A 72,089-nucleotide genomic window follows, 5' to 3' on the forward strand; every position below is an offset into this window, starting at 1 on the left:
TCACCCCACACTCACTCTGTGACGATAACGATGATGCTGTGCATGTTTCATATCAGAGCCAGTGTTATACACGTCATACTGGATTCTGTCATTTCAACCACATAGAACCCTGTGGTGCCGGCTGTCGTCACTCGTATCTTCACGACCATTGAAACCGAGATTGCTGAGCCCTCCCACCTGTAAGATGAGCAGAGATTTGAACCCGGGTGCTACTGGCTGCAGAGTCTGTATCCCTCCCAGGTATCTGTCAACAGGTGCATTAGGTCACCTGGAGGGTCACCTGAAAGAGGTGACTTTTCACGAAAGCTTCAGCAGTTTTCAGTGACTTTTCATTAAACGCAAGATTGCCATGACCTTGGCGGTCAGTGACAAGGGAACCCATGAGGGGAGCCAACTCCAGACAGGCAGACACCCCTATCTCATAGAGAGACCCACAGTCTCTTGAGAGGCCCGGGCACGGCCAGGACTCCACAGAGTGGCATTTATTCCAGAAAGGTCCACCTGGTGGGATCAGCAAACTAGGTCACCTGGGGGCAGGATCACGCTCAGCTTGACCAGAATGCGGATGCGCAGCTATTCCCAGCCCAGCCCTCGCTGGTACTGGCCACCTCAGGAGCTACGGGATTCCTCGGTCCCTTAGCCTACATCAGGTGAGGTCTAGAACGTGCCTTGTACCCCTGCCCTGGACAAGCAGCCCGATTTCCCTACTTCATGGGCAGCCTCCGTGTCCCTTAGTTCAACTCTGACAAGGATGACTTTTTGAGATACATTTTACCAAAGACATCATATACATCTATATAGAGATACATGCACACACACGCACACACACACACATACACCTCTATCAAACCCAGAATTCTTGGCCCAATAGCACCAAAGACCAGCAGCATCCAGTCATAGTCTGACCAGCCTAGGGACAAATGCCAGCGCTTAGACCAATATTCCCCCCTCTTCAACCCTGACCTGGTTGAAGTGATGATAGGTTCATGGCTGATGGGCTTGGGGCACTTGTAGTAATAGGGACGTTTGCTTCGCGTTTAGAATTTACACACGTCCACGAGACACTTCACAGCCTCCTTGGGTGTCTGTTCGAATGGTTGGGCTCAGAGAGGCGTTTCCGATCGGTGCAATCAAGACCTCGCCTGGTTGTGTTCCGCGATGAACAACGTCTACCCAGTTTCCACTTGGACCGTGCGGGGGGAGCTGGGCCGGGCCGTCCTAGCTTCATCCAGTACGGCTAGTGCGATTCATATCTATCCGTATATTTTGAGTGAGTGATTCGGACTTCTTTGTTCTGACAAGCGTGCATTGAAGTGTCGTTAGTTGCGGTACGGATAAGCGTAATGCTTTCCGTATAAAACCTATTCACATCTAGCAGTGTGGTATCCGTATAGGTCCTTTATCGCAGGACACAGATTCTAGAAACCCTAATCGCTTTGATTTTAGAGCTGCCTGATAATCATATCCTAATCTTTCTTTCACCCCATGTATTCTTGAAAGTTCCAGAAAGATATATTTTGGCCTCGAATATATTTCTACCCGGCCCTGAACAAACACACAATCCTGATAAAGCTCCACACCAAATCTTTACTGTAAATATGAATTGTCCGTTTGTTGATATTTACTTGAATGCTTTAAACACCTTGTTTCTCCACCAAAATGCCAGGCAGGTGCATTTGGCATGCAAGGCTCACCTCGTGTGGTCAAGTACACCTCCGTCTGTGGCCTCTGCTGTTTAGCCAAGGTAACTCAATTGTTTCCATCGAAAACAATAAACAATGAAACCTCATCTGTGTAGGGAATGGCAAAAATGAACTTCGAATTCAATTATGTATTATAGTTATTAATCATCTAGTTAATCGGCCGAGGAATACTGTTGCCTAGAGCAGTGCATACTATTTTGACCAAACAGTGTTTGTTTCATCGGATTATACAAATGAACTAATAGAACAGTAAGTACACGTGTACAAGGCTCTGTACGAGGCATCAGATGGGAGCACCCCATCCTTGTGTCGAGGGGCTTACAAGCTAGTGGATAACACGCTGCTTGGTGTTCCGACCAAGATGGCGGACCAGGCTTCTCCTTTAAACAGCCTCAACGTGGGGCGCCTGGGTGGCTCAGTCGGTTGAGCGGCCGACTTTGGCTCAGGTCATGATCTCGCGGTCCGTGAGTTCGAGCCCCGCGTCGGAATCTGTGCTGACAACTCGGAGCCTGGAGCCTGCTTCGGATTCTGTGTCTCCCTCTCTCGCTGCCCCTCCCCCGTTCATGCTCTGTCTCTCTCTGTCCCAAAAATAAATAAACGTTAAAAAAAAAATTTAGGGGCGCCTGGGTGGCGCAGTCGGTTAAGCGTCCGACTTCAGCCAGGTCACGATCTCGCGGTCCGGGAGTTCGAGCCCCGCGTCGGAATCTGTGCTGACAACTCGGAGCCTGGAGCCTGCTTCGGATTCTGTGTCTCCCTCTCTCGCTGCCCCTCCCCCGTTCATGCTCTGTCTCTCTCTGTCTCAAAAATAAATAAACGTTAAAAAAATTTTTTTGAATAAAATAAATAAACAGCCTCAACATAAATCCCCTTGGACTACTTTCGCACCAAGCACATGTCTGTATCTCTGTATCTGTCTGTATGTCCGCAGGTACGTGCATATCTAACACCATTAAACAGAGGCGCTGTGTATCTCCCTTGCAAAATGAAATGAAAATCTAGCCCCGTCCCAGAATCCATACGGAACTTCTGAAAATACAGGGCCGACAGACAGAACACACACTGATTGCTGAGAAACGCTTCACGTCCAGAGATACACGGGCCTGTTAAGGAAGTGTGGTCGGTCCTGATAATGCGCTCCAGCCCCTTCAGGTTAAGAGCAGGGGCTTTCGGGAGATGGGCTCTGGTGGGGTTCTCTGAAGCCCCCCGACTTGACTTTGCTTCCCACCAACCTAGCGGAAGCCCTGAGACTCCACCACGGCGTGGACTCCCGCCTGATGGGCTGGTGGCTCAGGCAGGGGGCCGGGTGTATGTGTGTGTGTGTGTGTGAGCGTGTGTGCGGGCGTGTGTATGAGTGTGCGTGTGCTTGCGAGTGTGCAGGAGTGCGTGTGTGAGCGTGCATGCTCCCACGTGCGTGAGGGGGCATGTTCACTTTCCGTGGCATTTCCACCGGCTTCTCTTTAGGGACTCAGACCTTGGCCGGCATGAGCTGAAGCCCCAGGCTGCCTCCGCTGACCCGTCTGTCTTCGCTGACCCCCACCTCCCACCCCGGGTTGCCCCCAACCTCCAGGATTCTGGAGCTCCCAGGGGTCAGTCCACGGCTCATGCTCCTCTTGCCTAGGGTAGCCAGAGAAAACACAAGACGCCCAGTTAAACTGCAGATAACAGGAATGTTTAAGTCAAAGCATGTCCCAGATATTCCATAGGACAGGCCGGTGCCAAACATCTTTGTCGTTGGTGAGATGCCGGTTTAACTGGGCGTCCTGTTCTGGCTGTTTGTTTCTACGCTCTTGCTGAGTGACTGATAATGATATCGGCACCAGTCTCAGCAAGGGAGAAGGTTCACAGCATGGACCCTTGGGTTCAACTCTCAGGGCTGTGTCCCTGACCCTATCACGTCTGGGCCGCAAAACCCGGGGCAAGTCGCCTGACCTTGCCGGGCCTCAGTTTTCTCATCTGTGAAATGGGGATAATAATACCACACCCTTCCAAAGTTGTATTGAGTCAAATACCAGGCAAGAGGGTGACTGTTGGGTCGGTCGGGACTGGCGTTCATTCCGGTGAAGAAGGGCGATGACAGACGTGAACTGTAGGGCCAAAGCGAGTTCCTGAGCTGGCCATTGCATACTCCTAACGCAGATGCGTGTTCCAGAGAAGACCGGGGCGATATAATCAAGAGGGGCTCATCTAAGTTTTTTTTTTTTTCCCCACAACAAAAAATGGAATTCCTGCATTAAAATGTCAACAGATCAGGGGCGCCTGGGTGGCGCAGTCGGTTGAGCGTCCGACTTCAGCCAGGTCACGATCTCGAGGTCCGTGAGTTCGAGCCCCGCGTCGGGCTCTGGGCTGATGGCTCAGAGCCTGGAGCCTGTTTCCGATTCTGTGTCTCCCTCTCTCTCTGCCCCTCCCCCGTTCATGCTCTGTCTCTCTCTGTCCCAAAAATAAATAAACGTTGAAAAAAAAAATGTCAACAGATCAGATCTTCCAGCGAGTGGGCGGAATCGTAGCCCCCACGTGGGAAAACGTTAACGGGAAAATAGCAGGCGCACGCTACCACGTCAGTTCCCACGTGTGGCCGTGCTGGTTACTTGGCAGTCACATCGGAAATCCTGAACATGACTGACACGTCTATTTTCACACGTTTGTCTGCCAAGAATGAGCCGAGGCTCAAACAGCAGGATTTTTTCGCTGCAGGACCTGGTTGCCCCGAGCCGAGAGAGCACCGAGGTGGGGAGAAGGTGCTGCCAGCTTGTCCTGCCCGCTGCATTGACGGGGCGCGTCTCCTCTTCCAGACGCGGCCACCCCTGGAGAATCCAGACCTTGCCGCAAGTTCGTTTCAAAGCTCTGAACGCGTGTTGAGAAGTCTTGCCGCCTGGTCCGCTTCTCCTTCCCGAAGGCGGACGTGTGTTCGGACACCAGTAAACTGAGAGTCAAGGGCAAAATGATGCTGCAAACACAGTCAGCATCCTTGAGTGATGTTCAAGGATACGGAACGGGCCGGAAGTGACGCTCCATTCGTTCATTCCGAAACGATTTCTTGCCCTAGCCTCTACCACGCACAGGTGGCCCGTTACTTTCCATTCTCATGGGAGAGCCACTGATCCCCTGGGGGATAAGGGGCCGTGTTTCAGCAAGCTCACCCGTGGCCTCCACACATGCTTTCCTTTCAAAAGCGAACGGGGGTTTGTGTCTGATGCGCTTCCGTAAAGTGACCGGATTGTCATTGTCACATGCGGCTCCTACCGTCAGCCCCAAAGCCACGCGTCACCCAGGGAGCCGGCCCCAGCTCACTTTCCACAGTGACCACTCATGCTTTGCGTTCAGCAGTGGCACTGCCCACTTCACACCATTGTGCCCTGTTTCACGTTTGAGCGCTTTTCAGAGAGGTTTCTTGTCGTTGATGAAGCATTAGGCTTCCTTGAATCTTGAGACATGAATCGGGTGTTTTCTCTAGGATGATCACCTTGTCTTCTTTTTGAAGGAAAGTTATTTCAAAGGAAGACAGGCCCTCTGGGTCTTTCAGAGCCGATCGGTTTCTCTCTCTGGAAGAGTGCCGAGTTGCCAGGGGCTTGAGGATTCTCTGGTCAACCTGCCAGAGCATGTCCTGTGTTTGGCCAGCATCAGCTTATAGCCAGGCAGGCGCCCCGCTGGACCTTGCCAGAGATCACTGTACATTCTGCTCAAGTCCTTCAAGAAGGAGCCCCCAGGTCAGGCCCAGGAAGGCAGGGAAGGTGGGGGTTACCCATCAGTCCAGGGTGAGCCTCCTTGAGTCAGAGCTTCATCCTTGGCTCTTGACGTGGACAGGATTCCAGAGAAAGCTTTCTCATCGAGCACACGGCGTAGTGGGCTGCACCAGGAGCCCACACGGCCGGGGGGCTCCGGAACTGCCCGTCGTGAGAGCCACACCTCCAGCCTGTGGCCCGGAAGCTTTCAGTCCACTGGGACAACTTAGGGGTGCTACCTAAGGATGGTCACTGGGCTTTTCCAGAGGCCTCTGGTGTTTCTGTCAGTCTTCCTCCATTCTTCCTCCCGTTGTGAGCCTCTCTGTTGTCCTGAAATGGATTTGCCTGTTGGGGCGAACCTCGTCGCAGACGGAATTAGGGCCACTTTTGTCCAGGAGCAAACGTTGCAATTCTGGAAGTCTGAGGACCCATAAGAGTTCGAGGCATCGAGCCAGGTGCTTGAGGATCGAGTGTGCCTGGACACAAAACCCGACAGTGCTGACCAGGAGTCATTCTTTTCTCTTGTGTTTCCCCCACTTTTAAAAACCACTGGGGGGGCACCTGGGTGGCTCAGTCGGTTAAGCGTCCGGCTTCGGCTCGGGTCACGATCTCACGGTTTTCGGTGCAAACACGGAAAGAGGGTTAACAGAAGAGGCCATCCAGACTGTGATGACCTATTCGTATGGGCTCATCTCCCTACTTCGGAGACCCTGTGACCTCACAGAGCCCTCACATTTCCCACTTGCTTCCCCTGGTAGGAACCCCCTCGCCTACAGCATTTCCGGAACGAGGAAGTCCGGCAGGAGGCAGATATTGGAGTAGCCAGGTATGTTTGCCTTTCTCCTCCTTTTTGGTTTTTTTCAGTGTTGAGAATGACCTCTCTAGCGACCTTCTGATGTGGCGGATGCCGAAACCAGCTGGTTCAAGGTAACCAGTGATGCTAATCCACACTGTAGTGTACTTCTCTATAAATTCTTTCCCCGACTCGGGTATGTTTTACTCGTGGACAAGCCTCAGAACGGACGGTGTTCGAGGTCAGCCGTGGTGGGTCATGAATCAAAAGTCGGGCCCTGGTGGTCCTTCTGCGTCGGAGCAACCAACCTGGACAGTGAGAGTTGAGCTGGCAGTGCAGGGGCCAAGAGTAACAGTCTCATGTGAATCATGAAATCAAGCACGCTTGTAAGCCTTCCAGAACCTACCAGCCCCAGGGCTATAGTCCGTGAGTCACTACCTCTGTTTCTCCCTGTTGAATGCCTTTCACTTGCCGGGGCTGGGTCCTTTCCTCTAAATAGCTGAGGGATGAGTTATCAATTAAGAAAAAAAAGGGCGGGGGCGCCTGGGTGGCTCAGTCCGTTAAGCGTCTGACTTCGGCTCAGGTCACCATCTCGCGGTTTGTGAGTTCGAGCCCCATGTCCGGCTCTGTGCTGACAGCTCGGAGCCTGGAGCCTGCTTCCAGTTCTGTGTCTCCACCTCCCTCTGCCCCTCCCCTGCTCGTGCCCTGTCTTTCTCTGTCTCAAAAATAAAATAAACATGAAAACAATTTAAAGCAAAAGGCTTAATGAATGGAAATGCTGGTTTCCCATTTTAAAATGTGGTGGCATCTCTTGTTTCCAATCAGGTTGACAGAGGGAAGGTAGTTTCCAGGTGTGAACTGGGCAGAAAGAGTGTGGAACCTTGTCACCCCGAGTCAAGATCCCTGTGTAAAGGCTCAGAGGCCGAATCTGCTCAGTAGCAAACCTGTTCCCTGCAGCCATGACCACCAAACATACCCTCCAGTCTGTCTGCTGTGTGTCTGCGGAGGACAGCTTTCTAGCCGTGGTCCCAGGAAGGGCAGTGAGCAGCCCAGAGCCCCTCTGTGCTGGTGGAAGAGCCAGGACCCCAGGGTGGAGGGACGAAATCCTTTGAAGGAGACAGAGAGGCTGGGGCAGTTGACCAAGAGCTTGGCACCATAGAGAAGACCTTTCTCTATGAAATCAGGAGACAGAATCAGGAGACAGAGCTGGATAGAGCAAGACCGAGAGGTCCAAGAAAGCCAGGGCACTGGGTCCTGGAGCGCTGCTCTGCCAGAGGCCAGAAGTTGCAGGAGGGGGGCACAAAGGTGGAAACAGACAGGAGGCTGACTTCTCTTGGAGCCACAGAGAGATCTGGTCTCAGAAACGCGAATTGGGGGTGAACTCCGGTAAGACCTGTTTTAACTTAGGTAAGGCTGGGGGTAGTGAACATTTTGCGTCTTGACCTAGCACCCTTCTTAGAATTCTTAGAGCTCTTATTTATTTATTTATTCATTTATGAGAGAGAGAGAGAGAGAGAGACAGAGTGCGAGCGGAGGAGGGGCAGACAGAGGGAGACACAGAATCCGAAACGGCCTCCAGGCCCTGAGCTGTCAGCACAGAGCCCGACGCGCGGCTCGAGCTCACAAACCGTGAGATCATGACCTGCGTGGAAGTCAGATGCTTAACCGAGTGAGCCACCCAGACGCCCCACGTTCTTAGAGCTCCTGTAGAGTCTTCAGTGCGTTGTAAAACAGCCCAGTTTACCTTATTTAAAACCGGTCTAAAGGGTTCCCATCAAAGATGCTTCGCTGGAGAAAAAAAAACTGAAAAAGAAATGGAAGGTATTTAAAAGGAAAAAAGTCACGTTTTTGCCTGCTGATTCATCTCATTGTAGAAAATTTGGAAAATACGGGAAAGCATAAAAAATATAAAGCAAGCACACCTACACGCATAGACCAACACAAATGGAACTTTATATTGTCCAATGAATTCAATGTAGTCATCATCGTATTAAAACTATCGTTTATATCCTACATGTTTGGCTTGCCGTTGTAGTGCATGCGTTTTCCATGACCACCGAGAATCTTTTTGAAAAACACAATTCTGCATGACTAGAGACCATTCCATTCTACGGAGGTACCACATTGTCTTACCTTTACATATCGTTTGAACATTTAAGTTCTTTTCAGTAATCTAGTATCTTAAACAGCTTTGTAGAAAACAGATTTATACATAAGCTTTAAATAATATAAGGATTGGGGCGCCTACATGGCTCAGTCAGCTGGGGGTCCGACTCTTGATTTGGGCTCAGGTCATGATCTTAGGGTTGGTGAGATCGAGCCCCACCTCGGGCTCTACGCTGTCAGTGTGGAGCCTGCTTGGGGTTCTCTCTCTCCCTCTCCCTTTGCCCCTCCCCGCCTCTCTTAAGAATAAAGAAATAAACGTTTAAAAAATAAATAAGATAAGGATTACTTCTTTGGAAAGTCTCGAGAAGAGGCATAAAGTATAAATAAAGTATTTTGAAATTATTCATTAGTGCTATCATGGGAATGCTATTTCCTCCTTGCCATTACTCTCCACTAAAAATAAAAGCCAAACTGACCATATGCATCAATCTTTAAAACAGTTTAGGAAATATCTACCCGAGGCAGGCTTTTTCCACCAGTCAGAAATTCTGCTCAGATACAATAACGGAAAATGAGTAGCTTAGGAGAGATTTTGTTTCGGGCACTGAGAACACGGAGGGTAGGACATCCAAGGCTGTTAAGGCAGCTCCACAGTCATTAGGAAAGCCAGGCTACCTTTAACTTTTCGGCTTTGTCATTTTTGTCATTGTCAGTTTGCGCCTTTCAGTCTCTGGATCGCAAGATGGCTGCTGTGCCTCACCAGTCATCGTACATCCCGGGCACGTTGAGGGCAAAGGGACTCACCTTACGAGCTTTGTTTCTTACACAAGGTGAGCCCTTCCCGGGGCCTTGTGTTTACGTTGCTTGACCAGAGCTGTGTCACAGGAACATCCTCAGCAGCAAAGAAAGCCGAGAAGATACACGAGCACGTGGCCATTCTGAATAGAATCTGTTAGAACGAAAGAAGGGGCATACGAACGTTGGGTAGACACCGGTTGTCTCTACCACACATATAGTAACGTCGTGTTAAAAACGAACATATTTTAGGGAAACCGATTTGAGAATAAATTTCATTAAAAAATAAAGTAAAATAAAATAAAATAAACGAACATGTTTTTCCCCAAAGCCGCTTAAATAGAGAGAAATGTACAGTTTCCGGAGGCGTTTTGAAAAAAATCGATCTAAAATGATGGGCGGTCCCCGGCAGGCAGGAAGGAACCAGCCGTGAGTCAACGCAATACCGCTACGTCCTGCTTTTTTTGCGAGTTCGTGCTGCACTCCTTTGTTTTCACGAACCACCCACCTACCGTCACTACCTGTTTTTAGGAACGGAAGGAGATCGGAGGAGTTCAGCTTTTATGAGAAAAGGCGAAAATCGGCAATTGTGGAGCGTCTGGCACGGGTCTGCCGCGAACCGTTGCCGAGGCTGATCGCATCCCAGCCAGTGAGCAGGGCCCCCGCCGGCACCTCCCCTGGAACCGCTCGGCTGCCGGAGCCTTGAGCTGGGTCTGAGCATCCGTGCTTGCTCCGGATTCATTCCGTGCGCCCACTGGCGAACTGTGTCCTAAGGTATCAGAAAGGCCTCAGCGAGGTGACTTTGGGGGTCTGGGAGCGCTCAAAACCCTCTCCATGTAAATTGACGCCACGGGCTTCTGGGCCACATGCCATTGCAGCCTGTGGACATTTTCACAGGAACGCTCCGCTTTGGGGCAGTGGGATCAAGAATGTGGGGAGCCAGGAGGTGACTTGGGAGAAACATAAAAGACGGGAAGTACTCTGGCAACAGCTGGAGACGTGAGCACCCACGTTGGAGAGAGAGAGCCTTGCATCCCCAGACGCAGGTCCCTGCACGGCTCCCCCTGCCGTCCTGCCCTCTCTGCCTCTCCCTCTCTCCACCCTCCGGAGGAAGGACACTTGGAGCACAGTGTCGCCCTAGTGAAGCGAAGCGTGCCCATTCCGTAATGCTCGAACAGAGCCAGTTAAGAACGCTTCCTACAGGGAGTCTCTAAGAAACGAAAATCAACTTCAGAAACTTCTCCCTCCGTTTCCGACTTTCCTCTCCTGCTCTCCAGATCAAAGCATGTCCAACAATTGCGAAATATTGTCATCTCCGCACCTAGGCGTCTGACGCCGTCTACAACCACCCGTCAGCAAAAGCAGCACACGTCTTACCCTTCAGTAGAACCACACGGAGATTTTTTTTTTTTTAAGCTGCGTTTTTACAGAAATGGAGGGGCTTTGCATTATAGACAGCACTGAACACAAGAGGGTCCTTATCCCTCAAGATGGTGATCTTTGCGTGCTTAAAACGTGGATCAGTGCCTGCCAATAGGGGTTGACGACTTTCTCGCCTTACTATGCTACCTGAACGTCAACTTTATTGGTTGATTGATTGATTTTAATTTTAAGTTATCTCTACACCCAACATGGGGCTCGAACTCACAACCCCAAGATCAAGAGCCACACGCTCCCCAACTGAGCCAGCCAGTGACCGCTGAAAGTCAACTTGACTTTTTCTTCCCTCCCTTCCTTCCTCCCCTCCCTCCTTCCCTTCTTTCTTTCAAGCGAAACAGCTTCAACCTCTGTGTGAGTCGCTTCCCAGCTAGCTGGGGCACTTCGATTGTGCCACTCACAGCATCTCTCAAAGCCTGGATTTCATGAGATACAAAATTTAAAGTCTGAGGCCAATCTTGAGTGCTCCTTATGCTGCCACAATCAATGCAAATGTATCCCCAAAATCTTGCATTTGCAGGGCTGGGAGAAGCCTTCGGGAGAAGCTCTTCATGGCTGAGCAAACCGGGACCCAGGGAGCCGAAGTGACCTTCCAGAGTCACGTGAAAGTCCTGAGGCAGAGCTGAGATCAGAATGGGGAATGCGGAGTTGATTCTCCAGTATTATGTCTGGGACTTGATTTTAACAGCAACAAAATTCAGCGTGTCATGAAAATTTCTCATCTCTACTGTCTTCATTATTCAAATAGGAAAAAAAAAATCACCCTTTTTCTCAAGCTGCTCAGCACAAACAGAAATGACATCTCTCGTTGTATTATTAGATCTAATGTGATTGGATTTAAATATTCATCGCACATAATATTGTCTCTTGGATTGAAATGGTTTATAATAAATTTCTGAGATCTTCTTGAGTGATTAGGTAATACTAGGTTTAACTTTTTTTTTTTTTTTATCAACACTGGAAACTTCCGAGGCTCTCCCCTGGATACTGGTGTCTTTCAGAAACATTGCCGGAAAAAGAGTAGTTTGTGAGTCACGCCATTACGAGGCCATCGCACATAAAGAATGTTCCTGTGTGTCGTTTCACCATCCGTGGGGCTTTGCTTTCCCTTTCCCTCGGTCTCATTCTGGGAGTGTGGCTTTCACAGGAAAACAGCACTCACCATGCCTCAGCCAAGACTCTAAGTCATCTGAGCACCAAATCTAGCAAAGCCTTGGGAAAGCCACTGATAACCACTGAACACTCTGGGGGAAATTTGTTCAAAGACGAGTAACTCTTGTTTCCACGTTCTCAGCTTCTTGTGAGTGGGACTCATTCTGTGAGGGAGGGGAGGGATGCAGACCAGGAGGAGGCTCCAGGAAGCCTAGAGCTCAGGAGGGAGAGGCACAAGACCACAGGCCAGGTTCCCTGCAGAAGCAAACCTCCAAAGACAAAACCAGCCTCGACACACGTCTTTGGGATTGCCATGGCTGGCACGCAGGTGAATGTGAATTCAAAATGAACTCCAAAACATGCAAAGAAATAAGCCACAATGGGGGTGCCTGGGTGGCTCAGTCGGTTAAGCGTCTGAGTTCGGCTCAGGTCATGATCTCGGGTTTGTGAGTTCGAGCCCCATGTGGGGCTCTGGGCTGACAGCTTGGAGCCTGGAGCCTGCTTCGGATTTGGCGTCTCCCTCTCTCTCTGCCCCTCCCCTGCTTGTGCTCTCTCTCTCTCTCTCTCTCTCTCTCTCTCTCTCTTTCTCTCAAAAATAAATAAACATTAATGGGGCACCTGGGTGGCTCAGTCGGTTAAGCGGCCGACTTCGGCTCAGGTCATGATCTCGCGGTCCATGAGTTCAAGCCCCGCATCGGGCTCTGTGCTGACAGCTCAGAGCCTGGAGCCTGTTTCAGATTCTGTGTCTCCCTCTCCCTGACCCTCCCCCCGTTCATGCTTTGTCTCTCTCTGTCTCAAAAATAAATAAACGTTAAAAAAATTTTTTTTAATATTAAAAAAAAATAAACATTAACAACAAAAGTTAAAAAAAAAAATAAAAGAAAGAAGCCACAATGAAGAAAAGCAGCAAATCACAACTACTTTAATTATTGTAATTTTAATATACAGACTATAACATAACAATTTTTACTTGAAGAAGTGAAAGACTATAGATGACCACAAAGAACAATCACAATGTCTGAGAATATTTTTTAAATAATCGCATTTTACAAAGTAAGTTCATAAAGCAATTAACAAGACAAGAAACCTAACAGATGAGTTGGGGGTAGGTTAAAGGCAGCTTGAGAAAGAGACGAAAAGCAGATGTGAAGGAATTAGCCAATATTGAGCACAGAGAAATAAGATAGAAAATATGAAAGAGAGGTGAATAAGTACAAAGTAGGGAGTGAGGAAGTGTGATGTGTGTCTAAAGCAGAAATCCAGAAGGGAGAAAATGGAAGCGTAGAGGTATTTAAAGAGATAATGGCTCAGAACTTTCCAGAACTGATGCTAAATCCCCAGTTAAGGAGAATTCAGTGAATCCCAAGCTGGTTAAACAAATAGATATCCACACCATGCTGGATTCCTGTGACATGACAGGAATCCAATGAGAAATCAAAGATCCCGAAAGCAGCCAAAGAGAAGAAATGTTGAGCTACAGGTAAAAATCGGATTTCCTAGAGACTCCTTACTACCCTCAGTGAGGTCAGAGATTCACTATAGTGATGCCTCAGTGTAGCGATCCTTTCAAAACACTGACATAGGATTGATGGCCCTGCAAACTAACTTTTCAAAACAATGGCAAATTGAACAGAATTTTACGGACACACAGTAACTGGTGCCGCTAGGAGATTTTAACAAAAAGCACCCAAAATATGTTCTCCAGGAAGAAAAATGATTCCAGAAAAAAAGTCTGATGTTGAAGAAATAGTGAGTAGAAAATTTTTCAAATAAGTAGTTACATTTTTAAAAGTCTATATAGGGGCACCTGGGTGGCTCAGTCGATTGAACGTCTGACTTTGGCTCAGGTCATGATCTGGCTCAGGTCAGGTCCGTGAGTTCAAGCCCCGCGTCGGGCTCTGTGCTGACAGCTCGGAGCCTGGAGCCTGCTTCTGATTCTGTGTCTCCCTGTCTCTCTGCCCCTCCCCTGCTCATCCTCTGACAATCTCTCTCTTAAAAACATTAAAAAAATTTTTTAAGTCTACACAAAATAATAATAATTTAAACAAAGAACAAAGTGCCGGAAAGCAACAGCAGCTAAGTCTGGAGGTGGAATCATTGCTCAGGAATGGTCAAGTTATTAACTTTAGATTTGAGGCTTGGTAAACCAGAATTCCAGATGTGACAGAGAGAGAGCAAGAGAGAGAGAGAGAAAGAGAGGAACAGGGAGGGAGGGAACGGGGAGGGGGGAGAGACGGGGAAACGGAGGGGGAGACGGTATCATTTTCAAGTTGGAAGAGGGGAAAATGCAATCAACAACAACACATCAACTTATTCAAACAGGAGAGAAAACCAAATGAGGAATTACCAAGGCAAATAGGAAGCACAAAGTAAGGCGACGATGGAAAAGAAGGCTTCGAATATAGTAATTACAATAGATTAAGATGAACTTTCCACTGAAAGTACAGAGTTCCAATTTCGAGTAAGTAAAGACATCTACGACGCCCTATTTCGTCGTGACACTCCTGAAGCATAAAGATACTGCAAGTTAAGAGTAAGGGCTACAAAGCAAATACCACGGAAATCTGAAGCAGTTATAGCAAGAACAGTCAAAATAAATTAGTACTGGGGACAACAACAGTCACTCTATGTTGGTGCGACCATTCCGAGTTTGCGTTATCCTAAAGAGCCACGGAGTATACAAGGCAAAAACTGAGAGACAGCCGGGAGACACAGAGATAGTCTCCTCCAGAACGAAAGATTGCGACACGCCTTTCTCAGTAACGGACGTGTCAGAAGGACAAACGCATTATCACAGATATACACAATCTGCCCCACGCTGCTTTGCAAACGTGGTTCCGTAGAAATTCAGATACCCCGACGGGTACGTGGGGAAACGTACATTGTTCTCACGTACAGGTGGGACGGCTACACGTCTGAACGTGCCAGAGACCATATAGAAAATCTCACAAGCTAAAAAAAAAAAAAAAAAACACAGCTCACAGATCATGTTCTTTGATAACAACGCAGACCAGTTAGAAATTACTTGAAATACGTGGTTTTCCAAAATTAACATCCCATGTGTTCTGTGGACAAAGATATCTGGGAAACGCTGGGTGAAATCCAGTTTAATAATCATCAGGAGAAGGAGGAGGAGAAGGAAAAGAGTTTTTCAGCTGCAGGACTTCTCATGTGCCTTCCCAGGCTAACGTTACGTCGTGCGTTTCTAAGTGGTGGCGTTGAAGGCAATGTTCCGTACGTTCATTTCACCGCGCAGTTTTCTCCTCAGGGGGCAACTCACAGGGCCAGTGTTCTGGGGGAGACACGTTGGGAAACCCCAATACATAACCATATTAGTATTAACCTCATTTCCCTTCCTCCGGCAAGCGCATGGCCGGAGGTGACATCTGGATGAAGTCTGATCAAACCTGACAGACGTCACCAGACCTGATGCAGCGCGTTGCGACCAACAGGACAGCCTCACTTCGGCGGGAGGAAGCCAGGCGCAGGCAGGAATATTTGTGTTTTTTAAATTGTTCTCATATTTTGAGCCCCTTGAGCCGCGCAAATCCGTGTCAGAGCTCTGAGACCCACAGTAAGGGCTCCTTAAACTCCTTCTCAAACGTGCTGGGACGGCCATGACTCGCTTGGGTTTGACTCGCATCCAAAGCCCCACTTTCTAGACAGTTCAGAGACCTGACTTTCCTTCCAGTTCAGGGAGTCCGTGACAGGGCGATGAATCACTCTGCAGATGAAGAGTTCATCTATTATGTTGCCTGCGGCCCCAAACCATTTCTGCCCCTTTCCCCGTCTTTCTCACATACTCTCCCTTTTGCACTGAGATCATTCATTAGTTCTGCTTTGTCCGGGGCCACCTGTACCGTGTTAATGAGCAGCCCAATGGATCAGAGGGACAGAAAAGCAGTGACCTACCCCCCCACCCCCCACCCGCCCCAGGGCTGGGACAGCTCTGAAGAGTGGCGTTTTTTTTTCTATACGAATCTTACATTCCAGGATGAAAAAACAAGTTCACACGTTATGAGTTGACTTAACTGTATTTCCATATACCTGAGAAGATACATAGGTTAACCCAGGGTGGTGATTTTTCAAATGCATCCAAAAACTCTTGATATGCCTCCCTTCAGGGCGTGGAGCTTAATTGTCCCTCCTGTGAGCGTGGGCTGGGCTTCGTGACTCACTGTTAATGAATAGAATATGGCGGAAAGACAAGGGATGCCACTTCTGAGACCGTGACAGAAGACACTTCGGCCCCCCTCTTGGGTATGCACTCTCCCTCTCTCTCTCTCTCTCCTGCAAATCTTACTCTGGGGGAAGCTGTGTCCTGAGTAGTCCGTGGAGAGGGTCCACACGGCCAGAATCTTCCTACAACAGCCAAAGGAGGGAGCCTGAAAGTGAACCCACCAGCCCCAGTCAACCTCCCGAGACCACAGTCTGCGTCAATAGCTTTCCTGCAGTCTCTCGAAAGGCCATGAGCCAGAACCACCCCGCTGAGCTGCTCCCGGATGTCTGACCCTCAGAAAGGTGCCTGTTGTGTTAACACACTAGGTCGGGGGTCATTGTTACGCAGCTGTAGGTGACCACCATATCCAGCGATCACGGAGCTGTTTGGGGCCCGGGGGAGCCACCTCGGGCAATGCGTATCTACTCCCGTGGCTGGGTCTTCGTTGGTCTGGTGGGGAAAGGAATTCCCTCGAACTGGAAGGCTCAATTACCGGAGAGGAGGTGAGGGTAGCAAGGAGCTCACAAGATACAGGAATGGTCCTGCAGCTCAGCTCTCTGCCCAAAGCAGACAGAAGGGGTGGGGTCCTGAGCACGTGGACACAGCTGCAGGGGCGGCAAAGTGTAGACACAGAGATAGTGCTGGCAAAGGGCCAAAGCCTTGCCCGGGGGGGCTGGCATCGGTGGTGCAAAAAAATAACTTTGCAGAGGATAAAAAGGATTTGGCTCATCAATGCCTAGGGCTTTAAGATGGACGGATTGAACTCTAATGGTGAAAGATCTTGATTTCTCCGGCCCACAGAGGATGAAAAGTTCACATTTGGACATTTGGATTGGAATTTCGAAATTAACACCTAAGATGTACCTACTATCCTTCTAAGGTTGGTATTTACTTAAACTTTAAGGAACTAGATGAAAAGGGCCTTTCTTTTTTCTTCTCTTTTCTTTTCTTTTCTTTTCTTCTTTCCTCTTCTCTTCTCGTCTTCTCTCCTCTCCTCTTCTCTTCTTTTTTGTCTCTTTTTTTAAGAATTATTTTTAAGTAACCTCTACACCCAACGTAGGCCTTGAACTCACAACCCCGAGATCGAGAGTCATGTGCTCCACTAACTGAGTGAGGCAGGCAGAGAGGGGCCTTGCTTTATCACCTCTCCAATAACTTATTTTGAGATTGAATGAAGGAAAACTAAAACAAGTTAGACCATGTTTGAAAACCCTTAAAGAATAAAATTTTAACCACCAAGTGCCACGAGCCCCCACCCCCCAATTCCTAGTTCACGAAAACGAATTCTAACGTGGTCTTGTTATGATGCACGTCTGAAGAAACTTTCAACACGGAATCCGGAATCCGTTTTCCATTCCTGATGCGTTTGTTCATTGTTGAAGCCCCCTGTCAAGGTAACATGGTAACAATATTTTCCTGGGGAAAGTGATGGATGCATTGTTTGAAAACCTGTTCCAGGATAGGTTCTCACTAATCGAGTCTCATTGACAACAAAAATAGAGAGAAGCTACACTGCAATGTCAGAGGATGCGGCGAAAATAAAGGAGGAAGTTTATCCGTTTCTTCAACAGATGTTCGCTGGACTTCCGCCACGTGTCAGCAGCCAGTGTAGGAAAGACCTGGAAGGCGAGTAGCGAATAGTTTGAAACCACATGGCTGTCAGGAGGAAGGCAAGCACGGGGACGAGAAGGAGGTGGCTACTATTGTTGCTGTAGGCTAATGTTTATGCACTTCTTTATGCCTACAGCTGGCTAAGTGTTGTGCAAGCGTTATCTCACAAAACTGTTACAAGGACACCATCAAGTTGTCGCGGCTAAGATCCTCATCTTGCGGGTTCAAAAGGGAGGCTTATAAAATTTAATTTGCCCGAAGCCATCCGTGGAGGCAGGAGCCTAGATTGACAAACAAGATCTGATGCCAAAGCCTGTGTTTTTCGTTTCCGCATCAGCAGGGGAAACGGAAAGGGAGCTGTGTGCCCCGAGAGAATATTCCTAGATGCGGGATCTGTTTCAGAATTAAAGCCGCCGCATGGTTCCCGCAGAGAGAAGAGGCGACCTCTGGGAGGTGGAGAACCAGCTGAGAAGTTCTCTCCGAATGCCGATGAGGAGGACAAAAAGTCGAGCCCCGGAGATGGTGAAAAAGTATCAGGGTGCTTGGAATTTCTGGTGATCGGAAGAGATCAGAATCCCTGGGGGAAAAGGAAAACATGATAGAATAAAAACCTGATTCTGCACCTGGAAAAGATTCATTAAGTATAGAGTAGAATTACCAGAAAACAGAAACGATAAATGTGTTCTGTGTATTTTTATCTGTAGTGAAATACAAGAAAATGCACAGACCCTAAGTGTTTGGTTCTAGAAGTTTCAGCGCACAAATGGGATAGAAAATAATTCCCAAAACCTAGTAAATTCCCTTGTGCTGCCTCTTTTTTTTTTTAATGTTTATTTATTTTTGAGAGAGAGACAGACAGACAGAGCACAAGCAGGGGAGGGGTAGAGAGAGAGGGAGACACAGAATCTGAAGCAGGCTCCAGGCTCAGAGCCATCAGCACAGAGCCCGACGCGAGGCTCTAACTCAAGAACCACGAGATCATGACCTGAGCGGAAGTCAGATGCTTAACCGACCGAGCCACCCAGGCGTCCCCCTTTGGGCTGCCTTCTAATAATTTTTTTTTAATTTAAAAAAAATTTTTAATGTTTATTTTTTTTCAACGTTTTTATTTTTATTTTTTTATTTTTGGGATAGAGAGAGACAGAGCATGAATGGGGGAGGGGCAGAGAGAGAGGGAGACACAGATCCGAAGCAGGCTCCAGGCTCCGAGCTGTCAGCCCAGAGCCCGACGCGGGGCTCGAACTCACAAGCTATGGGATCATGACCCGAGCTGAAGTGGGATGCTTAACCAACTGAGCCACCCAGGGGCCCCTCATTTTTTAATGTTTATTTATTTATTTTGAGAGTGAGAGAGAGAGAGCCCACATGAGCGTGTGTACAAGTGGGGTCAGGGAAGAGAGAGAGAGAGAATCCCAAGCGGGCTCCGCCCTCACAGCCCGATGAGGGTCTCGATCTCATGAACCTCAAGATCATGACCTGAGCCAAAATCAAGCCTCGGATTCCTGACCAACTGGGCCACCCAGGTGCCCCTGCCTTCTAATCATTCACACTCCCAGAGGCAACCACCATTCTGACGTCTCTCACCGTAGATCACTTTTGCCTGTACTTGAACTTCATATAGATGCCACTGGACAGTATGTAAGCATCTGGCTTCTTTTGTTCTCCATGTGCCTTCACAATCCATCCGTGGTTTATTCCTCTCTATTGCTGAGACATACTCCATTGTATGAATAAACAACAATCTGTTTGCCATTTCTCTGGCTAATGAACATTTGGATTGCTTCCAGTTTGGGGCTGTAATAAATAAAGTTGCTCTGAACATTCTCGTACGAGGCTTTTTGGAGGCATGTGCTCTCACTTCTCTTGGGCAAATACCCAGCAGAGGATTTGCTCAGGGCGCGCTTGTGTTCAACTCCACAGGAAACCACCACGGAGCTCTCTGTAAAGCGGTTGCATTGTCTTATGCTCTCACACACAGGGTGCCAGGCTTTCAGGGGCCCCACATTCTGGCCAACTGTTGGTGCTCTTGGTAGCTTTCATTGCCATTTAGGTACGGAGTGATATCTTGTTGTGGTTTTAGTTTTCACTTTCTTGAAGACCAGCGACACTGGGCATCTTTCCACGTGTTAGTTCATCACTGTCTTCTTTGCTGACGTGTCTGTTCAAGTTACCGCCCATTTTTAACGTAGCAAGAGGTTATGAAGACCTGAGCTGAGGTAGTCATAGTGGGGATAGCAGAATGGTGTGACGATGGGAGGGAACACAGTGAAGGCTGACCGTCAGGTGTCTGGTGTGGGGGATTCTGGCGGTCATGGTGAGTTCATTCAGAGGCAAGGAGTTGTGGTCCTAACCATTTCAGCACTCATAACACGACTCAGTAGAAATCTTGAAGGAAGGCTTCTTTATACCTGGTCTTCACTCAACACCCACCCTCAGCCTCTACTGTCTACATCACTTCTATTTCTGGTACCTTCTCGGGAATACACCTAGGACTAAAGCAACTATAGTAAATCATAAGCTTATATGTGCATCATTATACCCCCATTAATCTGAAGTAACCTACATGTTTCATGGTTCAGAAGTTTCCAAGAGGTCCCCATGGGAGATTTTTTTTAACGTGTTATTTATTTTTGAGAGAGAGAGAGCAGAGGAGGGGTAGAGAGGGGGACAGAGGATCCAAAGTGGGCTCTACACTGACAGCAGAGAGCCCGATGCGGGGCTCGAGCTCACGACCTGTGAGATCATGAGCTGAGCCAAAGTGGGACACTTGACCGACTGAGCCCCTGAGGCACCCTGGCTCCATGGGAAATTTTTTTTTTTAAGTATTAAGTTTTCAAAATCAACAAAAGCTACCGCACGGTTTTGAGTAATGTTTGTGCCCACTGATGCCTGTGTTTAACTTGGTCTGGATTTTCATAAGAAACATATTTCATCATGTAATTCACCAGCAATCCTGCCCCAGAAGACAGCTTCCTTGGGGTTGTTGAAGTCATGACTCTTGTATATTCTAAATAAACACGAGTGGCTTTTTCCTGGTGCTGTTTGTTATACGCATGTAACGATGTTTTCACTTAGCTTTTCTGGAGGCCAACCTCTGGAGAGAGGAAGTCCACTTCTCAGTAATCCAGAACTCCTGCATCATGTGTTTATGCCTCGTTAGAGCAAGCTTAGTCACAGGATGCTTGTACTTCATGAAGCCATGACAAAAACCTCTCTTTAAAAGCCTTTTCTGGGGTGCCTGGGTGGCTCAGTCAGTTAAGTGTCCGACTTGGGCTCAGGTCATGATCTTGTGGTTCGTGAGTTCAAGCCCCGCGTTGGGCTCTGTGCTGACAGTTCAGAGCCTGGAGCCTGTTTCAGATTCTGTGTCTCCCTCTCTCTCTGACCCTCCCCCATTCACACTCTGTCTCTGTCTCAAAAATAAGTAAACGTTAAAAAAAAAATTTAAAATAAAAAAACTAAAAGCCTTTTCTGAGTCATTTCCAGAAAAATCCTGATGCTTTGTTGGTTTCCACTTCCCATTATTCCCCTCCACTTGAGTGTGCGTTTGAACACATGATTCATTACAAATGCTTTTAGGGGGAAGCTCCCAACGCGGGAAGCATGACATGAGCTCAGTCAGCTTTTCTATACATATTTGGGGGGCTTTTTTTAGCCATTAATATGCAAATGATGGAATTCGTTTTCTAGAAACCACATTGGCTAGATCCAAGAATTGCGTGTGCACAAAATGAAATGAATATGAGGTACAAATGGATGGTGTGATCGCTTAGATGGTGACGGGTACGCCATGGACTCATGAGTTGTGATCTCAGTGCGCTGTTGATTTCTGTGATAGCTTGCTTCCTGTTGCCCTAAGAAGTGTAAGAAGTCATGTGTTACCGAACTGTAATAAAATTCTGTATTATAGCAGTTGATTGAAAAAAAAAAAAACAGCAACCCAATAGCATGAGATTTTGACAACTCTAATAGTTACCATGAAAGGAATTCTCAGCAGCAATGTTGTCAAGGGAGCAGAAGCACAATTCATAGAAATACTGCCTGAAAGTTTCTCTTGGCTAAAGACATTTACAAGCCCTTAAGGTGAAAGGCCTGCCAACCCTAGAAAAAATAAGTAGGAGACCCATAGTCTGCAGAGATATATTTCAAGGATAAAAGGAACTTATTCCCGACACCTAGGGAAAGGATTTTATTTTATTTTTTTTGAGTTTATTTATTTGTTTTGAGAGAGAGTGGGGGAAGGGGCAGAGAGAGAGGGAGAGAGAATCCCAAGCAGGCTCCTCGCCATCAGCGTGGGGCTTGAACTCACAAACCTGTGAGATCATGACCTGAGACGAAATCAAGTCAGACGCCTAACCGACTGAGCCACCCAGGCGCCCTGAGGAAGCATTTTGAAACTAAAGTGAAAACAGCCAGATTGGCTTCAAACTTATCTTCTGCAGGACGAAGTGCCAAAAATCAACAAAGCAAGATATCTACAAGTTTGAGGGAAAATTACTGTAACCCAATTCTTTAACTTATCAAGCTATCGCTTGTGTGTGAGAGTCATAGATCCTCAGGAACGGAGGAATTTAGAAAGTATACTGTTTTCGTTTCCTATTGCTGCCATAAAAAACCACCATGAACTTAGTGGCTTCAACAAACCAAATTTATCCTCTTACAGTTCTGGAGGTGAGACATCCTAAAGTCAAGGAGTGCTAGGGGAGATTCCATTCCTGCCTTTTCCAGCCCCTAGAGCTTGTCCACATCTGCGGTCTTGTGGTTCCTTCTGTCTTCAAAGCCAGCACAAGTTGTATCTCTGTGACCACTCCCCCATCCTCCCAGATCCCTCTGACACCCCCCTTCTTCCTCTCTTCCGTTTAAAAAGGACCCTTGTGGTTATACTGGGCCCACCCAGATGGCCCATAATCTCTCCACCTCAAGATCCGTAATTTAATGACATCAACAAAGTCCCTTTGCCATGTAAGCTAACATGTTCCAGGGTTCTGAGAATTAGGACAGGAATATCTCTTGGGGGTGGGGGACATTATTCTGACTACCGCATATACCAACCAAACAGGGCCCTTCTTGAAAAAAAGGTAAAGATCATACAAATTTAAAATTCAGTTGGAAGAAAGCCTATGATAATAGTAAAAAAAAGAAAAAATTGAAAACAGAAAAATATTGACTGGGACATACCCTAATAATCTCTATAATCGTAGAGCTATAGTATAATTGACACAAGAACAGATACACAGATTCAAAGTCTGCTAATAGGTCCACATAACCATATGAACTTAAACTAATGAGAAAATGAGCAAGAAATCCAATGCACGAGGTTAAAAAAACCTACAAATCATTTGGGGGTGGGGGGAGGTTGAAACTTGAACTCATATCTTATGCCTACACACAATAAAGATTTAAATATATATATTTTTTTAAATATAAAACTATTAGGAGAAAAATTTCTTTTATTTTCTTTAAGATTTTATTTTTAAGTAATCTCTATACCCAAGGTGGGGCTCGAACTCACAACCCCAAGATCAAGAGTCACAGGCGCCACTGACTGAGCCAGCCAGGGACCCCTGTGGGGAGAAAATTTTAGTGAATGATTCTGTAATTTTAAAATGAATGCGGGGGCGCCTGGGTGGTGCAGTCAGTTAAGCACCTGACTTTGGCTCAGGTCACGATCTTGAGGTCCTTGAGTTCGAGCCCCGCGTCAGGCTCTGTGCTGACAGCTCAGAGCCTGGAGCCTGCTTCGGATTCTGTGTCTCCCCCTCTCTCTGCCCCTTCCCTGCTTGTGTGCTCTCTCTCTCTCTCCCAAAAATAAACACTAAACGTTTTTTTTAAAAACTAAGTAAATAAAATGCACATGAATTTCTAACTGTAACTCCCAAGCCAGAAACCCTTAAAGGAAAATAATGGATATATATGAAGACATAAAGAGCTAAATAATAATAAAAATGATTTCTATATAACCCGAATAGTTGAAAGACCTGTGATAAATTATTTATAACCAAATTGAAAAAAGTTAATGCCCTTCTTATATAAAAAGCTTTTACAAATCAATAATTACGAGACAAACACCACAAGAGAGAAGTGGGCAAAGGATATAAGTAAACACTTTGGAAAAAGAATTGAACAGAATGCGAAACATGAAAAGAGCTTTACCCATCGCAGTAGCTACTGTCGTTGGTTTTTTCCCAGGAAGAATCAAATAGAATCAATCAGTGTGTGGGAAGTCCTGATTGCATGCAGAGACTCTAATCACAAATCATGCAAACTTCAGTCATCATGTTCTAATCTGCCCTCCAAAAAGTAGAACAGGTAAAGATTATCCAGCCTGATAATCCCTATGATTTTTTTTTTTTTTAATTCAGACAGTATTCAGTTTTGGTGTGAGTGGTTTTATTTATTTATTTATTTATTTTTATTTTTATTTTTTGAGTTTATTTATGTTGAAAGAGAGAGAGAGAGAGTATGAGCAGGGGAGGGGCAGAGAGAAAGAGAGAGTCCATGCCATCAGCGTGGAACCTGACGTGGGGCTTGAACTCATGAACCATGGGATGACGACCTGAGTTGAAACCAAGAGTCGGACGGTCAACCGACTGAGCCACCCAGGTGCCTCTGGTGTAACAACATTAAGTAGAATCTCAAATGTGTATATTCTTTGTTCACAGCAAGGGTAATTCCTCCGCAGGTGGCTGGAATATGCCCTTGGCCAGCTGGGCCAGGTCATTCAGCTCCCACGGGCTCTCCCCTCTCTCGGTGGTGGTGGAAGGGAGTGGGGCTTGTTTGCATTCTGCACCCTCCTTCCCTCCCCATCCCTTCCTTTCCAGTCCATCCTACGCACTGTCCCAGCAGATCCCTTGAAGTCATTCTCAACCACTGCAAATTCAGGGGCTGGGGAGGCCAGTCGTTGCCCTGTGAAAAGAGCCCGAGTGTGGGCAGACAAAATACGCCCATTCCTATGACCCTCGCCCCAGACTGGGACTGGCGGACTGTGACACGCCTGAGACCCTCCGTAAATTCTCCACTCTTGTTAGGTCCCCAAACACAGCAAAGCTTTTTTATCTCAGGGTCTGAGAGATGTACGGCAGATGAGTTCCACTCTTTTCTCTCTCTCTCTCGGGAACATTTTGGAAGTTTCTCTCTCCTTGGCCATCGGTGGGGAAGAAGAGGGGTGAGGGAGGCGTGGCTTTCTTAGTTAAACTTGAAATTCAAAACAAACACTCCTTTTTTAAAAAAATATCATTTATTGTCAAATTGGCTAACATACAGCCTTGGTTTTGGGGGTAGATTCCCGTGGTTCGTCGCTTATGTTCAACACCCAGTGTTCATCCCAACAAGTGCCCTCCTCGATGCCCACCACCCATTTTCCCGTCTCCCCCAAACCCCATCAACCCCCAGTTTGTTCTCTGTATTTAAGAGTCTCTTATGGTTTGCCTTCCTCCCTCTCTGTTTGTAACTATTTTCAAAACAAATGCTACTAGATAAAGTCTAAATCTTCATACCCTTTGACATTCTAACAGCCTATATATGGGTTTCTTTTTTTTACCTCTGTGATGAGAAGAAGTTTACACTTTGAAGATACAGGTCTGTTGTTCCCCTGGGGAAACAGGGTCTGGCATCTTAAAAACGGAATTAGCCGGCACACAGCAAGGGCAGAAAATACATTTGAAAACAATTAATCCCTTACATAATTAAAACATTCATGCCAACTCTGGGGCCTGTCTGTGCCTTCACTTACACACACATTCGCCTTCTCCTGCAAAGATCAGACGTTCTTTACTAACAACATTTTGACTTCAGATGGGCACGAGAAATCCGTATTTACTGATCCAAAGTTGGAAACATCAGGAGGCTCTAATCCGCTGCCTTCGACGGCCCGTTCTTCTCGCCACACCAGCCCCCCACAACTGACCGGCCAGATGGGCACCTGTAAATTCTAAGGTGGAATGCAGGAAAGGCGTAAACGTGAATCAATTCTATTCCTAACAAAGCTGAGTAAGAGTAGTGGAGATTCTGGAATTGTCTTCCACCGTTCTTCAGGTTCTTGTCTAAATCAGGCTCTCCTGTGGCTAACCTGAAGGGGTGTCTGCACAGAGAGGCAAGGTGCTAGAGGGTCACGCCTTAGACAGTCCCTGCCGTCCGCCTGGGCTCTACCCGCTTTCTCCCGACTCTTCAGATTGCGTGGCTTCACTATTCCCCAGAAAGCAGCTCCCTTTCTAAAGTGGTAACTGATGGGGGCGCCTGGGTGGCTCAGTCGGTTAAGCGTCCGGCTTCAGCTCTGGTCATGATCTCACAGTCTGTGAGTTCGAGCCCCGCGACGGGCTCTGTGCTGACCGCTCGGAGCCTGGAGCCTGCTTTGGATTCTGTGTCTCCCACTCGCCCTCTGTCTCTCAAAAATAAATAACCATTAAAAAAAAGATTTTTTTTTTTAATAAAGTGGAAACTGATACTCTATGAAGAGGCATTTCTGATCCTCACAAGGGCAGCTGGGAAGCTTTAGGGTATTTTCCTATAGCTAGTCATCAAGACAGAAAGAAAGACCTCACTAACTTTGCACACTTGTCTGTAATTGATCTAGCCCTGCGTTCTCATTAGAATAAAATCAGCCTGGTTTTCATCTGGATAAGCTGCCATTTCTGCTTTTCCATTGTGAAGGGAAGGGAAGGCTTGATTACCCACTTCCGTGTAAGATGTGTAATTTTCCTAAAAAGGCTACTTACACAGATGCATTTTCCATCAGGGCTCCAGAGCCCAGAACAAAATGCTGATTAATATTCCATCGAGGGCTTCAACATATGGTTCCGTGTGCAAAGGACTTGAGACCAATCCATTGAAGAGGGCACAGCTCTGGTTATGAATACAATAGTACCTGGCTCTCCGGGGGAAGCGAAGCTAGTTTAGCAGAAAGACACCGATGCCCTCAGTTACCCAGGCTTGTAAGCGTCTTGCGGGCAGGAACCTGATGTTATTCGGAAGCGATGAGTAGTACATAGCTTAGCTCCCTGGACACGGTGAGGGCAATAAGCATTCAGTGAAATGGTTTTCCGGATGAACGGAGGGGAAGGGAAGGAAAAATAGCATAGAAACAGAGAGGGGGGCGAACCAGAAGAGACTCTTCAATACAGAGAGCAACCTGAGGGCTCCTGGAGGAGAGGTGGGCGGGGGGAAGGGTTAAATGGGGGATGGGCACTAAGGAGGTGCTTGTTGGGATGAGCACCGGGCGTTGAATGGAAGTGATGAACCACTGGGCTCTACTCCTGAAACCAACGCTACGCTGCATGTGAACTAACTTGGATTTAAATAAATCCATTTAAAAACAAAATAAATGAAATGGTATTCAGCCTGATGAGGTACGTGGAAACAGCGGGCAGAAAATCAACAACTTTTGCCAGGTTCTCTGAAGACCGTGTGCTACTGGGGCTGCACGTGTGCACCGTGTGCTATTGCTGCACACACTAGTTAAATCCTTCGCTGGGCCTGTTCAATCAGTGAGCATGTGCTAAGCACTTACTCTCTACCACACCCTGTTCCTGGATGTTGGCAAATAGCTATTCATCAAGATGCATTTTCTCCTTTCTGGGTCATTTCCCAGTCACCCTCGCAGCGACTGAGGCCACGTGGCTGGTTCTAGCCGGTGGGAAGTGAAGAAAAGTGTCTCTCTTCAGGCCTGTCCTTTTGAGTCCCTCCCTTCCAGTTGGCTGGGTCCGAAACAACATGGCGGCTATGGGAGCTGCGTGTGGAGGATGGAGAGTCTGCTTCAGCCTGAGTGCCTGACAGACCCCACCAACGTGAACCCCTGCCCGGGACTGTTAGGTGAACCAGAAAAGAGCTTTTATCCCTCTGGGCCAAACCCCAACTAAAATTTTGGAGATGTAGAGTCAGAGGAGACGCGGCCCTGCCTCTGGGGGGGGGTCCAACCCCAGCATGGACTTCAGTGGGCAGAAGACCACCACGTGGCCCCTTGTGCCTCCACAGAGGAGAGCCACAAACAGAGGGAGTCCCTCCATGACGCCCGCTCCAAGGTCAACAGGCCCTTCAGAAGCTTCCATGGGAAGGCCCTGCCTGGAGACCATCAGCCAGAGACTGCCTGCCCTCAGGAATGAACTGAATGCCGCAACTGGCCAGATATGGAGCCTGCACATCAAGAGATGGGTTTGTGAGACGCCAGACCGAGGGCTCCGACCCCTCACCTCTCACCATAGTGGGTCAGCGAGCGCTTGCTTGGGGGACCCTCCCCACAGGGCATCTGACTGAGGCCCAGCTCCGAACCTAAGGCCTGCTGTTTGCTAGCAGGCAAACTGTTTCCGGTATATTCATTTGGAGGGCTCCATTTCTAAAGTACTTGTATATGCATTTCTCGTTTGGTCCTCAAAACGACCTTGCCGGGCAGCGAGGCAAGTTGGCTCAAGGTCATACAGCCAGTGGAGATGTTGGACTTCACGTGTTCTGCCACCAGATTCGTTCAGCGTCCTTCCCACCAGGTCCAACTCCGGTTTACGTCAAGGCTTAGGGCGTACTTCCCTCCACAGACCCTAGTGTTTCTTAATATCCTCTGTAAATTCACAAACCCGCAGCAGATGTAAGCTCGACCAGAGGGCCAGGACCACACTGATGCTCTGCCCCCCTCCGACCACTGCACTGCCCTGGAGGCAGCGTTACGGCGAGGCAGGGCTTCGGGAGAATGTCACGGGGAAGGTTTAAATGCCATGATATCGATCTGGATCTCGTGTTCAGTTCCCCAGGCAGGATACGAATGAGGTGGACGTAAGGATCGTGAAGAGAAGTTTCTAAAAAGCTGGGCTATTTGCTAAGAACGTCAGGGTGATACCGCATCTGAAGTTGAGAACCTGAGTTTCAGTTTCCGCAGAAGTTAGATCCTCAGCCATTGTATTCCCCTCCTTTCGGCATCTCACAAATATCCCCTTCACATTACTTATTTCAGTTCCGTAAGTATTTACTGAGCATCTACTCAGGGAAAGGCTTGCTGCTGTCCACCTGCCACCCATCTCTGTGATGGCTCCATGTCAAATGTGGAAGGTGGTTACTCATAGACATGGAAACTGATCGCTCCTGAGTTCTTCGGTCTTCTGGAGGCCCTTTCTGTTAATACCCAAATGAAACTCCTTGAGTCCCCACCAGGGACAGAAGGAAGCCACTGCTGTGGCTGGGATTGGAGGGTAATGGATTTATGGAATTCCTACTGGTTCCTGGGCACCGTTCTGCATGATGAATAAGACAGAGCCCTTCTCTTATGACCGTGCTCCTTATAATCTAGGAAGAGACCCAGCCAACATCCTAACCACCAGTGACACAGTAGAACAGCCACTCTCCCTTGACTGAACATGGGCCCACCTGTTCCTCTGTCTTTCCCCCGAGCTCCACCAGCCCAAGTCTGCGTGCGCAAGTCTTTTATTGGAAGTGTGGGGAAAATAAAGCGTGATTATAGATTAGGACTAAGGATGCCTTCCAATTTAATGTCAGACTTCACTATTATTAAAATATCCCTGCCCGTTCCCCACCAAATAGCTTGCTTTCCTGAGATCCTAGCATCTGGACCTCCACCCCTGGAGCATTTTCTTCCATTTTCCCATTGCTATGGGTTGAGTTGGGTCCTCCTCCCCTCCCAAAAAGATTTGATGTTGAAGTCCTCACTTCCAGTACCTCAGATTGTGACCCTATTTAGAACTAGAGTGTTTTCAACGATAATTTAGCGAAAATGAGGTCATTCGGGGGTGAGGGGGCTAATCCATCATGAGTGGTGTCTTTATGAAAAGAGAAAAATTGGACACATAGATAGACATGAGATGCACAGATGTGAAGATACACAGGGGATTGGAGTGATGAGTCTACAAGCCAGGGAGCAATGAACATTGCTGGCCTGACATCAAAAGCTGGAAGAGGCGAGCAAGGGTTCTCCTCTACAGGTTTCAGAGGAGTCTGGTCCTGTAAACAGCTTGATTTGGGACTTCTAGTTTCCAGAACTGTGAGATAACATTTTTTTTTCTTGCTTTAAACCACCCAGTTTGTGGTCCCTTGTAACAGTAGCTCAAAGAGGCTAATACACTCGCATCATTGAGATTCAGCTCCTAACCCCACCCCCTTGAATCCCTATCCATCAGGCTCCCTGCAGAAAATCCAGACACTTTGCTATTTCACCATGTAAAGCAAAGTAGCTCACTTTAATCTCCCATAGCCTGACCCCCTTCAAGGCTTTCTGAAAGCAAAAAAGTCACTTATCCCCCACGCCCACCCCACGAATTTTGCCACTTCCCTACAAGAAGGAAGGAGAGGCTGGCAAGTTATTTCAAAAAGATGGAAGTGTATGAGCTCTGGGTTATGTAGGGGCTGGGGGTCTCCTGGCCCACTGGGGCTCCTGTGGCACCCAGTTGGGAAACCCTGGATGAACAACTGACCATTGAGTAGCTGTCCTCCTCGTGCAAGTTAGGACCCAATCGCGTTTCCGGATTTGATGTCCAGTTTCCTGGGAACCTGAGTGCACAACGATACCCAGTTCCAGGGTGTCTCAGGACAGCAAGAGATAGGCAGCTGCCTGTTGTATTTCTGCCGACTCCCCTTCCTTAAGGATCTGAATCAGAGTAGTGGAAATGGGCTGGTTGAATGGGGCAGGAAGTCTCAGTTCTGCAGCCTAGAAGAAGCGTGAAGAGGATTTTCACAACAAGTAGATAGAGTGGGGGTTGGGGAAAGAACACGAAGACAAAGGTGGCATCCAGGCCGGCATCCTGGGGGATGAGTGGCAGTAGACGCCCTTAATGCGACCAGGACCCGGATCGGAGACAAAAGGGGGCGTGCCCATGCCAGGTACAAGGAGTTCCTTTTCCTCCCCTGTCCCAGAGTGTTGCTCCCTGACCCCCAAAGCAGGAGGAGGAGGCACATCCGTGTGTCGTGTCTATGGCCGTGAAGGCCGTGGAAACACATCTCTCCTCGTGGAAATCCCATTTTCGTTTACAGAAATAAACCAGAACCCTTGATTTCTGCATTAAGCACCTAGTGGATTTGAGGGTAGAGTAACACCGAGTATTTCAGAAAAGTCACAAAGAGTAATGAGCCGTCCACAGAATTGATCTCTGTGGCCCAACACAGGTCAATGACAGTTCAGTTAAAGGTCGTTAACAAATACAAATCACGATCAATTATTTAAATATAATTGAAGACCAACGTAGTGCCAAGCCTTTCCAAACCAGACACAATCGATCTACTGAAAATAATGTTGTACTTCCAAGAGGCCAGCCAGGCCCGAATCAATAAAATTACCTCTAACTATAAACCTTTTATCCAAGGCAGATTCATCATTATCAATACCTTTTAACAAAACAAGCATTTGATGTGCCACTTAGAGGATCCTTAGTGGTGATTTCCCTGAAAAAGCTTATAAGCAAACAGTGACTTATCTCTCTGTCCACACATGCCTCCCCTCCGGTGAGGTTTTCGTCCAAAGGAATCCATTTTGTTATCTCTATGCTTTCGTTCTGAATAGATACCGTAGGATTCGGTGTTCAATCCAACCTGACCATCACGCGTTGGCATCTAAACGGTGGATCTCAACTTTCTATTCCCCAGAGCAAGACAAATGCCATATGGTGATCACATATACAAAATCTTTTCCAGGGTGGCCCAGGGACACTTAGAAACATGAATCAGAATGCAAGAAAAATAACGATTGTGACAATTTACAAGGATAATCTTAAATACGTTCTAATTCTTGCCGATAAAAATAAAACTCATAAACTTTGGAGCCCAAACTACATCGGAGCCACTCTAACGACACATTAGTGGTTGAAAACCACAGATGTACAAGAGGCTCAGCGTTTGTGATCAAACCCTTTTCCGTGAAATATTATTTTAATGAGTTTTAAAAGAGATATGCATTCATGGAGAAGAAAGGAGCGTGACCTTGAAACCTGTTAATTAGACAAATGAGCGTCTCGTTCCTCGTTAATGGCTCGAAACCCATTCTGCCTCTGCAGTGTGGCTTTACCAATCTCCACTCTGAGATCAGGCAGTGAATTTAACTCTTCGTGGGGCAAATCTGATTTTCCCAACTGCCACGTCCTTGGAAAGACCCTTGAAGGGGGTTGCCCTAGAGCGAAGAGAGGGGAGAATCCCAGGGAGATTAGGTTATAGGCATAGGGGCAGGAAGAGGTCCGGTACCCAGATCCATTTTTCCTCTGGCCATTTCGGCAAGGCAGGCAGTTGGGGTAGATGTCAGGGGCCTGGGCTGGAGGCAGACTGCTGGGTCTGCATCCCCACTGCACTGAGAGCTTGTCCTCAACTAGAATGCACAGGTGGGGGCCTTCCAGGAATTTTCAGTGTTCACTGCTCAACCAGTCCCTGCAGTGACCTCCCCAAACCACGTGCTCAATGCACTTTTACACTTTTATTATGGAAATTTGCAAACACATAAAAAGGAAGAGAGAGCAGTGAACACGTCTGTCACCACCAGCCTTCAACAGTTATCAACTCATGACCAGTCGTGTTCGTCAATACCCCTAGTCTCCCTCCTCAACTGGATTAAGTTCAGAATTTCGATTTCCCCCACCGATGCCTGGTTCCGTCGGTGGAGCATCTGACTCTTGATTTCGGCTCAGGTCGTGATCTCGCGATTCAGGAGATCGAGCCCGGCGTCAGGCTCTGCGCTGACGGTGCGGAGCCTGCTTGGGATTCTCTCTCTCTCTCCCTGTCTGCCTTTCCCCTACTCACGCACACTCTCCCTCTCAATAAAATAAATAAACATTAAAGAAAAGAAAAAGAAAGAATTTTAATTGACCCCAGATGCACTCACTACGCCCCTGATGGACTTTGGCAAAATCCTTCATCACCGTGATGCTCAGTCTCCTTGTGTGGAAGACAAGAGCATCTCCCCCCAGTGGATGATGGAAATTAAGTGAGATAATTCATGTGGAAGCCCCAAGAACAGAGCCTGAACAGTGGTAAATGCAATATTAGCTTATCCCTGTGTCCTCTCCTGGAATTCTAAATGTAACCCGTATATCAAACCAGAGGATGCATTGCATAGAAGGGTCAAACAATCCTGTCTTCACTCTATGACCCAGCAATTGCACTACTAGGTATTCATCCAGGGGATACAGGGGTGCTGTTTAGAAGGGGCACGTGCACCCCAGTGTTTATAGTAACATGATCAACATAGCCAAAGTATGGAAAGAGCTCAAATGTTCATCGATGGATGAATGGATAAAGAAGATGTGGTATATATACACAATGGAGTATTACTCGGCAGTCAAAAAGAATGAAATCTTGCCATTGGCGACTACGTGGATGGAACCGGAGGGTATTATGCTAAGCGAAATTAGTCAGTCAGAGAAAGACAAAAAATCATATGACTTCACTCCTATGAGGACTTTAAGAGACAAAACAGATGAACCTACGGGAAGGGAAATAAAAATAATATAAACACAGGGAGGGGGACAAAACATAACAGACTCAAATATGGAGAACAAACTGAAGGTTGCTGGAGGGGTTGTGGGAGGGGGGGATGGGCTAAATGGGTCAGGGGCATTAGGGAATCTACTCCTGAAATCACTGTTGCATCATGTGCTAACTTGGATGTGAATTGAAAAATAAATAAATAATTTTTGAAAAAGTCTGTCTTCAAATGAGTTCTGCAGCACTGAGTTTTCCCTGCCCCGGTGAAAACCTAGGACGTCTCTAGTGTTTTCTGGCCGTTCATAGGCATCATGCAGTCAGTCCCCCTGCTGGTCGTCAGGATGTCCGGTCCACGCAAGGGTTCAAGCTTGTGCTTCATTCAGATATGCAGCCCCGGCCTGAGCCCTCAGATAGTAGGGCTTCCCAGGGGCTGGGGCTATTCCTTGTTTCCTCTCCTTCCTGTCCCCCCCAGTCAGTCACCCCCTCCACACTCACACACAGTCTCCACAGCATCTGCTACAGAGCCGTGGGAAACAAGGGGGCAATTTGAGCAAGGACATTCTGAGTTGAAGAGCAGATGTTTATGCTGACAGCTTGGAGGTGCATTTCTAGGTTCTTTGGAGAAATCCTGCTCCCATTTCTGGATGTTTCTTACCCGTTGTTTCCATAACATGGCCAAATCCCAGCCAGCCTCTTAGGAACCCGGCGGTACCTGAAGCTCGCCTCTGATGGGCTTTATCACAGGACCCGACACCTTACACCGTGGACCTACCTGTGTGCACCCGAATGAGGAAATGCCCCTGAATGCTTTGCCCCAACAAGCTGGGCACACACGTCAGTCCCTGAATGTCCTCGTCCCTTGCCCTCCGCTGACCAGCAGTGGGCCCAGCTCCTCTCACGTATCCTATTTGCTCTGGGAAGTCAGATGCCAGTTCACTGTGTCCCCAGACCGCAGAGAACTTGCCTCGAGCTCCCCAAGGGTGCCTGGCCGAAATCCTCAAACCAATCCTGTCAGCATGTAATTGTTCCTTAACAGTTGCGAGGAGCTCTCTTTTCAGTATCAAATGGAGAGAAAGGCAGTGATATATTTTATTACAGAAACTATAAAGTTTTTGTGAAAACCACCAAAGCCAAACCTAAGATAAATGACAATCTGTGGGGAATATTTTTAATTTATATGAGCCTCACTATATAAAGAGCTCTTAAAAATCAATTAGGAAAAAATACTCTAAGAGGAAAATAAAGAAGATGTTCAATTCAAAAAGCATGAAAAGATATAGAGGTTTAATCTCGGCATTAGTCAACAAAGTGAAGATTAAAATAACCATGTGAGGGGCACGTGGGTGGCTCAGTCAGTTGAGCGTCCGACTTCGGCTCAGGTCACGATCTCACAGTTCATGAGTTCGAGGCCCGCGTCAGGCTCTGTGCTGACGGCTCGGAGGCTGGAGCCTGCTTCGGATTCTGTGTCTCCCTCTTTCTCTCTGACCCTCCCCCCACTCACACTCTATCTCCCTCCCTCACTCTCTCAAAAACAAATAGACATTAAAAACAAATTAAAATAACCGTGTGGGGCGCCTGGGTGGCGCAGTCGGTTAAGCATCCGACTTCAGCCAGGTCACGATCTCGCGGTCCGTGAGTTCGAGCCCCGCGTCGGGCTCTGGGCTGATGGCTCAGAGCCTGGAGCCTGCTTCCGATTCTGTGTCTCCCTCTCTCTCTGCCCCTCCCCCGTTCATGCTCTGTCTCTCTCTGTCCCAAAAATAAATAAAAAACGTTGAAAAAAAATTTAAAAAAAAATAATAAAATAACCGTGTGATAGTCCTTTTCATCTCTATGCTTAAGGATAAAAAAGAATCATTCCCGTTAGCAAAGACTGGAGAACTTCCATCTCTTTCTGCGGAGAATATAATTTACCGTAACTTTCCCTGAAAGGGAATTTCTCCTCTATGAATCGAGAAGCTTAAGCAAAATACACGTCGTCTGACGCGGTAGTACTGATCTGCTCTGGTTTAGGATAAGGGCGGCATTCCAGGTCAGGCTGTGTGCTGAGCCCACAGTGAGGTCTCGGCTGGGGACAGCTCCCTCAAGCACTATGACACAATGGCAGGTGCTCTGTGACAACGTCGGCACCTGTGGCCAGGCCAGACCCCAGTGGAACATGTTGGAGCTGATCCATATATAATCACATCTAAGACCCCAGGGCTCCATTCTAAGTTGCCTTTCTGTACTCATCAGCTTTTGTCCCCACCCCACCCCCTCCCCACCCCCGCCGCAAACATGTCATCTCCGGAGGGTTATCAGAACCTAGAGTAAAAACAAAGGAATACACGGCAAGTGTTTATTATAATGAGGATGAATTTGATCTGCTTCTATAATTATTCATTACAAATACTGACGTTCTCGAAACATCCCAAGTATTCCATACATACTCCCCCACGGTGGGGGGGGGGGGTAGCATATGCCGAGCAGTTTCCACCCAGCGGAGAGGATATCGATCCACACCACCCCTCACTTCGTGCTCGGCGTTCTGAACCAAAGAGATGCCAGACGAGATGAGAATATTAGCTTCATCAGCGGCCAAAGCTCCTTGGAGATCTGGCTTGAGATCTCGGCCAGGTGGGCTCCCAATTCTTGGCCACCGAACCAGCAGACATCCTTCTGGACAGGCGCAGAGCTGGACACGCACAGGGCTTCGCCTTTCGGGGCTGGCTCTCGCCGCAGGACGGGTCCCCAGACCGGAACACACTTGTCCGCAGGCAGTGGAGGAGGCTCAAGAGGGAGGGTGAGAGGAGCTGGGCTGAAGTGCCCACATCATTCTGTGGGAGTCGCCCAGGAGCCACGGCTCCACTCCCTGCCGGGGAGATCCGTGAGTGACAGGTGGGAGGCAAGGGGGCTAGCGGTCCCCAGTCCTCCCCTACACGCACCCGAGAGTCGCCTGGTGTCCCTGCAAAGCACAGATGCCCACCCACTACCGACTGGATGGACGGAGGTGGAAATGAGGCACCAGCGCTCTCAAATGTGACTCTGATGTGCAGCCAGCGTTGAGGACCAGCTCGGGCTGAGGTCCACCCACGAGGAAGCCTCAGGCATGGGGACCCAACAGCCAGAGAAGGGGGGGACCCGGTGGTGGTCCCAGAGATGACTCTGGGGGCTCTGTTATCCGTTCTTCCTGTCACTCACAGCTGATCCCCCCAGGACCATCCACCTTCTGAACCTTCTAGGGATCAGGCCCGTGACCTCCGCCCCTGTCTGCACTGGTCTGACCCCGCGGCTCTCGGCGAGCCTGGGCGCGGGTGCTACACGTGAACAACGGGGGCCAAGACGGGAAGAAGCCCCTTGGAACACATGTGTTCTCCCAATTCCTTCAAGTCCAGGCCGCGGCAGCAAAACCCAGCAGGCCTGACTCCTGGCGTTGACACGTCACAGACAGAGAAACACACGCTGTCCCTCCCATCGCTGCAGAGCCTCCAGTCAATGGGGCCTTGTGGGAGCTGCTCCCGTAAGGCTCCTAATCATGCAATCCTTCGGTTACAGGGAAATAAATGCGAAAACATCACTGTTTGACAATCCGTGGCTTGTCGACCACGGATGCTGATTCGTGCGAACACAGTGAGAATCGTTCTGAGGCATTAGCCGTGAAACTGAGGCTCTCCGTCGGAATCGCCTGCTGCTACCAAAACAAATAAATAGTTAAGGCTGATTCATCGTATGTGTTCACGCACCTGTGGATCCGGGCCGACAGTCAACGCGCTTCGCTCACGCGAACAAACATGCCTAGTGCTCCTTTGCATCGCCGTCCCCTGTGGGTGCGAAAATCCCTCCTCTGGGAGGTGAGAGGTGGCCAGGCAGGCAGGTGGCGAGTGTCCAGGCTCTTTTTCTGCGATCCTTGCCCCTCCTTCCAGCAGGATTGCATCTGGGTAGAGAGGAAAGTGGACTTAGCCTCTCAGCATGGGGGCAGGCATGGTCTTGAATCCCCGGCTGGTCCCTGTGCTGTCGCCGGGTGTTGTCCTCCAGGGGCACGCCTGTCCTCCCCAGGCCATTCTGGGCCCTGCGAAGCCGGCCCGTAGGGACCCCATCCCTAAGTTTCCATGTCCTGTGGCTACCGGTTGGGTCTAGTAAATGGGGATGTTAGCAAGAGATGGAAAGGAGGAGGAGAGTGAGGCCGGGGAATGTATCTCCCTGGTTCCTTCCCTGCGGAGTCACTGAGGGCTGCCTGGTCCCTTGACTGAAGGTCTCGGCTCCAGAGCCAGCCCCCTCCATGCAGCCGTCTCTGTGTCTGGGTTCAGTAAGTACCCTCTCTCCATGCCCGGGGTGCTGCAGTGTCCCCTGTGTCCATCAAAAATGGCCCTATTTGCCTCCATTAAATAGTATTTGCTTAAAATTCAATTTCTCTGCAATTCTGTTTCTTTCTTTCTTCTTCTTCTTCTTCTTCTTCTTCTTCTTCTTCTAATGTGCTAACATTGGCATGTTGTCTATTTGCCTTTACCGTTCCTTTACCTCTACTTCACGTGTCCTAACTCAAATGTGCCTTGTGTTTCCAGAAGGAATTCTGACCGAGGCTCGGGTCCCTCTCAAACCTCTGAGCGATGCCCCGTTCCACCTGTGCCCGTCTGGTTCTGCTGCGGAAGCCTGGGACTCCCTGGGCACAGCCAGGCGACCCCCGCCCCCCACCCGCCATGAGGCCCTACAACTGATTCTCATCGGAGCTGCGGGTCCTCAGGGTCTCAGCCACCTCCGGCAGCCTTGGCAACAGGGGCAGCCCCACGTCCCTGTGAGACCCTCCAGAACTCCCAGCTTCCTTCTTCTGGATCCCTCTGGACCACAGGGTGCACAGTCTCTGACTGTGGCTGGTGCGAGGCCACAGACCAGCTGGTGTCCCTGAGATCCCAACAGGAAATGCGACAAAAGCCTCCCTGCTTCCACCTTCACTTCTTGTCCCCAACCCCCCCCCCCCCCAGGGTCACTATCCTTTCTATCCCTGGAGAGCTTAACCCTAGGGCAGGGTCAGGATTCTGGGCTTCACCTCTTCACCCTTATCCTTCTCTTCCCTCTCAATCTGAAGATTCTCCGCCCCTTCATGCCCCACGGGGACCTCCCAGAGGTCAGACGCTTCTCCTTCCCTACCCTGCGAGCGTTTATGCTCCAGAGCACTCGCCATTCTCTTCTTAGAGGCATCAGGCCCCATGGCTGAGTCCTAAGGACAGATGGGCTACAGGGAGAGGAACCTATCAATACTGCACGTTTCCCCCCTGTACCAGGATGAGCTCAGAAATTCATCCTTGACTGACATTTGGGGAAATCTCTTCATGAGGGCTTCAGGCCATGATAGTAAAACAAGACCTCCTAAAAAAAGTAACTCAGGGAAAGGGCAAAGACAGGCACCGCAGGACTTATCAGAGCATTTTCTACACTGTTGGGCTTTGAGACTGTCTAAGGGGGTACATGGCACGCCTCCTTCCTCATGAGGTTTGACCACAGATCTTTCTCCCACAGAGCATCTCACAGGGCCGGGGCTCGGCCAAACAGACGGGAAAGCACTGCTCTGATAGAATTACATTTAGAATGTCAAAGTTGAGAACCATTCCAGAAGATAAGACCAAGCTAAACGCATTTCTCTACGCAAAGGGCAGATGAGAAATGGAGCGGCAGGGAGCTTTAAGGCCGAGAGCACCAAACACAAAAGCAAGCAGGACGAGAAGGGTTAACCCACTTATTAAAATGCCAAGATTCTCCCTGACGTGCTACTTACAAAAATACACCCCAAGGGGGAAAATCAGGGAGATTAAAAAAAATAAAAGAATGAGCAAATACACAACTTGCCAACGTTAGCACATTAAAAGAGAAGAAGAAGAAAGAAATAGAATTGCAGAGAAACCGAATTTTAAGCAAATACTATTTAACGGGGGCAAATAGGGCCATTTTTAATGGACACAAAACCCAAATCCAATGGGAAAGGATAATGCCGTTAGAGTTGCACAGATACACTGACTCAAAACTGATAAAGCAAAAATTATTATAATCGCCAAGGACATTTAACAGAGAAGCAGTGATAAGATTTTAAAACAATATTGTCGGGGCGCCTGGGTGGCGCAGTCGGTTAAGCGTCCGACTTCAGCTCAGGTCACGATCTCGCGGTGCGTGAGTTCGAGCCCCGCGTCGGGCTCTGGGCTGACGGCTCAGCGCCTGGAGCCTGTTTCCGATTCTGTGTCTCCCTCTCTCTCTGCCCCTCCCCCGTTCATGCTCTGTCTCTCTCTGTCCCAAAAATAAATAAACGTAGAAAAAAAAACCAAAAAAAAACAAAAAACAATATTGTCAGTCCAAGAGAGATAAAGCACACACGAAAAGCATGTGAACATCAGGGACTTGATGTTAATTCATAAGAAGAAACTAATAAGAAGAAATGTACAGGTATATTGTAGTTTTTCCCAGAAATAAGTAGGCTTTCTTCCTTCTTCTGTGTCCATGAAAATTTAGAAAGTTGGTCACATGCTAACCTTGACAGATCTCCTAAATTCCCCAAACTAGAAATGGCACAATACACATTCTTTTCTACCACGGTACAATCAACTTACAAATTAATTGTGTTAATGTTTTATTTGTTTTTGAGAGAGAGGGACCACGAGCAGGGGAGGGGCAGAGAGAGACAGAGACGCAGAATCAGAAGCAGCCTCCAGGCCCTGAGCTGTCAGCACAGAGCCCCACATGGGCTTGAACCCATGGACCGTGAGATCATGACCTGAGCCAAAGTCGAACGCTTAACCGATGAGTTACACAGGTGCCCCCAATAAACTTACAAGTTAACAAACGGACTCAACAGAAAACACCAAAATCATTCAAAGATGTAAAAATAAGTAAAAACGAAAGTCACTTATCTAAACACTGGTAGTAAATGTAAAAAGTAAAAAGTAAATGAAAATATACAATGGTCAGTTACTTAGATGAGAATAGAAATGAGATCACGTTATTTCAAAACACATACACCACCACCAATAAGGCCATCAGGGAGAAAGGCGCACTTTTTCAAAAGGAATAACAGAAAGTACCTGGGCTCAAATTCACCTCAGGCTTCATTTTTTTTATTTTGTTTTTAAATCAAATCAGTCCTAAAGAAACCCGGGGAGAGGAGTAAGAGAAATATGGCAGAAATTAATTAATTAGAAAAAGAGTGGAATCCATAAATTCAGCTAAAAGTTGCTTCCTTTCCTAATCAGTAAAACAGGCAATCCTTTGTTAAATCTAATTTTTGAAATTCCAAAATACAAAGAAATGAAATTAGAAATTTGTAAGTTGTTACGAGAAAAGATACGACACCATTTCTTAAAGATATGAGTCTACCTAGTGAAAGTGTTCAGTAAAAAATTGAAAATGTCAGTACAGAGAAATATTTTGTGCAAATTTTTATTTTATTTTTTTTTAATTTTTTTTTCAACATTTATTTTTGGGACAGAGAGAGACAGAGCATGAACGGGGGAGGGGCAGAGAGAGAGGGAGACACAGAATCAGAAACAGGCTCCAGGCTCCGAGCCATCAGCCCAGAGCCCGACGCGGGGCTCGAACTCACGGACCGCGAGATCGTGACCTGGCTGAAGCTGGACGCTTAACCGACTGCGCCACCCAGGCGCCCCAGTATGCAAATTTTTAAATAATAGAAACTTTTTAAATGACAAGGCCGATAACTAAAACATAGTATAGAGGTTTTTGAATAATTACTTCCTGAGGCTCTGATTTCAGGTATCTCTTTAAGCAAATTGCGTTGATAATTTAACAGAAGATGTGTTTCTGCAAAGATAGCGTAAACCTGACTTCTACATTTGACCTGCACAACACAGATATGGCAATTGTAAATCCGTATCCATTGAACTAGAACGTAAAGATCTTAGGGGCGCCTGGGTGGCTCCGTTGGTTAAGCGTCCAACTTCGGCTCAGGTCATGATCTCACCGTTTGTGAGTTCAAGCTCCACATCAGGCTCTGTGCTGACAGCTCGGAGCCTGGCAGCTGCTTCAGATTCTGTGTCTCCCTCTGTCTCTGTCCCTCCCCCACTCTCTCTCTGTCTCTCTCTTTCTCAAAAATAAATAAACCTTTTTCAAAAATTGTTAGAATGTAAAAATCCTAATCAAAACCCTACCACGCCCCTCTGGACTAAACCTGAACATGCACGTACACGAACACACAAATACAGAATTTTATACCCAGGGGTGGAAAGGTGTTGTAACATTTAAGCGATCCGTTATATTGATGTGTTTGAATAGAAAGTTAGAGAAGCGTCTCAAAGGTGTTGCAAATACATCTGATACCTTTCAGCCCCCTTTTCAGCCATAACTCTTTGAAAACTGGAACAGGAAGGGTTCTTGCCTCACAGGTTAAGGATAGTTACTCTAAAACAATGGTCATCGGTGTAAGTCAGCGATTCACTTGGGGCACTCAGTAAAACCAGGAAAAATGAAGATTGTGACAACGGGTGCTAATTTATTCATGGATCCAGCAAATACTTATCGTGGGCCTCCTAGGCTCCAGATGTTGTCGGTGTTGGAGACCGCGTTATGCTCCGCGTGTCCACGTTATTGCTATGGTTGTCGCTGTGAACCTTGCCGTCATAACTGTGTCAGCCGTCGTGATGGTCGCCACCTGCCTGATGCGCCGAAGTGCGCTGCAATGTAGCACACGTAAACATAAATTCACGGGGACATGTCGACACAATCACACCCAAAGGAGTTTTCCTACACACCCAAAATCCCAAGGGAGAAGATATGGTAGAAAGGGGACACCATTTACTACAGTAACACAAAATACCTCGAGATCATCTTGAAGACAACTGAACGCCATCCTGAGAGCCTTAAGAGAACCTGGCACAAGGGAAGGAAGGTTGGAGATTCTTACACGCTGGGTGGTAAGGCAGAGCATGGTGACCATGGCGTGTGCCTCCTAATTAGGTGTTAGCTGTGGACAGTTTCAAAAAATAATCCAAATAGAGGTGGTTTCTGTTTATTTATGTTAGAATTTGGGAAGGGGGATCCTAACTTTTTTTTTTTTCCCAGAAAAAGAAGCAGACAAAAGAAGCAACTAAACATTGAAGAAGAAAACATGGTGGGAAAGACCAGGTCCATCGGATGTGAGGACGCGGCGGTGGCAAAAGCTCGCTCAGTCGTGCATTTGGTGGATGTTGATTGCGTCCTGCTGGGAGGCAGGTGCGGTCATGAGTGTCACAGGCCCCAACGGTTCATAAAGAGAATCTGAGCCAGTGTGTCAGGCCACATCAGGCAGTGGTAAGTGCCATGAAGAAAAGGATGCAGGGTAAGAGAGTGACCAAGAGCGTAGGGCAGAGCTCTTCTGGATTGGGTGTCCGAGGACATGACTTTAAGCAGAGGCCCAGTGAAGGGTGGATGGAACCCAATGGCTGTCCGGGAGAGCTGAGTTTGGGTGGAGGGGACAGCACATGCTACGGGTGAGGGAGTGCTTGACGGGTCTGACGAAGACCAAGGACATCAGAGCGGTGGGGACACCTGTAGGCACCGAGGTCAGGAAGTTACCAGCAAGCGACGCACATCATCAGTGGGTCTCAGGGTCCCGGTGGGCTTTGTCCCAGTTTCCCCAAGACAGTTCTGGTTTATGCCTGCTGGCCCTGTGTAATCAGTAGTGCCCCATTTCATTCTCAAGTTCTGTTTCTTCTCCTTACAGTTCACCACAGCTCCAGAAACAAACTCCATTCAAGCAAGATCGCATGTCCACACGTGGAAGGTGACATATTGAAGCCTGTAGGAGAAATCATGGGAACAACATTTCACGATGCTGAGCTAAGCGAGGATTTCCCAATCAGAATAGAGAAAGTGATAACCTTAAAAGACTTCATTAAGAAAAGGGACTCATCAAATGACTCTACTAAGGAGCCTGGAATGTCTTGTGCCGTAAAGCGAGGAAGTGTTCAGAGATGGGTCCCGAACACGAAGCACCCTGACTGGCACGTAGGACCTCCCGCTGGTCAAATTTGGAGAATGAGTTGATTCTCCAAAAGAATAATGACCAAAATGAACAAGACACAGAATGTAAAATGAACCACAGGAGTCCACCCTGTGGTAAAAAATAGAGACAGTGAAACACAAAGGAAAGAAGCGAAGTCTCATTTTTTGACGGCAAAATGCCAGCTAACAAGTACAGAAGGCATCGTGGGGTTGGAAAATCACCACTTTGTGACGACCACAGTGGCAATATAATGGGTGAATGTTGGGTGAATGTTGTTGGGGAACCTGATATCAACATGGCATCATTTCTCCATAGATCAATAACATAGGAGGAAAAGGTTAGCTTTCTGGTGGAGAAATAGGGTGGAAATCATTTTATTTGGGTGACCAAAGTGACGTTATGGCCTCCTGAAGTGAGGCGCTGGGGACACAGCATCAATTATGGAATCTCCTGGGAAGAATAAAAACTGTGATTTAAATATCAGAAATATCCATACCAGAACACATTCTACAAAATGACTAGTCTGGGAGCACCCGGGTGGCTCAGTTGGTTGAGCATCCAACTTCGGCACAGGTCGTGGTCTCACGGTTCGGGAGTTCAAGCCTCACATCAGGCTCTGCACTGTCAGCGCAAAATCTGCTTCAGACCCTCAGTCCCCCCTTCTTTATACCTCCCCTACTTGCACTTTCTCGAAAATAAATAAACACTAAAAAAAAAAAAAACTAAAATGGCTAGTCTGTATTCTTCAAAAATGTCAATATCATGAAAAACAAAGACAGAGTAAGAGCCCGTTTTGATTAAAGGAGTCTACGGATCTGTGACAACCGACTGCAGCGTGTGGGCCTGGTCCAGGGAAAGTGCTATCACAGACGCATTAGGACACCTGCCACATTTCTTATATGGATTCCATGTCATATAAAAGCAATATGAAAATGCTAAATTCATCCCATTTGATAATAATATTGTCGTTTTGAAAGAAAACGTCCTTGTGCTGAAGGGATCCCTCCTCAAGTATTTCGAGATGAAGGGTTACAGTGTCTATAACTTACTCTCAAAGGATCCGCAAAACATTGATAGATAAGTAGATAGATACATACGTAAATAGGTAGATAGATAAAACAAATGTGGCAAATTGCTGATAACTGATGAATCTAGATGAAGAGATATATGAGTATTCATTAGATAAATCTTGCAACTTCTCGGTAGATTACAAGCTAAAATAAAAACTCAAAAATTTATAGAAAATAAAATAAAGGTTTAAAAGTCCAAAGAAAGAAGACTCAACAGAGAAATGGAGAAACGCTGTTAGATAAATATTATTTAAGTATTATTGGCCGATGAATATTTGAAGTGAGAGTCCACGTCATTGGTCACGAGGGACAGAGTCAACAGTAGAATAAGTTGTGATTTGATGTGGAATACTATACAGCAATAAAAATGAACAAATAGTGCTAGGCCTAATAATACGGACGAAACTCAAACTCACAATCCTAGCAGTGTGTGAAAAAAAGGAAAGCAGACAAGTGAGTATATAGTCTGATTCCATTTACATAAAGTTCAAGGCAAAGAAAATCTTTAAGGAGTTAGAAATTAGGGAGCGCATAGCCTAGCAATCACACCTCTGGGTACATGTCCAAAGGAAATGATATCAGTGTCTCGAAGAGATATCTGCACCCCCATGTTCAGTGCAGAATTACTCACAATAGCCAAGACATGGAAATAACCTAAGTGTCCATCACTGGATGAATAGATGAATTAAATGTGAGATATAAGTGTATGTGTGTGTGTATATATGTATGTAATGTGTATATATATGTATACGTATATACATACATACATACACACACATACATACATACATATATGGTATACATATATACATACACATATATACATACACATATATGTATACATATATACATACACATATATGTATACATATATACATATCACACACATATATACACATTATATATACACATGTACACATTATATACATGCATACACACATGTATACATATATACATATATACATACACATATATACGTATACATATGTACACATTATATATACACACATTTACACACATATATACACACATGCACATTATATATATACACACTCACACATATACATAATATATATATATGCACACATATATACACAGTCTTTAAGTGGAAAATGATCAGCCTTTAAAAAGAAGGAAACTCCGTGACTTGTGACAGCATAGACGAATCTGGAGGACATCGTGCTAAGTGAAATAATCCAGGCACAGAAATACAAATACTACATGATCTCACTTGTATGCGTGTGATTCGTAAAAAGCCTACCTCACAGGCTCCTGGGTGGCTCAGTCAGTTAAGCGTCCGACTTCGGCTCAAGTCACGATCTCGCAGTCCGTGAGTTCGAGCCCCGAGTTGGGCTCTGGGCTGACGGCTCAGAGCCTGGAGCCTGCTTCCGATTCTGTGTCTCCCTCTCTCTCTGCCCCTCCCCTGTTCATGCTCTGTCTCTCTCTGTCTCAAAAATAAATAAACGTTAAAAAAAAAAATTTTTTTTTAAAAAGCCTACCTCACAGAAGCAGGGACTGGGATGGTGGCTGCCGGAGGCTGGAGGGGTGGGAAATGGGGAGATGTCGGCCAAGGGCACAACGTTTCAGTTCTGCAGGATAAATACGTCTTGAAGACCTAATGTACCGCAGGGTGACTAGACTCAGTAATACTGTGTTACATAACTGAACTATGCTGAGAGAGTAGATTGTAAGCGTTCTCACGCATACACATCGCGAGGTCACAGTTACGTGAATTAACTTGCTTGAGGTAATCACTTTACAATGTATATGTATTTTAAAAAACCATGCTGCACAGCAAATCAGTATGTATAATTTTTATTTGTTAATTATACCTCAAACAGCTGGCCATGTTTTGATTCTTGTTCTGGGGTGCCAGAAACGTCGGTGGGTTTATACTGCCAACATCTATCGGGCTGCACACTCATTACCTATCTGTGCTTTCTTCTAATTTTTTTTTTCAACGTTTATTTTATTTTTGGGACAGAGAGAGACAGAGCATGAACGGGGGAGGGGCAGAGAGAGAGGGAGACACAGAATCGGAAACAGGCTCCAGGCTCCGAGCCGTCAGCCCAGAGCCTGACGCGGGGCTCGAACTCACGGACCGCGAGATCGTGACCTGGCTGAAGTCGGACGCTTAACCGACTGCGCCACCCAGGCGCCCCGATCTGTGCTTTCTTCTATAGGCTAGACTTCATTAAAAAGTTTTTTTTTTCCCTAAGAAAAGCAAATGTAACAGTCCCCTTCTGCAGAAAACAAAAACAGAAAAGCAAACGCTTAGGAAAAGAAAAAATAAAACCTTCCGTTTCAAACTCAAGAGAGGTAGAAGGAGCTCGCTAGCTTACTTCACTCTCACTCATTTCCCGAAGTGCCGACTGGATAATCCCTGTTATTAGCTCTGGAATCGTGAAAAGGTGAGTCACGCTGACGAGTGCAGCACGGCTTTGAGAGGAGCCTTGAGTAATTCCCACAGGAGTAGGAACCTGCAATTAATCACGGACTATGAAAGCAGGACAAGTGTTTGAATCAGCAGCCGGCGAAACGAAACAAAACCTCTTAAAACATGTTTTTCTTCCAGCAGAAAACGTATACTTCAGAGCGTGTTCCAGACCAAACAAGCGTGTCACCTGGGCCACCGAACAGTGCCACGGAGCCTGCGCGTGGGGACGCCAAGCCCGTCCTTCCGTATAGACGGTACCAGGCTGCCACACAGAGGAACCTCCTCGTCTCAGTCTCGGAGATTTGTAACTGTGATACGATGCATTCCTTCTTTTTTATTTATTTAAAAAAAAAAAAAAAAGCTCTATTAGCATCTTATGGTTTGCTTTCTACCCTTTGCATTGGGAGCTAATGACGGCAGAAAGTATTACTGTGTCACCAAAGCATGGTGCTATTAACCCAAGAAGAAGGCAGTGTGGAGTTCAAGAACAGGCCCTCCAAAAATAAGCCCGCTAGCCCGGTCTTGCCACTGTGTTGCGCAGTTGAAAGACGTGAAGCCCGAGCAGTGCTGTCCAGGAAAGTCACCCCAAATCTGGCTGAGCGGGTCGCCAAGTTTGAGGTCCGTTCCATGTCCGGAATCTTGATGGTTAATAAACCCAGAGCTACCAAGCCTTATCCTACCCAACATCAGCAGAGGCTCGAGCATGCTCAGGGATGCCAACCTACGAACTCGCAGCAAGGACCACAGAATAAACTTCTTAAAGTTGGAAACACTTAGGGTCCGCCTACCAACAAGTCTATGCGAGAAAGCGAAAGGTAAACAGAAAGTGGCCTTGCGAGCATGGAACCAAAGCAAAAGGAATTTGCTGGATATTCTGAACGACTGAAATGAAAAGCAGACGACAAACGCGGTCGCAGCCAGGAGAACAGACCTCGGATACGTGTGCTGGGGGCAAGCTCTCCCATAAGAGGGCAGAATCCAGAAGTGATGGGTTTGGACCCCGGTGCTGCCTCTTTCTGTTCACGTGACCTGGAGGAAAACCACTTGGTTTACATGAACCCCGGGTCCTGATCCAGAGGATGCGCATGTTAGTACCTACTTCTAGGACGATGGGGAAGATGAAGGAGACGATGTACGTGACAGCACCACATGCATGGAAAATGCTATCCTTTCCACCTGCGCTGCCCCCTGCCACATCTCAGACCCTGAGGCTAAGTCCCCCACAGGTCTTGATCCCTCCTTGGCAGTGCTGGGTGTGCACCTGTCCCAAAGGGCAGTGTGCTTTGAATCCGTGCTGTTCCCATGAGCAGGGATATCAGGCTCTTCCCCAGGACATGCACAGGCCATGAAGTTCTTTCTGACCTTCCTCTAACACCTTCTATCCATTCCGGTTAATACAGCAGGCTTCCCACATGGTTCCTGGATTTACTCCTGTTTCTTTGTTAAGTTGGTTTTGCTGATTCCCCTTCCCTTTGCCTGGATCCTGGTGGCCTTTCTACAGCTCACCAGTTCCTTCTTCCTAGCGTCTCACTGGACTTCCTTGCCTTAACCCAAGTCAGTGTCCAGGCTTCTACCCGGTGTTGGAACTCCCTGGAAGCAGATATAATTCTTCCTGCAGTATGGCTTGAAGAGCCCTGGAGGTCACCATTAGCTCCACTCAAGCCCAAGTTTGCCATATAGCAGATAACCGTAGCCTTACTTCTGAATGTCATCAATCACAGCATGTGGCAATAGGTGTTTATGTAGCTCCCGAGCCCGTGGGTTGACCAGGGGTCAGCTAGTCTAGACTCAGCATGGCTGGAGGTAGCTCTGCTCTACATGGCCACCATCTTCCCTCCAGGCGCAGCAGGGCCCCTTGGATAAATGGCAGAAACACAGATCCAATGGAAGCACATGGGAACATTCCGTGCCTACAACACCCCATTGGCCCAAGCAAATCACATGGTTGGGCCCATCACCAAGGCATGGGGAAGTGACCCTGCCCTCAGTGGGTGGACACGGAGAAACTACATGGCAAAGAGAATAGAGACTGGGAACGACAGCACCCTCCAGCTTATTCGTATCTTTCTCAGAGGCTGATTCAGATGTCCTCGTGTCTTCCATGCCCAGCCTTAGACTTAATCACTTAGTCTAACATAAAACCCATTGGATTAAATTTAATCATTTAATCCCAAATGTCCCTGCCACCCCTGACAAAGATTCTTTGCTTGACCAAACTCCAGTCAGGTTCCTGAACCTATCTGTGCACCACCTTGTAAAATCTGGCTTTCGCAAGAGTCCTGCTTCAGGAGATTGACCAGGACCCCCTGCCCTGGCTATCTGATGGCCCTCAATATCTGACCAGGATCCAGCCCCCAGGTGATACGTGGTCACGTCTGGCCTGTCTTCAGCAAGACTCAGCAGGTAGGTGTAGCCAGAACCTCCTTTATTCCTGATGTTTCCTCTTAGTAATTTTCCATCCACTGATCCCCACCCTGCCCCTTGGCTAGAAATCCCTACTTGCCCATGCGGTCTTTGGAGACGACCCCGTCTTCCTTCCACTGCAAAACCCCATCATGGCGATCTCTGTGCTTATCACAGTGGTCCCAAATGGAGACTGCCTTTCCATGTGTAACAGGTGTCACTGGATGTGTTTTTGTCTTTATCACTCCCATTTCTCCTTTATTGGTCCCCATTGCAACCGCTCGCTTCTACTTATGCTCCCATCTCTTCTCCAAGGAGACTTCCATGGCCCCCAAAATAAGCGGGGTCCCCTTATTTCCTCCTCTCATGGTGCTCTGAAGTTTCCCTCCCTGGCACTTATTTCTGAGGATGAAGAGAAGTTATTCCTGGAATCATAAATACCGAGAGCCTGCAAGGACCCGAGGATTCTCTGGTCCAAGTTTCTTGCCTTAATGACATATAATCTGAGGCTCTGAGTGGAACCCATGCTTTCCTGGCTGGGTTCATGCTTTCCTTAGCAGGGGTCCGGATGAGGTCTCTGCAGACAAAGGTCACACTTGTCCTGCACTGACCAGTCATTCAACAAGGAACATGAGCGACCAATAAGCACGTGAAGAAATGCAAAGGAAAATGAAATGTAAACGGAAGAAATGAAAAGTATATATACATAAATATATGAATATGCATGTGTACCCAGAGACTTAGATGTATATATTTAAATTTTGTTGGCCACAGTTGTTCCAGGCACTGAAACAAAAAGCACATTTGGAGCTTCACAGAAAATATTAAGCAACACTGATAAGTAGTATGAATCAGTACAACTAGAATAGTCCTACAACATGTTACTCTGATTAGATTTTTTTGACTTTTTTTTTTTTTTTTTTTGGAAGAGCATGCTAGTTTCAGTGCATCAGCTACTACTTCTCAATGGTTAGTTTGGAAACTTAGCAGAGCACGGCTTGCGGAGAATCGATTGATAGGAAACAGGGCCAACAATCCATCGTTGCTAAGAAACACCGTCCTTAAAGGGGCAGCAACTTACCCGTGTGTCTCTGGAAGCTGAGTCCAGATGTTCCAACAGCGGTCCCTAGGAGGGAACCAACTCTGCGGTGAAGAAAAACGTTAGCTGTGGTGAACGGGGGCTTGGATCTTAGTAGCAGCAGGAAGTAAAGGTTCTGTAGCAAAAGGTGAGTAAAAAGGGTGAGATAATAAAAACCGACTTTGGAAACCTGTTGAATAAAACCCGCATAAACTCAGAGACTACCGAAAGGTGAAACCACCTGCCATCTTGAAGCCACGCCCAGTAGAATCTTGCAGCCACGCCCAGTAGAATCTTGCAGCCACGCCCAGTAGACGCTTGAAGCCACGCCCAGTAGAAACCGAGAGTTTTCCCAGGTTAACTGCAGACTTGCCTACGCTGTCTGTAAACAGCAAGGCCTGTTGGCTTCCAGGGACAGGACGGGTTGGGCTGATATTTAATGGTGTTTTGCAGGGAATATCGTGGCTACTGTCGTGTTCAATGAACCCTAGCAGGAGATGATGAACCCTTTCCAAGGGAAGGACCGTCCTTCCCCACAGGGAAATCAGAGCTATGACAGACCGCAGTGAAGAGGCAGAAAGGTGACATTTCAGTGGTTCAGTTCACTAAGACCGCCTGGAATTTACAAGTCTTTTCATTTATACCAACTGATAAAGATTCAGACCTCAAAGCCTGAGGATTGGACAGATGCGAAAGCAGAAGCCAAGGCTTAGTGGAAAGAGATGAGACACCTTAGCAAACAGAAATCAGACATCTTGCAGGACCGATGAGCCAGAGCAGGCTGGACCCCACAGAAGAGAATTCTGGAGCCCAGAAGAGAGGGACACAGGTCAGCATAACTGTGCCCTTAACCATGCTGGCCCAGCAACCACCACACATTTGGCACAGTCAAGCTTAGAAAGCATACGTGCTCAGCTGTATTCTTGACGCGTCCTAATCTATGCATATGCGTGATGAGTTCTAGTATGTTGTTACATCTGCACGGGTTCCATTATTCTTTTTTTTCAACGTTTATTTTTATTTTTGGGACAGAGAGAGACAGAGCATGAACGGGGGAGGGGGAGGGGCAGAGAGAGAGGGAGACACAGAATCGGAAACAGGCTCCAGGCTCTGAGCCATCAGCCCAGAGCCCGACACGGGGCTCGAACTCACGGACCGCGAGATCGTGACCTGGCTGAAGTCAGACGCTTAACCGACTGCACCACCCAGGCGCCCCTGCACGGGTTCCATTATTCTTAAAGCAGTCTTATCTTCATAAAGATATGTAGAGGTTTTGTTTTTGTTTTTGTTTTTCAATCCTTAGGTGTTGTTATCTGTAGATAGCTGGATTGAGTGGACCTACTTCTGAGTTATCATCACCATTTCCTGGCCCCAAGTGTGCAAAACCAGGAAATAGCTTCTAGGTGCTGCTTAAGTTTGCTGTTCTAAAGGAAGAAGGAAGGAAGAGAGGGAGGAAGGAGAAAGAAAGAATAGTGAACTGCTTATTAATAACAGACTGCTTTTAATTTAATTTAATAAATTATATAAATTTATTAATTTATGTTTATTTATTTTTTTGAGAGAGAGACAGAGCAAACCAGGGAGGGAGGGGGAGAGAGAGAGAGAGAGAGAGAGAGAGAGAGAGAGAATCCCAAGCAGGCTCCATGCCACCAGCACAGAGCCCGATCTGGGGCTCGAACTTACGAACCATGAGATCATGACCTGAGCTGAAACCAAGAGTCAGATGCTTAACTGACTGAGCCTCTCAGGTGCCCCCGGACTGCTTTTAATTTTAAGATGTGGTGTGTGTGTGTGTGTGTGTGTGTGTGTGTGTGTGAATGTCATTCCTATAATTGTCACTACAGTACAGCATCACTGGGTCCGTTCCCCTCATCGATCTAGAGAACAAACTAGAGAACACGTTTGTGGCAGAGCAGTGAGGAGCTGGCTTAGAGCGCCACGACAGAACTCTGAATTAGTTTCCTCTTGTCTCTATCTATGGAATTCAGTGGCTGCAGTAAATTTCCTTCAGCAAAAATGCCTTCCAAGTGTTTCTGAAATGCTTTTAACGGTCCCCGGCATTGAAATAGATACACATCCTTAACGATCAGCATCAAAATGCTTAACTTTACAGATTTAGAAAGCTAAGTTCTCGGAGACCATTGTGATGGAAATCATTTATGTGTATGTGGTCCATCGTCTCTGAGCCCAAAGTGTTCTGGACACGTCACTGAGCATAGCTTTGGGTCCGAGAACCGCCTCCCGCCACGTCCCGGGCTCCTGTCCTCCTACCCTGTCCTGAGCTCCTCCCCCAGGCCTCTCCCCACCTTTTCCCATGCAACAGTCTCCCTGGTCTAGACTAATTTTAAGACATGGTTACGTTTGGGGGCCCCTGGGTGGCTCAGTCGGTTAAGCATCCGACTTTGGCTCACGTCATGATCTCACGGTCCGTGGGTTCGAGCCCCGTGTCAGGCTCTGGGCTGACAGCTCGGAGCCTGGAGCCTGCCTCGGATTCTGTATCACTCTCTCTCTCTCTCCCCCCCTCCCCTGCTCATGCTCTGCCTCTCTCTGTCTCTCAAAAATAAATAAATGTTTAAAAAAATTAAAAAAAAAAGACATGATTACGTTTGAGGTCTCCCCACCTGTCCCTTCGCCTTCAATCTATCCTCCCTGCTGCTCCCAGGTACCTTCTTAAAAATTCATGTGCTTTTGTTTTTATCCCTTGTTTAGAGCCCGCCCCACCACCCACAAGCAGAAGCTCTGTGCCTGTCTGCCCTCTCGACGGGGATGGTCTTTCCAGATTCCTCGCTGGCTGAGCCTGCACACTCCACACCCCTCGGGCAACCTGAAATGCGTGGGGCTCCTCCAATACAAATGTTCTTCTAGGTCTCTGTGCCTTTGCATGCACTGGTCCTCCTCCCCAAGCTCCCTTCCCTTCTGCCTCCCTGCAAGCCCCACCGCATTCTCGTTAAGGACAGCCTTTGCTGGTCTGGTGAGGTTCCCATCTCTGTGCTCCTCATTTTGGCGTCTGTTTCAACTTCTTGCGATTTTGTTTGTTTGTTTAGGTGTCTGTTCCCTTCCCAGAATGTGAACCCCTCGATGTCCTCACCAGCACAATCCCTGGCACACAGCAGATGCCTGACAAACGCTTACAGAATCAACGCGGGCACAAATGTCTCACGATAACCATGGTTTCATGGCGAAAACGATGGCGGGACACAAGAATTAGGTGCGTCCTGAAGAGTTGAGATGACGCCAAAGCCAGTCTAATGGAAAATTAAGCCAGCAAGCACGCCTGTGCTTGGCTGAATAGGGTTCCCCCCGCCCCCGCCATCAAATTCACATCCACTCCAAACCTCAGAAGGTGACCTTATTTGGAAATCAGGTTGTTTGCAGATGTAACCCATTCAGATGGAGTATGGTGGGCGTGTAATCTGATATGACGGGTATCTTTATAAGAAGAGGAGAACCCAGACACACAGGGAGGATCGTGTGTGACAAGAGAGGCAGAGGTGGGAGGGATACGTCTACAAGCCAAGGGATGCCAAGCCTTGCCAGCGACACCAGAGGCTGGGAGAGAGTACAGTCTCCATTGTGAAGGCCACCTAGTGTGGGGCGCTTTGCTTTGGCAGCCCTGGGGGTCGACACTCCACTCAAGCCTGAGATCCGGCAATGTCTAAGAGGAGGTGATGGGACGCCAATGAGTCTTTGCACAAGGGGTTTCACAAAACAGATGATCTGCGTGAAATGTATGGTGTTAGCTCCTGCTTCCTTCTTCCTTTCCACAAAAGCCTCTAGTGCAATAATCGTGCTTGAGAACGCACGTAACACAAGCCGCCACGTCAGGGGTTGACCAAGTGGCAAATAAACACAATGGCAAAGATTGGGGGTCAAGGCCGGAGTGATTTCTTTTCTTTTCCTCTTGTGATTGATCTCTCAGACAATCTGGTCCTTTAAACAGTCTTGAGATTCTAAGTGATCTACAGGACCGTTTTAGCTCCAAACACATGCTCAGAAAAGGGATGAGAGGCGGGGGGAAGGCACCAGGTCAGGGGCAGGACTGGGGAGGGGGTGGGGATGACCCCTAGAACCTGCACGGGAGAGGAGACACCCAGGACTGCTCCTTGGCCCATCTCTCAGCTCTCTGTTGGTGTCCACCCGCTGATGTTTGTCTGTTTGGGAACAAATGCCACACTGTTGTTGTTGTTGTTTTTTAAAACATTTATTTATTTTTGAGAGACAGAGCATGAGCTGGGGAAGGGCAGAGAGGGAGGGAGACACAGAATCAGAGGCAGGCTCCAGGCTCCGAGCTGTCAGCACAGAGCCCGACGTGAGGCTCAAACCCACCGACCATGAGATCACGACTTGAACCAAAGTCAGACGCCCAACCGACTGAACCACACAGGCGCCCCCCCACACTGGGTTTTTACAAATTGTTTTTGGCTTTGCGTGTGCATGAATGCATGATAGGGCAAGATCTGCCCCTTATATTCTGTTTCTCAAGGTGACAACATTAAGCCAAGGAAGAAAATGACCCTGTAGGATTTCTGTTTGAGTCCAAAAATCTCTGGTGGTGCTTTGGCTATTTGTGTACTTTTATTCCCTCAAGCACATGCTTTCAGTAACGTTTTATACAGGGGAAAATCCACCTTAAATTTTGACTTTAAACCTGTCAGGTTGTAGTTATTTGGTTTTTATTCCTGATAAATGTATTTAAAGTGATAAATGTCTCTTTGGATATTGTTTAAGATATGTCTCAAAATTCTTGACATGAACTTGAATTAACAGATTCATTCGGAGAGAGACGACGTCTCTACAACATTAAATTATCCTCTGTGAGAGGATGGAGCTCCTTTTCATTTACCTCGATGTCTTTTATTAAAGTTTGATCCTCAGAAATATTCTACAGTGTTCTTGGCTGATTCCTAAATACTCATCAATGTTTTGATGCTTTTGTGAATGGTTTCTTCTTTCTTTTTCTTTTTTTGAATTTTTTTAATGTTTATTTATTTTTGAGAGAGAGAGAGAGAGAGAGAGAGACAGAGCACGAGTGGGGGAGGGGCAGAGGGAGAGAAAGATGCAGAATCTGAAGCAGGCTCCAGGCTCCGAGCTGTCAGCACAGAGCCCGACGTGGGGCTTGAACCCACGAACGGGGAGATTGTGACCTGAGCTGAAGTCGGTCGCTTAACCGACTGAGCCACCCAGGAACCCTTACAAAGATAAGGGATTTTAAAGCTGGCCTTTTGCTGTTAATTCCTAATTGTGTCGCCTGGTGGTTGGAGGACACAGTATGTAAATATTCGTTTCTTGGAATTTCCTGTGTGATCAAACGCATTCATGTTTTTGCAAAGGCATTAGAAGTGGTTGGAAAGGACATGTGTCCTTTGTTTACGTGGCACTGTAATGTATAATAATGTTGGTAATGATATATGTGATATTTGGTTATTATTATTACCATATATGTAATTATTACCATATATGTAGCAATTCAAGCTCATTCATGGTATTGGGAAAGTCTTTGGTATTTCTATTTATCATTATCATTTAAAAATTTTGCCTGCTGAACATATCGCTTTAGGGGAAGGGGTGTTGGCCTCTCCAGTCTACTGCGTTGCCTGTTTCTAGGCCATTCCGTCCACTGTCACACCTCTGATTGAGACTCTTTAACGCACGTGTTTCTGAGAGATAGGTCTCTTTATTCCATCGTGCCCTTTACAAATACACAAATATAAAACACACGTCTTTGCTCGTTAGCATATACTTTTTGCTTTAAATTTTATTTTGTCAGATAACTGACACCCTACACCCCTTCCCATCAGCCCCCACCCCCCACCCAGCAGGCTTCCCCCCCATCCCCATGGTGCCCTACTGTATATGCATGAGAGGAAGTTGGCCTCTGGGGAGTAGCCCCCAGCTCGTTTATTTCTTCCCTGCAGATGGAGACACTGTATTTCGAAAGCTCCCTCCTGCCAGCCTCGAAATTTTACACCCCAACCATTTACAAAGGAACCCAAAGAAGCAAATTCAGAACCTGCGTCCTTTGCGTGGGAAACGACCCCCGGTAGCTGCGACAGAGCCGTAGTTAGAAGGTTGTAAGCCGCCACCCACCTTCAGTGTTCTCTGACCTAGACCTTGTGAACCCCGCTCCCTGGAGTTCCCCCGCCGTCCTTCCCTTCTGAGAAGCCACCCCAGGGGGGACTTTCCTCCCCTGCAAACCTGTGCTCCTGCCACCTTGTGGTCATGTCTTTTTCCCGGCTCAGCCCTCAAAGCCCTCCCCACCCCCGACCCTGGCCCCCCAACACCGACGTACTGGGGAACCAGTGGTCAAAGGCAGGACCTGCCAGCTTCTGCAGGTAAGTGTCAGGTAGTGAGTGTGAGGCCAGAACTTGGGACACTGGCCTCTGGCTGTGCCTCTGACCACCTTCCACCCCAGGCTGACACTTAGCCTTGGTCCCCAGAACGAGTTCAAGGCCACATCCGTCCCCCAGCTGCCCCCTCTGGCTTCCCTTGGTGGCGTCAGAAACATGGTTTACTTCTTTGCTCATTCTCCTGCTTTTGCAAAGAAATAATTTTTTTTTCTATTATCAAAGTAACGCTCAAGTTTTTTGTTGGTTTTCTTTTTCTTTTTGAGTTTGGAAACTCAAAGGAAAAAGTGTAGGAAAGAAAAAAATTGCGAACATTTTCATTAGCAAAGACAAGCCCAGCTAATAGTTGGGTGAGTTTCCTTCAAGTCTTTTTTTTCTATCTTAACAGTTTCTATCTTACCAGATCTGCATATCTTACGGTTCTTAAGACCCTGCGGTACCTTCAAAATTGTGCATAATGGCATTCAAGTCTATTTCCTCCTGTTTACAGAGAAATTGCCTGCTCATCCCAGAAAAGCTGCTTCTTGGTTTCTGGGTTGTGCTCAGCTAACAACAACAACAAAAAGTATCCAAAGATTCAGGCCCATCGTCATGAGTGTGGAAGATGCGGAAAACCTCCGCTCAAGTTTTTGGCACTGAAGATGCCCATTATGTTGTTCTGATCGTCTCTGCTGCATGTGGAGAGAGAAGAAAAAGCCTTTTGTTCAGCTCTTCTCAGCCCACAACCACACAGAGCCTAGCTGTTCTTCGCAAGTGCCACACAGAAAGGCAAAGGTTCCACCAGTCAGGGAGAACGAGGGTCCCGCCAGCAACGGTGCAAAATCATAAAACGCATCCGCGTGTGCAGGGAGAGTCACGCCCGCTACGAAGATACAAGCCGCCTGGAATTTTGTGGGAGCCTGGGGTGCCCGCACCTTCCTTGTGATGGGGCCGGAGGCGGTGTACGGGTTCATGAGACCCGACTGCGCACAAATCTCACCAGCTCCGTATTCCGTGATTTCATGTTGGTGGCTTGAAACTGGCTATCGTGGTAGTATTTATTTCATTTGCCAAAAATTTGGCTCGTGCCACACATCAGGGGTTCCCCCCGCCCCGAACTCCAAAAAGCTGATCATTGATAAGCACAGCACCCTGAGATTCTGAAACAACACAACAAATCACGTGCGAAGGACCGGTAGTCCCATGTCCTGTATGTACAGACCATAACTCTTGAGGGGCACTGTGCCACGAAGGCCCCCCCCTCCCACTTCCTGCTCTGTGGTTTTCTGAGTTCGGGGTGGAGAGAGAGATGGGGTGGGGTGGAGCAGGCTGACTTCCTCAACCAGGGGCTCCTTGCAGCAAAACGTTGCCAAATTACCGTCTTAGTGGAGGAAAGCATTTCTTTCTTCTTTGCTGTATCTCTCCCATGTTTTCATCGACTCACGTGTTTCTGGCACCTGTCAGGGACCAATCCCTGTTCTCCAGACCTGGGATGTAGCAGTCGACCAGACGGACAAAGTCCCTGCCTTCATACAGTGTATGTCCTGCAGAGAGGAACCGTCGATAAACACACATATAAGTAAACAGGAGAACAAAAGACAGCATAAGCGCTCTGCTAAAAATAAAACCAAGTGAGATAACAGAGAGAGAGCGAGAAGGCAGGTTGGCTCAGGAGGGCGACCATGGATGCGGAAAGATGGCAAGAGGTTCAGTGTAAGAACCAATGACACCAGGGGCGCCCGGGTGGCTCAGTCGGTTAAGCATCGGACTCTCGATTTCGGCGCCGGTCGTGATCTCACGGTTCGTGAGTTCGAGCCCCACGTTGGGCTCTGCGCTGACGGTGCGGAGCCTGCTTGGGATTCTCTGTCTCCCCCCTCTCTCTGCCCCTCCCCTGCTCACTCCCTCTATCTCTCTCTCTCAAAACACATAACTAAATATAAAAAAATAGATCACTCAAATGCACATTTGTAAAAAATAGAGGAAAGTGCCAGAATTTAAAAATTACTCCTAGAAGCAATCAACATCATAAAGTACTCTTTCAACCTTTCATGACATTTAGACGCTGTGTGTTTTCTCAGCTTTATCGAGATGTAAGTGATATGTAACATTGTGTGAGTTTAGGGTGTACATGGTATAGTATTTTTTTTCAAATATTTGATTCGAGGACAAATGTATGTGAGCACATAGAAAATAGTCTGAAATAATACACATTTACTAATCTCTGGAGAAAGGGGTTGAAGTTCGCATGTTATGATAATGTAACGATACACTACTGGGTTGATTTTGTTTTTTAAATAATTTCAGAAAAGCAAGCAAGATAGAAGCAAACTTGAACGAATAAATTAGAAAGTAAACGTAATATTTGGAGCGTATCCACAAGGTCATTCCTCAAGGTCTATCTATTCCAAATGCCCCATCTGCTTGGCTTATTTTTTGACCTATTGGACCAAATCTATTCTTTTTTTTTTAATTTATTTATTTTGAGAGAGAGAGAGAGAGAGCAGGGGAGGGGCAGAGAGAGAGAAAATCCCAAGCAGGCTCCGCCCTGTCAGCCCAGGGCCCAATGTGGGGCTCGATCCCATGAACCGTGAGATCATGACCTGAGCTGAAGTCGGACGCTTAACCTGAGCCACCCAGGCGCCCCGGACCGAATCTCTCCTTGTTCTCCTTCAAACCCCCCAGTGTAGCTCTTTCCCCAAGGCTCTTACCACCTTCTGCTTTAGCTTACCCTCACACTTGTGTCTCCTTCGCTGGACTGCCAGTTTCCGGACAGGAAGCCTGGGTCACCCCTGACTTATTCATGGCATAATAGCCCTCATACCCAAGCACAGTGCCTGCACACAGAGGATATGACTTCGTTATTTATTGACTTGGATTTTGAAGCAGTCCTGCACGGAATCCACTAATCATTATTGATTTTCTCCTCTCCATAAATATTCTTTTCATTCCAGGACTATAATCAATACCACTTTCCAGGGCAAATGTGTGCGTCTCTGACTGATGAGCTCAGCCGGTCGGAACTCTGTGTTAACAAAACCATGCTGGTTACACTCGCCCTCTGGTCGCTGGCCACAAACTACACACCCCTGCTTCCAGCCAGCTGTTGCCAAAATGCCAGCTGTGTGTAACAGGAAAATATCAGATGGGAAAGCTGGAGACACTGGTCCCCGACTGTCACCGTTGCTCTGGGTAAAGAGATATATTTAGCAGCCATGCTCTATCGGGATCATTTCTGCTCTCGCCTGCTTTTCTCATTGGACTGCAAACCTCATTCATCCTTGTGTCGGCCTCAGTGCCCAGTGTTACTTAGTGTATGTGTTCAATAAGTGATCATTGAATTGAATTTTACCAAGAAGGAGTGTTCATGGTGCATTATTGCAAAGCATAGAGGCCAAGTGGAAAACCAGCCAAGGAACTTATGTTTTCACGTGCTCTCTGTGTTACAGGGGCTGTTAGTAAGCTTTTGAATCTTTACTCTCTTTAGCCTGGTGACGGCCTGGTCAATGATTCCATCACTTAGTCATAAGAAGGGAAGATGAGGCACAAAAGGGATAAGTTCAAGGACACCTAAGTAATAAAGGGTTGAAGTGATATTTAAGCTAATTTAGAATCTAAGCCTGTAAAAGTTATTGTCATGATCTAAAAACAGTTAGATTTCTAAATCCAGCTAATCTTAGCTTAGAGCAACATATCCGTACTGTCAGTGGCCCAAAATACCATAGTGGAGTCAATGCATCCTGTGCAAGGTCTTAAAAACCATCAACTGCCTATGAGGTCATTGGATTTGAGTCGTGCTGTAATTCACTTTGGGTTTAACTATCGCCTGAAATTACAAGACTATAAAATTGAGAGGGTTTATATCAGTAAGATAGAAAAGGCAGGCCCAAGGAGGGACAGGGCTATCTTTAAGACCATCTTAATTAAGTGGTATTGAAATATGGATTGCTTCCTTCACAAAACTTAGCAAAACCAAATATGGAAGGATGACTTATGTTTGACTTTATGTTGGTTTCAATATAGGAATGTGACATGATCCATGTAGAGGGAAGATCTTGAAAATTAACTTGAGCTCCAGACCCAGATACCCAACAACCCACTTTGTATTCCTTCCAATTCCCTCCAGTTGCCACAGACGTCTTAAATCAAAAAAAATATGTACCATCTTTCCTGAGAAATCTGGCATAGTAGTCAGAATAAAGGGTTCCCAAAAGGTGGCCACATCTTAATGCAAACCTGTGAATTTTAGCCCACATGGCGACAGGAACTTTGCAGATGTGATTCTGTTGAGGGTCATGAGATGGGGAGATTATCGTGGATTATTGGGGTGGGTCAGACATAGTCATGAGGTCCTTATATAGGCGGGGGGGGGGGGGGGGCGGGCAGGAGGGTCAGAGCCAGAGAAGAAGATGAGACAACAGAAGCAGAAGCTAGAGGGAGGTAGAGTCACATGCCAGGGGTGTGGTGGTCCCTAGAGACTGGAAGCAACTAAGAAATGGATTCTCCTCTCACACCTGTCAGAATGACTAACATGAACAACTCAGGCAACAGCAGGTGTTGGCGAGGACGCGGAGAAAGAGGATCTTTTTTGCATTGTTGGTGAGAATGCAAACTGGTGCAGCTGCTCTGGAAAACAGTATGGAGGTTCCTCAATAAATTAAAAATAGAACTACCCTATGACCCAGCCATTGCACTACTAGGCATTTATCGAAGGGATACAGGTGTGCTGTTTCGAAGGGGCACATGCACCCCCATGTTTATAGCAGCACTATCAACAATAGCCAAAGTATAGAAAGAGCCCAAATGTCCATCGATGGATGAATGGATAAAGAAGGTGTGGTATATATTTACAATGGAGTATTACTCGGCAATTGAAAGGAACGAAATCTTGCCATTTGCAACTACGTGGATGGAACTGGAGGGTGTTATGCTGAGTGAAATTAGTCAGAGAAAGACAAATATATAGCTTCATTCACATGAGGACTTTAAGAGATGAAACAGATGAACACAAGGGAAGGGAAGCAAAAATAATATAAAAACAAGGAGGGAGACAAAACAGAAGAGACTCATAAATATGGAGAACAAACTGAGGGGGGTGTGGGAGGGGGGATGAGCTAAATGCTTAAGGGGCATTAAGGAATCTGCTCCTGAAATCATTGTTGCACTACATGCTAACTCCCTTGGATGTAAACTTTTTAAAAATTAATTAATTAATAAAAAAAAGAGAAAGAAATGCATTCTCTAGAGCCTCCAGAAGGCATTGCAGCCCTAACGTCCTATTTTAGACTTCTGACCTTTAGGACTCCAAGAGAATAAATTTGTGTTGCTTTCAGCCACTCCGTTTGTGGTGCTTCGTTTCAGCGGCCACAGGAAACCAACACATCTGTCATCTCCGCAGATGAGTCACAAGACCTGTAGGTAATAGATGAGTCATTCAAAACGGGTAACTGAGGACAGTTTAGCAAAGGAGCCAATTTCAAGATGCGGGCACAGTTGAAGAAAACCGAGGAAGGAAGGTGATGCGTCTGTGTGTGGGTGACATCGGGCAGCCGTTACTCCGTGGGACCAAAGGGGAGCCCAGAGAGGGCGGCGGGGAGGGCTCGCAGGTTGGGACAGGGGGAGCCAGTGAATAAATGTCCTCACCGCTCCCTCCTCCAGCCCCCTGATCTCTGTTGAGGCTGCCCGAGGGCCCAGCCCAACCACAAGCCACGGGGCCCAACTGATCCATCCTTAAAGATGGGTCCTACTGGGCACAGAATAGAAAGTCTAATCAATCAGCTTTCTCCTACATCCTGGACCTCGGGGGATAGTGGAGCCATCCCCTGGCAACCTGGAGTCACCTTGGCCTCTCCCTCACGCTCCCCCATCTCCGCCTAGATTCAGCTCTCTGGGGCAGTGGAAACTCTCTGGACTTCTCCTGTCTCCCAGTCACCTCTCCATTATATCCTCCGCTCAGCTAACCCCCGGGGCGAATGGACAATTATCATTCTCCTCCTGCATTTCTGTATATCGTCCCTGCATTGTCCCTTTAACTTTGATAAAGGTTTTTTTTTTAAGTGATAAAATAATAAAAGTAGCATCTTACGGTAAACCCAGTCATTTGCTTATTTTGCATCAATTTCTGTTTTCTCTACTGCACGAGTTATACTTATGAAGCCTCTCATAAATATACGAATGTACATGCACAGATTCCTAGGAACATACCCATAAGCGGCCGATCTAGTTACTTTATTGTCACCGCTGCACGGAATCTCGCTGTGATTTGCAAGGGGTGGACTGTACCAAGATGTCCTTGGACGAGAGCGGTTTGACTTCTCAAAGCATTAAAAAAAAAAACAAAACAGAAAAAAAGCCAAGCATCTCCTTAATCTCTTGCAACCAGAAGCAAAAGGAAGAAGAAAACCATTAAACAGCAGGGGAACAAGTCGTCTGGTCACCGCACATCTTCACTTTGCGCACAACTCCGCTGCACTTCTAAGATTTTACTTTGCTGCTAAAGAGGCACTATAATTCTTCACTTGAGAAAACTCACATTTATCTCCACTGTTTGGGAGCTTTATGGGGTGATGAATCTGAGATAGGGAAGCACAAGATAGCAGCAAATTAACTAGTTATGTCGCCAGAATGCAGAGAACTTTGAACAACACGGCAAAGGCAAGCAAGATAATTCTATGAGGAAACTAAACTGAATTTATCGGCCTCTGGCCTCACCTCGCCCAAGAGCACCGCAGTTTAAAATGACGTATGCTTCTTTCCTGATTGTAAAACAGTATAGTGCATGGTAGGGATTTGAGAAAATATATGAGTATTAAAGTAAAAAATGCTCTCCAGAAATCCAGTATTATATAATCCTTTCCAATTTTTTTTTTTTTTGATAAACATCTCTGGTGGGGGGAGAGGGCTCCTTCTGTCTGTTACAATCTTGTTTCATTCAGGTCTTTCCACCCGGCGTGGTGATGAGTGCGTTCTCCTGTTAACGACAACAAAACATACATAATTTTAAGTCAATGGGGATATGAGAAATGGCTTCTTATAAATAAAGTTGGGACAACTTAGTAACTAGTTGGAAAAGAAAGAAGATTGAATCAGTTCTTGAGCGCGTTTGAATTCAATTGCTCCCAAATAAATTCCAGATCATAAAAATTTTAAGTATTAAATTTGTAAAACATAAAAACACTACGATACTGCTTTAGGGAATATATGTGATTTTGAAGTGGGGAAGCATTTTCTAAGCAGAAGACCAAAACCTTCGTTTTTTAAAAACTGTTTATTTATTTATTTTGAGAGAGAAAGTGAGCAGGGGAGGGGCAGAGAGAGAGGGAGACAAAATCCCAGGCAGGCTCAGCACTGTCAGCACAGAGCCTGACACGGGGCTCGATCTCACGAACCATGAGATAGATCATGACCTGAGCCGAAATCGAGAGTCGCATACTTAACCGACTGAGCTACCCAGGTGCCCCAAGACCAATACCTTTCAACAAAGAATGAAACGTAACTACAGAAACATTACCTTCTTTGTGAGAAGAAATCATGAACCAAGTTGGAAAAACATGACAAAAGGGGATAAATGTTTGCAACCAATCTGGCAGATAATGGGTTATATATGCAAAGATCGTTTAGAATAAAAATCAGTTACATGACTTAAGGGGTCAGTGACGAAAGGATAACTACAAATTCAATATTTTCACATTGGCACCTGTAGTACCTTATTTTTAGGATTAACATATATCTTTTAAAAGCTTGTAAAATACTCTCAAAACACATAAGTATACTTAAAATTTTTAAGAGGTGCCCAGTGGCTCTCAGTTGGTTAAGCGTCTGACTCTTGACTTCAGCTCAGGTCATGATCTCACAAGTCTGTGGGATCGATCTCCATGTCGGGCTCTGCACTGACATTATGAAACCTGCTAGGGACTCTCTCTCTCTCTCTCTCTGTCTCTCTCTCTCTCTTCCCCACCCCCGCCCCCGCCCCATCCCTCCCCCGCTCAGGCACTATCTTTCCCTTTCTCTCAAAATAAATTGGAAAAAAAATTTTTAATTAAAAATTGGGGTGCCTGGGTGGCTTGGTCGGTTAAGTGTCCGACTTCGGCTCAGGTCATGATCTCACGGTCCGTGAGTTCGAACCCCGTGTCGGGCTCTGTGCTGACTGCTCAGAGCCTGGAGCCTGTTTCCGATTCTGTGTCTCCCTCTCTCTCTGCCCCTCCCCTGTTCATGCTCTGTCTCTCTCTGTCTCAAAAATAAATAAACGTTAAAAAAAATTAAAAAAAAATAAATCATAAAAGCTTGTAAAATAGCACTATAATCATACTTTGAAGTATTTTTCAGCGGAGCTGGTGGACCAAATGGCACAAACGTTTTCTCACTCCCCTATTTCCTTACCTTTCGTACCACAAAATACGAACGTCATGAAATAAAGCAGAAGAGAACAAGACCCCTATTTGGCAAATATCGTCCCTCTCGTTGGTGATTCGTTGGTTGATAGTCTTGCTTTGCGGAGCAGTGCGTTTTACGAAATGTATGGGCAATTTTATGAGAAACGAGATTCGGTTACCTGGCCTTCATCTTAAGGAGGAAACCCAAACACTCACGTGGGAATCAGGCCACCCTGAGCTCCTGGTTCCCGTTCACCACTTCCGGAGAACAAACGTAACTTTGGGCCGTTTATTTAACCTCCCAAGCCTCCGTTTATTGACCGTAAAGAGGGATTCAAATGCCCCCCAAAGAGCGATGTAAAATAAACATTTTGGAGCGGGCTATTAACATGTACGAAGGACCTGCTGACTATCTGGCAGATTCTGTTCCTTTGCTTTTTGTTGACAATTGAATAACATTGGCTTAGGAAACTGTTGCCAAAGAGGGAGAGCAAAGGGGCTGGGAGCTCTGCCGGACAGAAGAAGAATCAATAAATCGACGACAGCACATTACTGTGTGCTTTTCAGAGCGAGCTCCATCCGCTGGTCTCCTCTCTAAAGCCCAGGGGAGTGAGCTTCTGCTGGAGAAAGGGTTTGGGAGGGGATAAAGAAGGTAGCTTGGAGGGGTGCCTGGGGGGCTTAGTCGGTTAAGGCTCAGGTCACGATCTCGCGGTCTGTGAGTTCGAGCCCCGCGTCGGGCTCTGTGCTGACAGCTCGGATCCTAGAGCCTGCTTCGGATTCTGTGTTTCCCTCTCTCTCTCTGCCCCTCCCCCGCGCATGCTCTGTCTCTGTCTCTGTCAAAAATAAAATAAACATTAAAAAAAAAAAAAAAAGAAGGTAGCTTGGAGACCTGCAGGTTGCCAGGCTCATCCTTGCGCAAGGCTAGAAGTCACTGTCTCTACCGCAGAGGTTCTCAGCGGTAGTTTTGGTGGCCACCGATGCCTGGGGCAGGGGGCGGGGGGTGCTAATCCTGGCATCTGGGGGTGGAGGCCAGGGGTATCCCGAAACGCCCTACCCCGCATGGGGCAGCCCTCACCCCCAGGAATTACCTTGTCCCAATTGTCCGTAGTGTCAAGGCTGAGGAACTTTGCTTGAAATTGATGTATTCTGACATTTAATTCTATTTTTCTCCATTTATCAGCATCTCCGTAACCTCCAAAGTTAGAGACCCGTACCAACAACTTGACAATTTGGACTCCATGTCAAGATTGACCATATTTTTTCCAGCTGGTTAGAACAATTCAGGTCTTCACTGACGCTGTTTTTTGTTTTTGTTTTTGTTTTTTGTTTTTTTAATTTAGAGGTTAAAGAAAAACCAAGTGAAAAAATATCTTACCTGTTGCTTTGGTTAATAAAAGGAATCTGCTTAGAGATACCACCAGTACATAAATACTGCTTATCAATGGGGCACCCGGGTGGCTCAGCCGGTTGAGTGTCCAGCTTCTGCTCAGGTCACGATTTCACAGTTTGTGGGTTTGAGCCCCACGTCGGGCTCTGTGCTGGCTGCTCGGAGCCTGGAGCCTGCTTTGGATTCTGTGTCTCCCTCTCTCTGCCCCTCCCCCACTCGCACTCTGTCTCTCTCTCAAAAATAAATAAACATTAAAAAAATTATAAATAAATAAATACATACATACATACATATATACATACATACTGCTTATCAAAAACCGTAGAATTTGGACAAAGCCATCCCCAGATGAAAAGTCTATGTCTTGAAAGCTTCTGTTACTTAACAAAAAAGAGAAAACAGTCATAAACCAAAGATTTATCCTAAGAATCTACAAAAGGAGTAGGGGGAGCAAAACTCCAAGGGAAAAAATAATGAGAACAAAACCAAAAACCCATGAATTACAAAAAACAAACAAACAAAAAAACCAACAATGAAAGTATTAAATTAATCCAAAAATGAATTATTTGAAAAGGCCACGGTGTATACCAATTTCTCACACTGGGGTGATCCCAAAAGCCTCTGGCACTTGATAAAATGAAATTTCCAGGTCCTTCTACCTCCCCAAATTCAAATTCAGGATTTGGGAGGAGACGCCCTGAACTCTGTGTTCCAAACACGCTTTCCAGGAGATTCTTATAAAAGGGCAACTTCAGGGGCACCTGGGTGGCTCAGTCGGTTGAGCGGCCGACTTCAGCTCAGGTCATGATCTCGTGGTCTGTGAGTTCAAGCCCCCGTCTCAGAGCCCGGAGGCTGCTTCGGATTCTGTGTCTCCCTCTCTCTCTGCCCCTCCTCCGCTCATGCTCTGTCTCTCTCTCTGTCAAAAATAAATAAACAGGGGCGCCTGGGTGGCGCAGTCGGTTAAGCGTCCGACTTCAGCCAGGTCACGATCTCGCGGTCCGTGAGTTCGAGCCCCGCGTCGGGCTCTGGGCTGATGGCTCAGAGCCTGGAGCCTGTTTCCGATTCTGTGTCTCCCTCTCTCTCTGCCCCTCCCCCATTCATACTCTGTCTCTCTCTGTCCCAAAAAAAAAAAAATAAAATAAAATAAAAAAATAAACATTAAAAAATGGGCAACTTCAGGAAACCCTGACAGTAGTCAGTCTTCAACAAAGTTAATCAAGGTACGAGGGGCAGTCGTTCAGATTGAGAAGCTTATGAATGTAAGAGGAACCAGACGCACATTTATGGAGAAGAGTTAGAAAGTATGAAAGAAGGTAATGTCATCTGTTAGAGAAAATCCTTCCATCACAGCTCTGTCCTTCACTGGTATTTCCATTCTGATGGCAGATATCCTAATGTCCTGAGTTTGTCCTCTGTGTCACTCATTTATCTCTCCGAGTCCCTCACGTATTTACTTATCTGGAGAACTCTGTTCCTCTCGTTCATCTCTGCAGACTTTTCCTTTGAGAATTTCGGAGCACCTGCTCTGGATTCTCTGCTTCCACTGACCTTTTCCCTGTTGCTTCACGGGTTGTGCTTTTTCAGCAGCAAAACTTCTCCCCTGCTCACAGGTCATGCTCTGGTCAGATGTGCTCCCCACCGAGAACACGGACAGGAGAATCTCCAAGGCCTCCTTTCGGGTCAGTCGCCTATTCCACCCCCAGGAATTTAGGGTCATGGTGAGGGTGAGGTGATGTCTGCCCTCTGTCCCTAGATTGATCCCTTTTGCAGCCATCACCTTTCTCCAAGGATCCACTAGTCTTTCCCGGCTTGCTCGTCATGTGGAGGGGTTTCTGACTATATCTGAGGGCAGAGCACACTTCTAGAGGCAATGGGGAGATGACGTAGCGTGCTGCTCAAGGAGTCTAAGACCAGATGAGGGAGAGAGGAAAGCCGTGGCTGACCATGCCTTTTACTTTCATAGGTCAGAGGTCACGTTGTCCATGAGGGGCTTTCTGGCTGGGCCAAAGACTTTCTTTGCTGCAGACGGCTGGGTTGCTGGTCACATCTCCAGATGTCGTGGCATCTCTTGTTAGCAGCTGGAGATTAACAGTGCCCATGGTGTCAGGGGGTGTCTTCCCGTGCATGAGGACGTTGTTGTGACATTGTTGTGACCATGGCCTTCAGTGGCTGTCTCTCTGTTACGGATCTTCCCAGGACGGGTGGGACACACATGCCTTTCATCTGATATTCCACTGCATGACGTTTTGCAGAGATCCCATGAAGTTCCTGGCATGCTTTCGAAAGGCGCCATTCCTTCCGAACGTATTCTCTTCGCTCTTGAATTACTTTCTTGATTGAAAATTGAGAATGGAGTCGGGGGAGGACGCACATCTTCCAGTCACCATTTGAACTGAAACGTTCATAGTGTTCGACTAAAAAGGAAATTTCTTCTTTCTTGCTAAATGTAGAACAGAAGAAGGGAGGCATGGCCCCAACGGCTCTCTAAGGTGAGGGACAGCAGATGTCAAGGAAGCCGGTTCTGAAGGGCCCCGAGCCTCCACCCAGGGAAGCAGTGTCTAGAGCTGTTGGGAGCCCAAGACCACCGTAGCCCTGACCCCGGGGACATCACCTCCCTTGTCACCCGCCTCCCAGCCATCTTCCTGCCTTTTCGACAGCAGTGGGGGGGGGGGGGAGATCATCTTTTCACAGTTAGCTCCTAGACATCAGACAGCTCCTTACTACCGTTTCATTTTAGAAGGTTGAGATCCGATTTTCACAGGAAACTCATTCCAGAGTCTCTCCCTTTCCCTTCGGATCCAATTTGGAAACAAAGATGCACGTGGCATCTCCTAAAAAAAAAAAAAAAAAAAAAAAAAAAAACCCTGAAAATAGTTCAAACTAAGGAGCAGGAGAAAGTGAAGCCTCAGCCATTTGTCAAAAGCCCCATTAAGCCCATTATTTTCTGAAAGGAAATCTTTCGGCAACATTTTGTCAGTTCCAAATTTAGAGGCGCTCATTGAGGATGTGAAAGTGGGAACGAAGAGGCTAATCGAGGCGCCACTCGTGCTATTTTTAGGCTAACCCGTGTGTCCTCATCAGGGGGAATGCAAAATTCATTAGGAGAGGAAGTCTCGTCGGCTGAAACGTCCCCTTCTGTTGCCATTAGCATCGGGGCCTCTCAGGATCACCCGATGACCCCAGCAGCCCCAGAACCCCTCACAGCTCCACAGCTGGACCCTGAGCACAATTTGGGGCCATCCCTGGCCTTCCCAGCTGGGGCTCTAAGGAGTCCCTGATCAGGGCCCCTCCTTCCCCTCTCCAACCCTAGGCTCTCTTCTCATTTCCTGAAAGGGAAAGATAAGGAGTGAGGCCTTTAGAAATCCACAAGCCTGGGTTTTTATCTTCCTCCTGACTTGGACAAGCCCCTCCCTTCTGCTACTTCTGACTCCTTGGCCTCTGATGCAAACAGCCCCTCCAGCGACGGGGCTGGTGTTTGCAAGCAAGGGGCCTTGAAGTCGGAGCACCTGGCTTTGAACACCTGCTCCATGACTCCCTCGTTGTATGACCCTAGAAAAGATCATTGACTTCCCTATGCCTCAGAATCTTACCCAACGGGGCAACTGTGAGGACCAGAGAGGATCATATTCATGGCACATTGTACGGATTGAGTAGTTTCCTTCAAAACTCTGGGTCTACCTTGAGTCTGTGACGGTGACCTTATTTGGACATAGAGCCTTCACAGGTGAAATCAAGTAAAGATGAGGTCACACTGGTTTCAGGTGGACCCTAAGCCAATGACTGGTGTCCTAATTAGAAGAGGAAAATTGGGATACACACAGAGGGAAGGAGAGACCATCTGATATGATGCGACTATGAGTCATTATCAGTAAGGATCAAGCCAAAGGATGCCAAGAATTGCCAAGAACCATCAGAAGCTGGAAGAGGCAGAGGAGGATTCTTTCCTAGATATTTCACACGGGACGTGGCCCTGCTAACACCATGATTTCAGAGTTCTAGCCTCCTGCAAGGGAATCAATTTCTGATGTTTAAGCCAATTTATGGAAATTTATGGTAACCCTAGCAAACAAATGCAGATGCCCTTAGCATAACACCTACCTAGCAAATATGAAGCACACGATCAATATATAGGTGGATTTTATTCGCCTAGCATGTGTCTGAAACATGAGAGGTGCTCAATAAAATGTTTGTGGCATGAAATGAGTAAACATTAAACATCTCTTTGAAGTGTACTTTAAGAACATATTTCTAAGTAAAGAAAGCCTTTGTGCATAAAAATATGCGGATGGCAGAATTATACACAGTCCTTAAAAACATTTGCACAGATTTTAATAACTGTATTGGATATCACTATAACGTAAACTATTTTGATCTCATAAAGTTCTTTAGTGTCGCGGAACGTAAGTTGTGCAACTTCTTCATGACGAAACGAAATGAGCTAATGTAACAACGGTACGTTAGTTCATATCAAAGTATGTATTAAAACGCTGGGGTAGTTGTCTACGGGTCATTGGGTCTGTGTGGTTGTTTTCCTTATACACGTGCTACAGTGGGTGCGGATCACATTTAAAACAAACAGAAACTTTACCTTTAAAAAAAACAACTCAAGTAGCAAAATCAATATACGCCTCAGTTACACCATTTGCCTCCCCACCGGTCCTGCTATTTGGAAACTAGACTAATGTGTGCCTCTGCCTGGTAACGGCACGTTCAAAATGAATTTCGAATTACTTGGGACCAAGCTGCTATCTGCAGCATGAGGAGCAATCACTCGTTGGCTTGAGAAGGCATTGCGTCTGGCGGAGAGCTATGGGCTCCTGTGAAATGACTGACCAAGGCTGGCAAGGAGAAGACGTGGGAAATCAATCAGTCAGTAGGTCCCATGGTAATGCTCGTGGCATGTCCATTGAGGTACCAGGGAACTGGAGACTGAAAAGAAATTGGACCAGAGCACTCCAGAGTTCGAAGAAGAGTCACTGGTCATCCGATGTAACAGCCGACACAGGGAATAAATCTTCTTAATAAAATAAAGCTAGGTGGGCTCTACGATAGAACGTGGCTTGGGTGGCCTCCAAGGAACTTGGCGTATTCATGCCCTCATGCAGTCCCCTCCCCTTGAATTGGCTCAGGCCCAGTGACCTGCTTCAAGGGGTGGAAGGTGGAGGAAGTGATTCCATGTGTTTTGGGCCTAAACCTTAGTGAGGTCTAGTGGCTTCTCTGACCGCCATGCTGTGAGAGGCCAGCCCAGCCGGGTGCGGAAGCCACGCCGAGGAGGATGAGGCTTCCAACCCACAGCCCCAGTGGAACTTCTAGGTGGCCACCAGCACCGGCCTGCCAGCCCGGAGTGAGCCCTGCTCAGATTACAGAACCTCGAGCCAATCGATGAAATGGCGGCTGTTTCCGTCACTGAGGTGTGGGATGGGTTGTGACGCAGCAATGGATAACCAAACGGACATCCAGTCTCAGCTCAAACACTCCTAGGACCAGGGGACTCCGTGCTTCATAAAGTAATGCGTTCCATTTTTAATAGCAGTAATTGCTAGAAAATTCTTTTCTGTGTTTAACAAAATCTGCCTTCCTGTCTCTCGCAACCTCACAACCCATCTCTAGGCGGAATAAGTCTATGGCCGCTCTTCTCGAATCTCCAGAGACTCGTGACCTTCGCCTCCCACCCCTCCAGCCCTCGCCCCCACACGCGCGAGGCACACACACACGTCATCTTTTCCTAGAGGTAAACACCCCCAGCTCCCTTCAAGTCCTGATTCCTTCCTTAAAAGGCTCAAACTCCTATTCGTAAGCTGGATACCACCCGGAGACACAGAATTTACATCTACGTCTCAGCTGCACGCGCAACCACAGAGGAGAGGAGCGGGGCCCTTAGCTCCTCAAGGCAGAGAAAGGTCTGGGGACCGGGGGCCGAAACCACCCGTGGCCCCGGGAACTCGGTGTTGCCCCGGCTTCAGGATCGATGCTGGTCACGGTGCCACGACAGACGTACGGAGCTCTGAATTCGCAGGGAGACGGCCAAGGGAGGGGATGGATGTGGTACCGAAGGACGTGTGACCTCTGGCCTCGTTGAGCCAGACCGTGTGTTCCAACAAGACGCCACCGCAGCCGTTTTTCAGTTATTTGGGGATGGCAT

The 72,089-nt window shown here is 47.2% G+C and overlaps 1 long non-coding RNA gene and 1 other non-coding gene across 2 annotated transcripts; both read right to left on the reverse strand.

The window, feature by feature from the left end:
- Nucleotides 1-23,723: 23,723 nt before the first annotated feature.
- Nucleotides 23,724-23,861, reverse strand: LOC125174251 (U8 small nucleolar RNA). The gene has a single exon (XR_007155365.1). It is a non-coding gene; the product is annotated as a U8 small nucleolar RNA (small nucleolar RNA).
- A 17,267-nt stretch (nucleotides 23,862-41,128) lies between these two features.
- LOC125173696 (uncharacterized) lies at nucleotides 41,129-50,105 on the reverse strand. The gene is made up of 4 exons (XR_007155124.1): nucleotides 49,872-50,105; nucleotides 42,451-42,673; nucleotides 41,714-41,766; nucleotides 41,129-41,570 (listed from the first exon to the last, which is right to left on the reverse strand). It is a non-coding gene; the product is annotated as an uncharacterized LOC125173696 (long non-coding RNA).
- Nucleotides 50,106-72,089: the final 21,984 nt, after the last annotated feature.

Source organism: Prionailurus viverrinus, chromosome C1, assembly GCF_022837055.1.
Source record: "Prionailurus viverrinus isolate Anna chromosome C1, UM_Priviv_1.0, whole genome shotgun sequence".
NCBI lineage: Eukaryota > Metazoa > Chordata > Mammalia > Carnivora > Felidae > Prionailurus > Prionailurus viverrinus.